General features: G+C 43.5%; 2 protein-coding genes and 1 long non-coding RNA gene across 3 annotated transcripts in view; 1 reads left to right on the top strand and 2 right to left on the bottom strand.

Moving 5' to 3' along the window:
* rexo2 (RNA exonuclease 2) overlaps positions 1–914 on the bottom strand; it is an 8,371-nt gene extending 7,457 nt beyond the window's left edge. Inside the window, exons 1-3 of the mRNA XM_085469366.1 lie at positions 613–914; positions 247–330; positions 91–168 (exon numbers count right to left, since the gene is read on the bottom strand). Coding sequence (XP_085325492.1) covers positions 91–168; positions 247–330; positions 613–837 — 387 coding nt within the window. The 5' untranslated portion in view covers positions 838–914. The remainder of the gene's footprint in view (positions 1–90; positions 169–246; positions 331–612) is intronic.
* Positions 915–10,213: 9,299 nt separating this feature from the next.
* Positions 10,214–60,459, top strand: hlcs (holocarboxylase synthetase (biotin-(proprionyl-CoA-carboxylase (ATP-hydrolysing)) ligase)). Its single transcript, XM_085469344.1, has 11 exons — positions 10,214–10,427; positions 13,323–13,463; positions 16,160–16,322; positions 17,848–18,827; positions 19,702–19,881; positions 27,798–28,078; positions 50,347–50,414; positions 51,532–51,692; positions 54,217–54,331; positions 58,707–58,920; positions 59,893–60,459. Exons 1-11 carry the CDS (start codon positions 10,221–10,223, stop codon positions 60,062–60,064), a joined length of 2,682 nt encoding a protein of 893 aa, XP_085325470.1. The 5' UTR covers positions 10,214–10,220; the 3' UTR covers positions 60,065–60,459.
* On the bottom strand, positions 46,164–46,599 carry LOC146699592 (uncharacterized). Its single transcript, XR_014922430.1, has 2 exons — positions 46,378–46,599; positions 46,164–46,298 (listed from the first exon to the last, which is right to left on the bottom strand). It is a non-coding gene; the product is annotated as an uncharacterized LOC146699592 (long non-coding RNA).
* Positions 60,460–60,948: the final 489 nt, after the last annotated feature.

The following is a 60,948-nucleotide window of genomic DNA, read 5'->3' on the forward strand; positions in this document are numbered from 1 at the left end:
CTTTCCAGCACAGACTTTTGACAGACGTGTAGAAAAACAATCTGTATTTCTGCTTTACTGGTACGAGCCCCTGAACAAACGCCGGCTTACCTTTCCGTGATGCTCTTTACACCACTCTGACATCCCTTCCAGTAGCTCGTCGGGCTGCTTAATGATCACGTTTGGCCCCTGGAGAAAAACAACAGCTGCCTTGAACTTGTATGACAGAGAGACGAGCAGAGGCTCCAGTGTTCACGTTCACATTACCTCGGCCAGGATGTTCAGGTTAGAGTCTGTAATAAGGCAGGCCATTTCAATGATTTGGTCCTTTTCAACGTCCAGCCCTGTCATCTACACACACACACACACACACACACACACACACACACACACACACACGTAGTCGTCATTATAAACAGCACAGACAGATTGAGAACAGCAGCTCAAGTCTGCACACCCGTGTGCCATGTTCCTGCGTGGACTGCCTACAGCTCGTTGGACACTTCACACAACTATTCCAGCATCCAGCGCTATATGCGCCATCTAGTTCCACAGCTTACCGTTACATTCAAAGGCTAAGTAAAGCGTTTAGTGCCTTGTAGCAATAACCACAGTTCCCACGACGTGACTCACCTCCAGGTCCACCCACACCATTCTCTGGGACATGCCCGTGGCTGTCATGCTGCCTCTTGTTGATGCCTGACCTGCGGCTGGTGCTAACAGCGGACTTCCTGGCCGGCTAAGCGCTGCCTTTCCGAGAGACAGCGCGAACAGACTCTTGCTGAATGTAGCGAGCACCCATGCCGAACTGCGCGAGCACACCGGCATGCTGAGCCCATTTCCGGTCTTATTTGCCATAAGAAAACTTTTCAAACACAGACTTCAGCAACGAACTGCTGCATTACTGCCACCTGCTGGTGTGGATGTACGTGTACAGCTATCAAGATCACTACTGAAGTCCAGGTGCTTGGAGTCGTTGGTCTGCCTGCCTGTCAGTTCTTGCACTCTGGCTACGATCAACTGAAATCGTGCCGCAGTCTGTAGCGTGGATGCGGACATTTATTTCATTTTTACTGCACAGAAGTAGTGATGTGACTGTATCGAGGCTTCAACGCTTGTGTCTAGTGATGTGTCGGTCGCGAACGAAATGGCTCTTAGAGCCGACTCTTTGACGTGAACGACGCGAGCCGGCTCCTTATTGGGAGCCATGTTTTTTTTTCTTTCTCTCACCCTCTCTCTCACACACTTTTTTCAGCTTCACTCCACTCGTGAGCCTTGTGCTTTGCGCTGGGAAGAAGGGGGGAGGCGCGGTAGTTACACATGCTAGGTAACTACCAAGGGAGAGACAGAGAAAGAGAGCAGGGACAACAACGTCACATTAGAAAGGTATAGTAATCATCCACAACTATTTTCAGTTGCGGATGATAAAGGATTCAGAAAGTTTATTCATGCAGGCCCATATGACAGAGAATGTGCATCTTCTTTTTGTTTTCATATTTTTAATTTATATTTAATTGTGTTGTGGTTTGCAGTGTTTAATGTTGTTACACTTTAAATATGTTTAAAAGGAAAAAGCTGAAAATTTAAATAGTTAAAAGTTGAACCGTGAATAGTTGGTTTTTGTATTATATGATTTATTTATTACATTTTATGTGGAGTGAATAAATAAAAGTATATTTACGGTGGTCCCTACAGACAAAGCACGTACAAACTCTAAAACACGTAAAAACTCAGAACCACATAAAAACTCAAAACACGTACAAAAGACAACAGAAGTTCTCCAGGATGCTAGGGCGCAGTGTTGAGCTTTGTTACCTCGTGGCTACACAAGCCAGCAAGTACCAACGACCAGATTTGGTGTGTGGTAGTAACAGGTAAATGAACATTTTTTAAATTATTTGAATATATATGAGTGCCTGTGTATAAATACACAAACAATACACACATGCTTTCAATTGTGTCATTTAAGTGATCTAGTAGCTCTGCTTTGGAAGTTCAGTTAATGTTAGAAATGTGTTTTGGAGTTTGTACATGCTTTGTCTCTAGGGGCCACCGCATATATTTATATATAAACATATAAATAAAACAACTTCTTTTTTTTACATTAGTAATTCCTTTTGTGCATAATTTTATATTATTGTTAATAATAAATTAATTGAAGCAACAAAACAACCTGAAGAGCCCGTTGGGAGCCGAAAGAGCAGGCTCTTTTTAGTGAGTCGAGCCGAAAGAGCCGGATCTCTAAAAAGAGCCGGAAATCCCATCACTACTTGTGTCGAGTAGTGAGGAGAGAAGGTTAGGAGAGAATGGAGCCAGCTAAGAAGAGGAGGATGTCCTCCCCTGTGTGGGAACATTGTGATTTTATTACTCCCAACAAGGTATGTAAATTTCTACAGAAGATGTATTTTCATAATACTGATGGTGCAATACAATTTATGTTAAGCAGCTTTACTTTTGTACAAGGTGAAGTGTTTGCTATGTGCCAGGGAGCTGGGATATAACAACAACACCTCATCCATGCTTAGGCACTACAGAGCTTTGCATGAGAAAAGGGGGAACACCGATTATGGAGCAAGACCAGGTGAGCCATCAAATGCCACGATAATATAGCATGCTGTAATGTTACTAAATGATATATCAATATTATACAACTGTAATAAGTTACGTGTGTGATATTTATATTTGTGCTTTGTTTTTGTTGTCTTTCCTCAGGAGAACAATCTCAAATAGATGAAGACCTGGTTAGCATGGTGATTGAGGACTCCCAGCCATTTAGCATTGTGGAGGACAAAGGATTCAAAAGATTTGTTAAATCATTAAATGTTTAAAATGTTATCCCCACTAAAAAGGTCATAAAAGCAGTGAAAATTTAGTTTTTAGAGAATGAAATGTGGGCAGGACTGAGGCTCAAAGCCTCAGTGTGTAGCTGTCCATACCTCAACGTTACAAAAGCACAACCACTGTCCACACCCCAACCACACCTCACCTCACAGGAAATGATCATTTCCATTTTAAGCATTTCCAAATGATCATTTTCCATACTGCCAGTATAAATATACACAGTATGCTGCCATCACTACAATATACATGTTTTACACACTCCTTTTGTTGTTGACATTTACAGGCTGTGTGCAAAAGGCCACACTCTTCAAATTCATGCCAACTAATATTTTTACATCCAGTAGATGTCCTACTAGAGCAAATGAAGCTTCAAGACGCTTTGCACTGGGGTGAACCAATTGGATGAAAAGCTTCAGTGCTTCATGAAGCTTCATCTGCCCATCACTACACAGAAGGATGAGAGCGCGATAGTAAAGTGGAGACTGCTCCACGACAGACACAACTGCATCATACTCGGCAGCATGCTAACGCTAAGCTAGCCAAGAACCCAGAGTGACGTTAAAGCTGACCCCAGACCAGCACCTGAACAGGTAAGTAAGTAAGTCAGTAAAGTTTATTTATTAAGCGCTTTTCATAGACAGGTAGTCACAAAGCGCTGTACACAAAGATTAAAATAAACAGTACGATAAATTGCAAAATGCACAATATACACAATATAAGAGGTTAAATGTAAATTCAAAATGTAAAAAGCGTTGGTCAACCGAAGGCTTGTTTAAACAGTAAAGTTTTTAACTGCTTTTTAAAGGATTCCACAGAGTCAACCAAACGTAGTTGTGGAGGTAGACTGTTCCACAGCCTTGGTGCCACAGACTGAAAGGCTCCGCCCCCTTTCCTCTTCAGTCGTGTTCGGGGAGCAACCAACAAACTCTGTTTCTGAGCAGAGACAACGAGCAGCAGTGTATTTTGTGAGAAGCCTGGATAAATCATCTGGGGCCTGGCCATGTACTGCTCGGTACGTTAAAACAAACATAACAAAGTGATGAGCAGTCAGGCTGCAGCTTTCTGCCTGCTCATGTTTCTACAGTAGAATCGTGTGTGCGGCTATGGCCTCTGGGTTTATTATCAGACAGCAGTGTGTTTCAGATCATTTTACAACATCATAAGAGTAAAACGAAAGTAACGTAACGAGTAACGTAACAAATGTCTTTCTCCTGGGTGTAATTAAGTAAGGTGCGTCATTACTTTTAAGAAAAGTGTTCTATGTGCAATAATTACTTTTTGGAGTAATGATCACAACAAAGAGGGGAAACGCTTCCAGCACCCACAAACATTTGACCGTCCAGGATGTAAAGTCTTTGATGCCTCAGAGATGGTCTCAAAGCGGAGCCAATGAGAATCGATAAGTGATATCAATTATGGAATTTGGAATTTCTAAATTCTTTTCAATTTCCCTCCCAGTGTTGAACACAGCTGCAGATGTTAATGCTGCTGCTTATTCCTGCTGGATTCTGTGCACGTTGCATCCAATGGCGTCTGTCTTCTCGGTCACATCACTTCCTTTATTGCTGACTCTGTTTCCTTTTCCTTTTATTTTTAGAGCACTTTCATAATCACTTTGCAAATGATGGGCTCCCCTCGGCCACCCACGGAGCCATCGCCAGCTCTAAGGCTTGCATCATTCTGTGTCTGCAGCACGCTGCTCTATATGTTCTATCGGTCTGGCGTTGGCATGAGCTCACCACCCTGGAGGAGGTGATCAGTGACTGCTCTTAATCATGGACTCCCACCCCCTCCATTACACCCTGGACAAAAGAGCAGTTTCAGCAACAGGTTCCTTCAGCCTGGCTGTCTGACGTTGTTACAGGAGGTCGTTCCTTCTGCTGCTGTCAGACTCTTTCATTAATCCACTGGGGTCAGATCCACACATGTGGAACAAGATTAATCACACCTCAGTGCACCCTGTCACTTTGTACACCACAACATATATTGGCACTTATACTTGTTCTTTTGTATGTATATTTATAGCTATATCTCTATAAGTATATATCATATCTCTGTTTCTACTCCCATTTTATACAAGTGCTTGATGTTTGTTGTATATTTGCTGCTATGACAGCACTATACTTCTATCTTTGAACAGATACGTAAAAGAAAATGGAAACTGGAAAAACGTCATGACGCATGCTCAATCATCCAGGTAAGTAAATCTCCAAAAGTAGATTCTGTTCATCTGGGCGTAGCGTTTTGTGGGAAAAATGTTTCATCACTCATTCAGGTGACTTCTTCAGTTTCAGCTGACTGCAGGTTTCAATCTTATAAACAGTACATTTGCATAATGACTGAAACCAGCCCACTGAAGGAACAATGGGCTGGGAGGTCAGTTCCTTAATCTTAATTATGCAAATTCTCCATCAGTAATGGGGGACATCTAAAAGCTGATGTGTACCGTAAACCTGACACAGCGGCCAGGGAGGCAGAAGAACATCAAGAAGGCCCTGAGTAAATGTGGTTATCCCAGCTGGACTTTTGTCAAAGCTGGGAAGGCTCCTAAAGAAAGCTCCAGCAGATCCAGGAGAGAAGGACAACCGCTGCCCACCTGTAGTGATCCCGTACGTGTCAGGAGTATCGGAGCAGCTGAGACGCATTTTTTCTAAACACCGGGTCTCTGTGGCTTTTAAACCCCAAAACACGCTGCGCCAAAAACTGGTCCACTCCAAGGATCGGGTCCCCCGACACAAACAGAGTAACATAGTGTACGCTGTTAAGTGCAGGAGGACTGGCAGGATTTATACATCGGGGAAACCAAACAACCTCTGGCTAAGAGGACGCCACAACACAGAAGATATACCTCATCAGGCCAGGACTCTGCAGCCTGTTTACACCTACAGGCCAGTGGACACTGTTTCAATGATGAGGATGTAACATCCTGGACAGGGAGGAACGCTGGTTTGAGGGCGGAGTCAAGAAGGCCATTTACGTGAAAAGGGAAAGACCATCTCTGAATGGAGGAGGGGCCTAAGGGTACATCTGTCACCATCTTACATGCTGTGATTGCAGCCATTCAACTCTCTGTGAATGGGACTCATGGCTATTGATCAGTGGTTGTTGACCATGGTCATGAGACTTTACATATTGATGATTATAAACTGACCTCCCAGCCCATTGTTCCTTCAGTGGGCTGGTTTCAGTCATTATGCAAATGTCCTGTTTATAAGATTGAAACCTGCAGTCAGCTGAGACTGAAGACGTCACCTGATGATGACGAAAAGTTTCTCCCACAAAACGCTACGTCCAGATGAACAGAATCACCTTTTGGAGAAACTGGAAAAAGACACAAAACAGGATAATAAAGGATTTGTGTTTTTTCATTATTCACATGATTTCCTCCAGAAGTATTTATTCACTTTGTTTTAAAAACTCAGTGACAGCAGTCATGCACACAGCATATTTCTTTTACTATGTTTTACTACTTTTGCATCGATATGACACCGATCGTGAGTTTCAGAGTCCCCTTGTAACCATGGTTATTCTGTGATGGGTACATTAGAGAGGAGAGCATCTGTCCTGCAGCCTGATCAGCTAGATCATTTAATGTTTACGTCACAGGTCTGTTTTGTTCCTTATTGTCTGCTACAGTACGATCTCACCTGCGACTCACCTGAGCCTTCTTCGTTTCCTTTTTAGAAACACTTCTTCATGGTTGAACTGTTTTGGCTAACTAATCAATACCACGTTAACTTTGGTCTCCTGGTTGGAAAACAAGCACATCATTTTAGAATGACTAAAGACAATACTCCAATAACTGACTGATTTTAATTGTAGGGATATCTCACTGGAACATGTGTGTATAGTTTGATAATAAATCGGTGCATTGATCATTTATTACTTTGACATCAAGTCATTGTTGGCCTTTTTTCACACTGGTGTGATGAAAAGTAGTTTGAATGTAAACACATCTTAAACATCTGGTTAAAAACACAAACCTACAACCTGCCCTGTGTGAAAACATTACCTGCGGTGTATCACATCTTTAGAAAGCCGAATAGCCACACCCAGGCGTGATTATTACCACACCTGTGCTCAATCAAAAAATCACTTACATAACAGCTGCCTGACAAAGTGCAATAGACCAAAAGATCCTCTGAAGTCAGACTTCCTGCTGTGATCCAAGAAAATTCAGGAACAAATGAGAAACAAAGTACCTGAGCCCTCTCAGTCTAGGAAAGGTTATAAAGCCATTTCTAAAGCTGTGGGACTCCAGCAACCCACAGTGGGAGCCATTATCCAGAAAGGTGGATGAACCAGCAGTGAACCTTTCCAGGAGCTGCCGGCCGACCAAACTTAACCCAAGAGTGCATCCACGAGGTCACAAAAGACCCCAGGACAACATCCAAAGACCTGCAGGCCTCACTTGCTTCCCTTAAGGTCAGTTTTCATGACTCCACCATAAGACAAAAAGAGCCTGGGCAAAAATGGCCAGCATGGCAGAGGTCCAAGATGAACACCAGTGCTGAGGAAAGGAACATAAAGGCTTTCAGTTTTCCTAGAAAACATCTTGATGATCCCCAGGGCGTTTGGGAAAATATTCTGTGGACTGGTCAGACAAAAGGTGAACTTTTTGCAAGGTGTGTGTCCCGTTACATCTGGTTTTCAGGAAAGGAACATCATACCAGCAGGAGAATATGGTGTTGGTAGTGTGACGGTCTGGGGCTGTTCTGCTTTATGTCTGGGCATCTGTTCAAGACCTCACAGTGAAGCGCACTTCTGCAGCAGGACAATGATCCAAAACACACCAGTGAGTCCAACTGTGAGTGGATGAAGGTTTTGGAGTGCCTTAGTTACAGTCCTGACCTGAATCCAATTGAGATGCTGTGGCATGAAAAGACGGTTCTGCTCAAAAATCCTCCAATTCTGCAAAAATGAGACAAAGTTTCTCATCAGCGCTGTCAAAGACTCATTGCCAGTTATCATAAATGCTTGATTGCCGTTGTTGCTGTTGAGGGTGGGCCAACCAGTTATTATGTTTAGGGGGCATCACTTTTTCACAAAGGACCATGTAGGTTTGGATTATTTACCCCTCAAACAAAAACACCTTCATTTAGAAACAGCATTTTGTTTACTTGTGTTGTCTTTGTCTAATATTTACATTTGTTTGATGATCTGAAACACTGAAGTGTGATAAACACACAAAGAATGAGGAAATCAGGAAGGAGGGGCACACTTTCACACCAATGAACTCACAATGTGTAAACAAATAAAGTTAATAACTTTATTTTAATAAATACTATTGTTCATATGTGAATATAAAATCTGTGACACTGTAACCAAAGCATTTTAACATGAACTTGGATTTATGAATGACAAACGGCTTTGATTTGTTGGTTGTTAATGTCTTTCTTCATCAAAGGTTCAATAAATACTTTATATTCTAACTTTCTTCATATAACTACAATCTTTTAACTTCAGCTTCCTTCCTTCTCTCACTCTTCTGTGTAGAGATCACAAGTTTAATTAAGTATTCAGACATCACCAGCTTTTGCAGTGCGAGTGGAAATGGGAGAATCTGACACAGACGAGTTTTATTGGAAACAGCAGGCACAAACTGCTGCTGCACATCACAGCCCTGTGGACAGTCATTCAGCTCCACCGACACAAGTCTGCATCAAAAATGGTGATTGAACCATCATATGTTGTGTTCACCATATTGACGCAGACCGCGCGCACACTGATCATCGGTCGGCTTCATCACGTCCTCCTTGCAGCAGCTGATGGACCACGACAGCTTCAGCAGAGCCGCTGGTAGCTTGTTAGTAGTGATGGGATTTCCGGCTCTTTTTAGAGATCCAGCTCTTTCGGTTCGGCTCACTAAAAAGAGCCGGCTCTTTCGGCTCCGAACCGGCTCTTCAGGTTGTTTTGTTGCTTTAATTAATTTATTATTAACAATAATATAAAATTATGCACAAAAGGAATTACTAACGTAAAAACAAGTGGTTTTATTTATATATGTTTATATATAAATATATGCGGTGGCCCCTAGAGACAAAACACGTACAAACTCCAAAACACATTTCTAGCATGAACTGAACTTCCAAAGCAGAGCTACTAGATCACTTAAATTACACAATTGAAAGCATGTGTGTATTGTTTGTGTATTTATACACAAACACTCATATATATATTCAAATAATTTAAAAAAAAGTTCATTTACCTGTTATTACCACACACCAAATCCGGTCGTTGGTACTTGCTGGCTTGTGTAGCCACAAGATAACAAAGGCTCAACACTGCGCCCAGCATCCTGGAGCACTTCTGTTGTCTTTTGTACGTGTTTTGAGTTTTTATGTGCTTCTGAGTTTTTACGTGCTTCGGAGTTTGTACGTGTTTTGGAGTTTGTATGTGTTTGTACGTGATTTGAAGTTTGTATGTGCTTTGTCTCTAGGGGCCACCGTAAATATACTTTTATTTATTCACTCCACATAAAATGTAATAAATAAATCATATAATACAAAAATCAACTATTCACATTTCAAGTTTTAACTATTTAAATTTTCAGCTTTTTCCTTTCACAAATTTAAAGTGAAAAGAACACAAAACACTGCAAACCACAACACAATTAAATATAAATTATAATATGAAAACTAAAAGAACATGCACATTCTCTGTCATATGGACCTGCATAAATAAACTTTCTGAATCCTTTATCATCTGCAACTGAAAATAGTTGTGGATGATTACTATACCTTTCTAATGTTGTTGTCCCTGCCTCTCTTTCTCTCTCTCTGGCTCTGTTCCTGTGCTACTGAGTGTAACTACCGCCCCTCCCCCCTCTGCCCAGCGTAAAGCACAAGGCTCGCGTGCAGAGTGAAGCGGAAAAAAAGTGCGAGAGAGAGGCTGAGAGAAAGAAAAAAAAAAAAAAAACCCACGTGACGGCTCGCGATAAGGAGTCGGCTCGCGTCGTTCACGTCAAAGAGCCGGCTCTAAGAGCCATTTCGTTCGCGAACGACCCATCACTACTTGTTAGCACGATGAAGCATGACATGGACAGGACAGTCGTTTGCGTAAACGCTGGCAGGAGGGTATGAAGAACATGAACACTCACTGTGAATGACTGACTTTATTAAAGGACTGCAAACAAACGCGACACCGAGACGTTCAAACTGGATGTAAACAATGCTCCATTAGATCACCTGGATTAGGGCAGTCATCCCTCGAAGAAGAAACCGAAATGGTTTTCGCATAGATGGCGGTAATGCGCCCCGCCGCTTGTCGCTACCTACCACTGAAACCAAAGAAGAAGAGCTGTAGCGTCCTCTTGTTAGCGTCTCGGCTGTGGACGCAGTAATGCTTCCGAGTTGGTTTCAGTTGAGGAGCCACCATGGGCGCTCGGTGCGCAGCCTAACATGCTCATAACGCTGTGCTACGTCTACATGTGGGTGCGCTTTCATAGGTGCTACTCTGCGCTGATCCGGAGCGGTCTGAACAGCAGCAGCTTCAGCTTCAGCCTGTGCTCGCGCCGCGCCGCGCGCGCGCGTTCAGGCTCGCTTCAGCTCGAGGACAACGTGTTTCTTCAGCGGGGAGATAAGGCCGTGTATGTAAGCGAGCCTCAGGTTGGTCACCGGACACACGCTTACGTCATACCGTGGAGAGCGAGTACTTCCTGAACGCGTTACAATCTTACTAATCAGTTTGACAGCTGTGTGTGTGCTCGTGTGCGGTGGGCTCACGCGCAGGTCCCCACGGAGCCTGAGCTGAACAGCACGCTGAGCACCTTTCTGAAGCTGTACCGCAGCTAAACGGATGGAAAGCTGCGAGTTAGGCTGGCGTTCACTCGGTGATACAGTGTGTGTGTGTGTGTGTGTGTGTGTGTGTGTGTGTGTGTGTGTGTGTGTGTGTGTGTGTGTGTGCGCGTGCGTGCGTGCGCGCGCGCGCGCAGCAACAACACAAAACTCATTGTGCCACTGTTGTCTCACTGTAGTGTCACTGTAGTTCCATTGTTGTCTCACTAGTGTCTCACTGGTGTCCCACTGTAGTGTCTCACTGTAGTGTCTCACTGGTGTCCCACTGTGGTGTCCCACTGTAGTGTCTCACTGGTGTCCCACTGTAGTGTCACTGTAATTTCAAAGGTGTCTCATTAGTGTCTCACTGTAATGTCACTGTAGTTCCATTGTTGTCTCACTAGTGTCTCACTGGTGTCCCACTGTAGTGTCTCACTGTAGTGTCTCACTGGTGTCCCACTGTAGTGTCTCAGTGGTGTTCCACTGTAGTGTCCCACTGTAGTGTCTCAGTGGTGTTCCACTGTAGTGTCCCACTGTAGTGTCTCACTGGTGTCCCACTGTAGTGTCTCACTGGTGTCTGTGAGCTGTGCTCTATACAATGTGCTTATGCTGCTCGGAGTCTATGGCCAGACCCTGGTGTAGTGCTACATCCTACTTTTTCATTGGCTTGGTTGCTAGGATTTGAACTTCCAGGGTAGTGCCAGAATGACAGACTTTACAGGCAGTTATGCAGCTGTGTGACTGGGTAACAGCAGCATCTGTCAGAATAAAGGCAAACACATTACAGAAAACTACAAACAAGTTCAAGAACACTGAAATCGAGACACATTTTCAAATACATATGGCATACAGTCACAGGCACTTTAATAGGTACAGCTGTTAAAGAGCCTGTGCTCCAGTCACACAAATCTCCAATCCGCCAGTCACATGGCAGCATGCCGATGTGGTGTACCGCTGCCTGAAGTTCAAAGCAATGTTTACTGGGTGCTACCCACAGTCACCTTTCTGTCAGCTCACACTGAGCGTGCAGGGCACTGCTGACTGAGACCAGGTGGCCAGTACATCAGACACACCAGCTGTCAGCTGGAAAAGTGCAGTAAGCGAATCATTCACGGGAGTTGGCTTGGCTATATTCCAGTTTATTCTGACAGCAAGACTGGTTCAGTAGTTTTTTTTGTTTCTGGGCGGTAACATTTGTAGACTGAGACGTAGCTCATTTGGTGTTTGCTGTTTTCCTTAAGCCTGCATGCTGGCTTTAGATAAAAAAGCTAACAATCTAATTATAAATCAGAAACTAATTATTTTGAACACTTGTGTCACTCCGGTCTCAGCTCTTCAAATCATCATGACCTAAAATTTAATGTTAGAAGTGTTCAACATGCATAAACAACATTAAACTAATTCACTCCGTATCATTTGCAGTTTGAATGTTTGTCTTTTTGTGAATGTGTGCTGGAATATGAGACTTTGTAGGAGTGCTGCATTTTTCCTCATATTTAGCCAGTACTCGTATATTTTTTTACATCTGTCTCAAATTACAGGATCTATCTGATGGAGAAATCCCTCATCTTTGGAAAAGAGAGTTTATTACAGAGAAATGGCTCTTTCCAAAATAAAAGCTATACTATACGCTTCTTCTGGGCTATATTCTCAGCAGCATATTAAACATATCAGGTCCCCATAAGGAGAATCCTGTGCTAACGGCTGTCTAAATGACTCGGGTAAAGTGTGTAGCATGCCTGCTTGTTGTTTTTGTCTGCTTCCACTTGTCTTTGCACTAGGATGATGTCGGAGTAAATGTGCAGTCATATTCGTTGTGTTCCCACTAGTGCTGTCAGCGTAAATCTGAAATGACGTTAACGCCATAACGCGGCGAATCTCAGTTAACGAGCTACCGCGGATCGCCCTGTGCGTGGGGCTGGACGGCGCTTTGCAGTTATTTATTTGTAAAAATGTTTGGAATCATGTATGATTTCCGTTCCACTTCTCACGTGTGCACCACTTTGTGTTGGTCTTTCACGTGGAATTCCAATAAAACTGATTCATGTTTGTGGCTGTAATGTGACAAAATGTGGGAAAGTTCAAGGGGGCCGAATACTTTTGTAAGTCACTGTGTATTAGTAAAGGTCAGTCTGCCATGTCAGCTTTGTTGATGAACCCACTAATAGTACCCTCTGGGCCCTTTCATGAGTTCCCACTCTCCAGGCCACTGGTTCCATTATCAGACAGATCCCTGGATCATTAGGTAGGATGTTGCACAGACTTTGCTGCATAGTGCATTGCTGGTGTGATCCACAGTCGAGCACCTCAGGTCTGGCCTGCGAGCCTGAGTAATGTAGCAGAATAAGTAAATGGAGCATGGTGAAATGCTGAGCAGTGTTAGGATCAGAATGCACCCTTGTATGAAAACAGAACGAGGTGATTGTAACTACCACTCGTGTCTTGCACAAGCATGGGAAGAGTGAATACAGAGGATCAGGTCAGCTGTTACAGTATGAGGGACTCGTCTTTGCATCGGAGCTTTAACAGCTGGTCATGCTGAAGCCACTCCCACAACGAAATAACATCTTAGCCCAACACTTTCATATCGGTCACATTGTACACCACGCTGATACCATACTTGATAATGGGACACCGAGAAAACATGCGACTATTGTTACTAACTACTTTATGTGTAACACTTTGTAGTGTTTGAACTTGTCGTCTGTTCTGTCTGTACTTTTCCAGGTATGTGAGGACCTCAGCCAGTGGACTGTTCTCCTGCGGTCCTCTACCGTTTGTGCTCCACGAATAGACAATATTTTTTTCATCATAGAAGCTACAGAACATAAAGTGGGCTCTCCTTCTCATCGGCCGTCTAAAAAGAAAGTAAGCAATGTGCTTTCTTAACTTCTGTTCTCATTATGAAGCAACAAGCTTGCATGTATATAAATATAAATGAAACACTGACTGGGTGACTGGCTCCAGCACAGCTCAGGACAGATGTCTAAGAAGAGCACAGTCCTGGGAACAGCAAAGATACTGCACAGGAACCTCGAGCTCCCAGCCTCTGGTAGAGGACCCGAGCATGAGGGTTAAAGACAAATGTCAAAATTTTAAAATAATGAAATTAATAAAATTTGGATTTTGTTTGGTAAGCTCAGGAAAAAAAGGTGGAGGTATCTGCTCATTTATTCAGTAGTTTCTCTTGATCGCAGCTTTTCTGCAGTGTAAAACAAAACTATTCATCAAAGTAGTCATCCTCTGCCCCTGACTGATTGGACGCTGTAATAATGAAACTAATAACAGGAGAGTTGCTCCAGGAAAAGAAGCCCAATAGTGCCCTCTACTGGAGACGTTCATCAGTTACTACACCTTTTAACTTTTCAATAAAAGTTAAAAGGTCCCATGTCATGCTAATTTACAGGCAAGATTCAAACAACAACAAAAATGCCACATTTCTTTCACAGAAACTCATAATTTAAACGCCATGTTTGTCCTCACCATTGCTCACCAAGAGAGTAACCGTAACAACGTTTAGTGTCCAAATAAATAAACCTACAGTGGGTTGCAAAAGTATTGGGCCCCCTTGAACTTTCCCACATTTTGTCACATTACAGCCACAAACATGAATCAGTTTTATTGGAATTCCACGTGAAAGACCAACACAAAGTGGTGCACACGTGAACAGCGTTTGTGAACAGCAGTTTTCAGATCTTGCCACAGATTCTCGATTGGATTTAGACAAGGCCGTCTACCTAAAGCGTTCAGGATCATAAATGCAGCCAAGAGGCCCATGGTGACTCCGGACGAGCTGCAGAGATCTACAGCTCAGGTGGGGGAATCTGTCCACAGGACAACTATTAGTCGTGCACTGCACAAAGTTGGCCTTTATGGAAGAGTGGCAAGAAGAAAGCCATTGTTAACAGAAAACCAGAAGAAGTCCCGTTTGCAGTTTGCCACAAGCCATGTGGGGGACACAGCAAACATGTGGAGGAAGCTGCTCTGGTCAGATGAGACCAACATGCAAAACGCTATGTGTGGAGGAAAACTAACACTGCACATCACTCTGAACACACCATCCCCACTGTCAGATATGGTGGTGGCAGCATCATGCTCTGGGGGGGCTTCTCTTCAGCAGGGACAGGGAAGCTGGTCAGAGTTGATGGGAAGATGGATGGAGCCAAATACAGGGCAATCTTGGAAAAAAACCTGTTGGAGTCTGCAAAAGACTTGAGACTGGGGCGGAGCTTCACCTTCCAGCAGGACAACGACCCTAAACATAAAGCCAGGGCAACAATGGGATGGTTTAAAACAAAACACATCCATGTGTTAGACTGGCCCAGTCAAAGTCCAGATCTAAATCCAATCCAGAATCTGTGGCAAGATCTGAAAACTGCTGTTCACAAACGCTGCCCATCTAATCTGACTGAGCTGGAGCTGTTTCAAAGAAGAATGGGCAAAGATTTCAGTCTGTAGATGTGCACAGCTGGTAGAGACAGACCCTAAAAGACTGGCAGCTGGAACTGCAGCAAAAGGTGGTTCTACAAAGTATCGACTCAGGGGCTGAATAATTACACACACCCCACTTTGCAGTTATTTATTTGTAAAAATGTTTGGAATCATGTATGATTTTCGTTCCACTTCTCACGTGTGCACCACTTTGTGTTGGTCTTTCACCTGGAATTACAATAACATTGATTCATGTTTGTGGCTGTAATGTGACAAAATGTGGGAAAGTTCAAGGGGCCTTTTGCAACCACTGTACTTCACTTTGTCACATTCAGAAAGTTCCCTTAATCGTAGCTGAGGGCTTAAGCTTATGTGAATGCTGATTTTTGTCAGTGACGTGGTTCTAAAGTGATAATAATTTTCTTTTAAATGGCTTTGGCTGGTTGTCACTTTTGTCCTAATGAGCTGATGCTTGTTCCAACAGAAAGAAAAACGGCTGAATGTACAGTTGGCTGTGCTTTAATACAGAACTATGAAGAGAAGGGAGCATCGGCCATACGTAACGTTAGCCACATTAGCTACCCACCATGCTAATGGGACAATCCCATTGTTGTAATGTTGCCGTCACAAATCAGAGTACTTCACCAGGTCTTTGTACTTAAGTGTGTTTTCTAACACAAGCGTCTGTAGCTAGCATGCAGCTGGCAGGTGCTGACGTGACATCAGTGTAAATGAGGCCGTTGTTTCCTTGTTGGAGCCTTTGTGCCTCTTTAAAACACTACACTGAATGAACCGGCACAAAAGGCAGAATGTGGATAATAATGGTTTTGGTGGTTATGATGGTTTTCATATTTAGTATTTTAGCAATGTTAAATGTAGCACACAGAAAAATATGCATTTAACAAATATGGGATAAGGTACATGTTCTTCTGGTTTGTGCTGATGGAGCCATTGATGCTGTTCGGATGATGCTGTGGTTGTTATTAGGTTAGCTTTTATGAAGTGAGGTGAAAATAGACACGTGACCATCATTACAGGCTTATAGTTTCTGTACTAATCCCTCCTTACACCAGGTGATGATGTAGTAGGCGGGGCATGCTGAACTCTAACACGTGTCACTGTGTGTTGTGCAGGTGCTGAAGTTGTCCGACTGCTGTCTCCCTGTGGCGTGTTGCCCTGGCCAGCCGTTCAGGGCAGTCGCTCGAGCCAGCGTGGAGAGCTACAGCCAGCTCGGGATAGCTTTCATAGAAGATCGCCTCCAGCTGGACAATGGACTTACGCCCTCAAAGATAGTCCGTATGTGGTCTTCAAGTAGATTTTCTACGATGTTTTTGTTACATGGTATCACACCTCACAGTTCCTTACTCATGTCTCGTTTGCATCGAGTATTATGTTGATCAGCGTGATTAATAAAGCCCAAAGAAAACAGCAATTTCCTGTGCCAACACCTTCATCTTGTCACCGTAGAGAAAGCGATGAGGATCGTACTGAAATTCTGTTGGTCGGGTTTTGCTCCACCCCTCTACCAAACGCCCTAATATACTTCCCCGAGGTTGTGTTCATGTAGTACTGCAGTGATGACGTTCAGAAGGAGAATAAACTTTCTTATTGTTAGTTTACGTTTCCAAGATAAAAAGGTAGAAGCGTGTTCTCACCCTGTAGTGTCTGAAGTAGCTCTTTAAACTCAGCCTTGCATCCAGCAGCAGCAGGAAAGTGCTTTCACTCACAAAACCTCATATACAACGTTGAGCTTACAGGTATAGAGCCGCACAGTTTAAACTTAAACTGTCTCATGACCCATTGAAGAGTTACAGACATTTTTTGACTGTTTTCAGGAGCTCAGGTTTAAATAATGTCACAAACATATTTTCTGTCGTCTGTGAGGAAGTTGTGACCTGTACCTGCCCGACATGTGGAACTCTACAGCCACCGAGCTTCTTACCCCATCATGATATGAGCTGTAGCTTCAGAGGTAGAGCAGGTCCTATACTAATTGGAAGGTTGCTGGTTCGATCCCTGGTTGTCAAACATGCCTGCATGCCAAATATCCTTCGGATAGTTGCCAGGTTTGCTCTCTGATGCTTCTATCGAAGAATGAATGTGTGTGATTGTTACATAGAAAGATAAGATAATTCTTTGTCATTGCACAGTCATCCATAGTACGATAGTGAAATGAAATCGGAAAATTGTCCCACGTCGGCACTACGAACAACACAAAACGACACAACACAGAAACTTATGTAATAAAAATAAGAAGAATAAGCGTATGTGTATTGCACATTGTTATTAATGCTTGTGTGTGTGTGTGTGTGTGTGTATTTATTTATTCATTTATTTATTCAGTGCTTCTTTTCCCTGCTGTATTTGTGTATAGGGTTAAGCTTTTATACCAGGGATGTCCAACTGCAGGCCTCGAGGGCCGGTGTCCTGCAGGTTTTAGATCTCACCCTGGGTCATCACACCTGAACCACATGATTAGTTCATTACCAGGCCTCTGGAGAACTTGAAGCCATTTAAATCAGCTGTGTTGGATCAAGGACACATCTAAAACCTGCAGGACACTGGCCCTCGAGGCCTGGACTTCCCCACCCCTGCTTTATACCTCTGTGGTGTAGCACAGCTGAATGAAAGGTTTCAGCGGCTCTGAGCTGTTTGTTCTCCGAAGCTGCTGGATACCAGAACTGTACCAAAGAGCTTACATTGTTACTGTTTTACTGTTCAGTAGTTTAGTGGTTGACAGAAACAGTTGTTTGAAGTTTGAATACAAAGATAGATCAGTAGATGGTTCTGATGTTTTTGTGGTGTGGTTGTATTTCCACAGCTGTCCTCCTGCAAGAATCCACTCTGAGTGCACTGCTGGACCAGCAGTGTCCACAGAGCCCACGGGCACAGTCGTCACTGCTTCCCTGTAGCACTGGAGAGCCCATAGCTCGCCACCATCATCTGCAGTGCCGTAAAGGCAGCTTCCTTCTCATCCCAGAGGTAAAGAGGAGGTTAGAGGACCGGCGAGGGTCAGAGCCACTCCGCAGCTCCCAGGATTTGGAATCTCTCGGTGACTTGGAGGAACACTCCCTGGGGAATCATCACCACATGGAGGGCCACGGACACCACCTGCATCTGTCCAGCTGCCATGAATGTCTGGAACTGGAGAACAGTACTATACTCTCTGTCAAATATGCCTCCGCTGAGAATATTCCAGACCTACCGGATGATAACTCTGTTGGAAACAAGTGTCTCGATGAACTTGAAAATGATTCCCGAGGGTTTTTTGGTCAAAGCGGTGGCAAACTCCCAAATGTTCTCGTCTACACGGGGGGCTGTCAGGAACGTTTTCAGACAGTTCGCCAGCTTTTATCAGAATGTATAAACACGGAAAGTAACATCATCTATCCGCTCCAGCCAGAGCAGGCACTGAATGATCCCTGGCTGGAAAACACAAGACTCCTGGTACTGGCAGAAGAGGAAACCCTAAGTCCCCAGCTTCAGACCCGCTTTCTCACCTACCTGAGCCAGGGGGGCAAAGTCCTCGGGCTAGCCTCTTCTCTGTGCCCTGCAGGACTCTACCTGGAAGTCAGGCAGAGCCAGTGCATGCAGGTCAACAAGCTGAATTTCACCAAGGAAGACAGCACAGAGCTGAATCTGAGTATATTGGCGAGTGGGAAAGTCTACATCAGGGATCCTCGGGGGGGAGGAGAAGTTGAACTGTGGGGGGAGCTGAAAGGGGATGTCCCCCATAAGAAGGATATGGTTATTGTACGACTGACCCACGGAGGGGACAGTGGAGAAGCTGTCCTTTGTCAGGTAAACCCATGTAAAGCATGCTATTCATTGTCCTCGGGGACAATGAATAGCATGCTTTTATTGAGGCCCGCAGTAGTGCTAACACATGTGGGACAGTGAACCTGCATGCTGTTGTATTTCTGTAGTGTCAGATCAAAGCAACAGTTGCCTCACACATAAAGCCCATGTGATGTTAGAGAGAAAAGCCCAACATTCAGGCGATCCCACGTCCAAGGACTTGGCGGCAGTTGGAAAATCTCTTAACGGGAAGAAAGAGGTTCAGATGTGTGAGGTCTCAGTGACTGACATGAGTGTGAGTGGCTCAGTGGGTACTCCCCACCACAGGAGTGCAGCAGCCTGGATTCAACTCTGATGTTTGCTCTTTCTCTTGATTTTCCATCTTCAGTGCTGCACTGTCCAATAGAGGCAAAAATGCCTTCAGGTGAAGGATAATTGCATCATGGGATGTTTCCAGCAGTCTGAGCCTATAGCAGCAGATCTAAGAGAAGATCAGCTGATCTAGCAGTCTCCCTATAGCACACGATTCCTTTATTAATGGTGTAGCTAGCAGTAAATTAACTGCCACAGCAGCCTGAAACTTCTATAATCCAGGAACTGTTCTGTCCTCGTTTTGCAGTCGGGTCTAGAAATATTATCATAATTATTATTATCATTATTTATGCATTCTGAATGAATCCGGGTGCTGACAGTGGGTATGTGGTACTGCTAACTGTTGGGCTAGTAAATGAAGCCCGGTGTCATATGATGTCTAGATTACAAGCAGATTTATTAGGTGCAAATATTTGCAGTATAAAATAAATAATACTCATTTTTGCTGCCACATCAATGTTTCCTGCATCTTCTGATGTTTTTACTTAAACATGTATATCTGCAGGTCCACTTTGAAACTGCTCCCAACTCTCAGAATTTGCCATTGGATGCTTTTGATGAACTGAAGGTCAACAATGCCTCGCGGTATGAAGTCTTGACAGAAATCCTCACCTCTCTAGGCCTCAAATGTGAACCAAGTCAGACTCCAAGTCCAAGTGCGGTACACCTGCTCGCTACCTCTCAGGTAAGATACTCAGCGTTCTTGTGTTCAAGACTAAGAACAGCTTCATGTCCTATTGGCTCATCTCTCCATGTGAAATAGGTTCAGTGAGTGCCTCCCACCTGAAGTACAGTAGCTTTGCTTCATTAAATGTGCTATATTTTAAATATGAAGTACTATAGTTACTGTAAGTTACAGGGTTAGGATAAAGTTACTCTCTTCTTTTTCTGGCATTTTGAGACCTCATAACTTGTTGAGTAAAGGAGCTAGCCCAGATAATTTTGGGGACTGAGCCTTTGTTGAAAACTGCAACAGAATCAAGTTACATCACGTTTTCTATCACTTTGATTAAATTGTATTAATGCTCATTCTAATTAATCATAGTTTTTTAATAACATGGTAAAGGTGTCCTTTGTTACGTCCGTAGCGCAACATAAAGCTCAAACACGGGTGTCCCCGCCCCGGCCCCCAAAGCCACAAACCCAGTAGCCAATTCAAAGTTAAGGTGAGCTTTATTGCTCCACCAGCTTAAACTCCGGGGTGAACCATGGCCAGAATAACCAACAAAACGAGCTGTTCCAAAGAAGTGCTACCTAAACCCTGTGTGAAAACTGAACCAAACCCTAACTCTAAAAGTTAATAAACCAGACACATGCACGTTCAGTATCTGAGGCACCCACGTTGATGTAGTTCCTGCATTATACTAGTGTAGATCCAGGATCAACACTGCAACTGACCTACCACACTGCAAAACTATGACATCATAACAATGTGGGGAAAAAAGGCAAATAAGATGCCTTTGTTTAATCTGAACTCGTGTTAGGGAGCAATAGTAGAAGGTAACTCTTATCTGGTAGACTTCTGTGGAGGGACGGTGCTGCCAGCAGGGCGGGATTGCCAGAACATTTTAAATCTACCAAGATTGTCCATTACATGTTTGACACAGCGTTTATTCCGTTTGGCAATATTACAGCAGCAACAAGCTAACACGGATCAAATATGATCACATTTAGATGTTGAGAATGAAGATACCCATCTAACTTCATGAATAGTTGTTTTCCTGGCCTTGTAGAAGAGGGCTAGGTCACACAATGACACACTGTTCACAACCCAAGGATGGAAACAGAGTTTGAAAGCACCGAAGGCTCCAAACTTGTTTGTGCTGAATAATTAGAAAATGTCTTTGACGCAGAAGGAACCTCGTCTAACAGATGAAGCTGATTGGTGCTGTCGTCTGCTGCAGCTTCTTTCAACCACTCACCATCCAACATGGTGACATGACCTTTGAAAGTTCACCTAAGATGCTCCTTTTAAGGTTTGAATATGGAATTGTGGGCACATGTAGGGTGCACAGCTGAACTCTGCGTCTATTGTTAAGTGCCATCAGGTCCTTAAATGGTGACAGCTGTGTCCACATCCTTGGGATGGTGTTGGATTCCACCTGTGCTTGTCTCTAATTCTAGGCCATACGTGTCAAATTGTTCAGTGCTGCCCAAAGTAAGGAGCTTCAAGTATCCTGTGGTTCTGGAGTCTTCGTAGGAAGATGGAGCGTGCCATGGATTGGTGCAGACTCTGCAGTTATGGCACATTTGCCAGACTGTAAATGGACTGGTTCTTGTATATCACATTTCTACTCTTTATATAGAAATGTGTCTCAGTGTTTAGCCTGTATCCAATGGCTTAATCCCTCAGAGTGCGGGTGAGATGTTGGTAAGTCAGCTGACTGTAACTGAATCATTGACAGCACTGTTACAAGGGTGTAACTTGGTTTACTGCAGTAATCTGAACTGTCCATCAAAGTGACCAATCACATTAGGAGCCTGCTCCCTTTAGGCTCCGCCCTCCAAACTCTCAAAAACCAGTTAGATCCAGTGCAGGATTCAGGTTGGAGAGCGCAGCGTTACCACAGAGTGCTAATCTGCTACAGCCCTGATAAAGCAATCAGTGTTGTGTGAATGATGGCTAACTCACAGCTGCTGAGATATTTACTCAAAAGTAATTTCATTTTTTATATAAATATAATACGTTAGTTCATTTAATTTGATTGGTGTCTTGGCTCATAGTGAGGAGGACACCTTGGCTCCTCATCCAGGCCAAAAAAAAGGTGACACATTTGAATTACAGATCCTCAGTTCACAGTTAACCTGCAGGTTTCCTCTGCTCTTTATTGACTTCGGTGAACTTTCCCATTGTTCTGAGTGCTGTCAGACACTGTCACTGTGTGCTGTACAGACATCCTGGAAAAACTGGAAATATTCATGCTGTGTGTGTGTGTGTGTGTGTGTGTGTGTGTGTGTGTGTGTGTGTGTGTGAGAGAGAACAATTTGGCGCTGGGAGTTTTTATTTATTTTTAACCCCTAGGGGGCGTTGAAGGCCCACATTGCTCAGTAGCAGGAGCCCTTCTTCACAGCAGCTCTATGACTGAGTGTCACATTTTAAAAGAAATTGGCTGTAGCCAATACAGACGCTGCAGGGAGGCAGAGCAGGTCACCTACCGATCGGAAGGTCGGTGGTTCGATCCCTGGCTCCTCCAGTCTACATGTCAAGTATCCTTGGGCAAGATGCTAACCCCGAGTTGCTCTCCTATGCATCGGTCTGTGAATGTGTGTGAGTGTCGTCAGAAAGCACTCGGATTACAGAAAGTGCTTGTGAGAATGGGTGTGATTGGGTGAATGTGGCATGTTGTATAGCTTTGAGAACTCCGGGAGAGTAGAAAAAGTGCTCTATAAGAATCAGTCCATGTATTTGGTGTGCAGTACACCATTCATTTTGTCTTAAATGGGCAAAGTCATCTTCCCTCTCTTACCCATATCTCATACATTATCAACTACTCACATTAAACCACTGGTATGATAAAAATAAAGGTAATTTATTTCATTGTTTCTTTATTTAAAAATGCTGCCAAGCTAACATTCATACTATTGGTTTGCATCACATCGATGCTGTGGTCACTGCAGTAGCACTACCTTTGATTAAAAGCTGCTCCTGCAGCCACTTTGAGCGTGGTGATGAGCTGGGTTTGAACACTCAAGTTTATATATATATATATATATATATATATATATATATATATATCTATCTATCTCAGGGCTCGCAAAATTTCAAAATCCCTGGTAGCCCTTCGGGCAGGGACTCTTCAGTTTACTGCAGACTGAGCAATAATGCATTTCTTGCATTTCTCATGGGTTCTAATGGGGGCCTTTCTTAAAATGACTGGTCCCAGTAACAAAGGCGCTTGTCGACTCAGAAATCGAGGGAAAACCAACAACACACCCGGCAGAACATTATGTTATTTACACGGTTGCACATAAGTGGTCCGCATGTGCGCATTCGCTGTCAAAATAAAAGACGCGCACCAGATAAGAAGTTGCAACGTGCGTTTGCGTCCATATAAAAGGCTGTTTTTGTCCTAGAGTGGGATTTTCACGGCACATTCTGCAGCACATCTGTTCGTTCATCATTTATTTGAAGCCAGCTCACCTCCTGCAACCACTTTTCCGAGAATACGTGCTTCTTTTGTGGTTCGGACTCCTGACATTTCTTTGGAGGTGGAGGAACATCACAGTAATTGCTTAAAGGAGCTTCTTCGACATCTTTAAGAGTTCTAAACAAACGTCTGTCCTCCTCCTGAAAATCTTATGTACGCAAACACGCGTTGCAACTTCATATCTTGTGCGTGTTTTTTATTTTGACAGCGAATGCGCACCTGCGGACCACTTATGTGCAGCCCTGGTTATTTAGCTCGTCATATTGCAGCCACAGAAATTATTTTGTCCATGAAACCATAAAGCTGCACTTTCTTTTAGCCTTATAGTCTGATTTGTCATAACTTCTCCGTTTTGTGGTAAGCTTTTCTTTGGCTGTCACTTCTTCACCCTGACCTGTCTTATTTGGCTCAGCAGAACTAAAATATATATCCTGCTGCTTTTACACGCACTCACATAAGCTCAGCGATTCTCTGCGCGATCAACCTCTCACATGTTTAAGCTGCGGGAGATTTCACTTGTCATGTTTGCATAGTAAGCTAACGATTAATAAGACGATGTCAGAGGAATTGGTGCACAAATTATCATCACTCACAGATCAGTGCTGTCGCTCTCTATACACAGTTCGCGCGATTGCAAAGTGAAAGCAAAAAAACAAGCGCAAATTCAAACGCGATTTCAATATGTCACATATTGACAGTGGCTCACCGATGCCAATGACATAATTACCCAGCTACATTTCTGAAAGAATGCAAAAGCATTGACATATATTTTTCCTTCCTACGATAGGCCGACGGGCAGGGAAGAGATAGATTTTGGTAGCCCGACTGGAAAAATCGCTAGCCCCGGGACGTCGGGCTAGCGATTTTGCGAGCCCTGTATCTGATTGAGGAATCACTCATCTTTGGAAAAGAGAGTTTATTACAGAGAAATGGCTCTTTCCAAAATAAAAGCTATACTATACGCTTCTTCTGGGCTATATTCTCAGCAGCATATTAAACATATCAGGTCCCCATAAGGAGAATCCTGTGCTAACGGCTGTCTAAATGACTCGGGTAAAGTTTGTAGCATGGTGCTGGTTGTTTTTGTCTTTGCACTAGGATGATGTCGGCGTAAATGTGCAGTCATATTCGTTGTGTTCCCACTAGTGCTTTCAGGTTAATCTGAAATGACATTAACGCCACAACACGGCGAATCTCCGTTAACGAGCTACCCCTGATCGCCCCGTGCGTGGGGCTGGACGGCCAACACGTTAACGAGCTAACTGCGCTAACACACTAGTTCCCACCCATGTAATTGAGCATTGCGTGGCACATCCAACATACTCTTTTACCTTAGTCCATGACTAGTCCATGACTTCTCTCAACCACCCAGGTTAGGAGGGAACTGAGGAGGATTAATGGCAAGAAGGCAGCGGGCCCAGATGGCATCAGCTCGAGGGTCGTCAGGTCCTGCGCGGACCAACTGTGTGGGGTGATGGAGCACCTCTTCAACCTGAGCCTGAGGTTGGGAAGAGTCCCACAGCTCTGGAAAACCTCCTGTGTTGTACCAGTGCCAAAGACTTCACGCCCCAAGGACCTCAACAACTACAGGCCGGTGGCTCTGACATCCCACCTGATGAAGACCCTGGAGCGGTTGGTCCTGGCTCAGCTTCGGCGCCTAACAAGCTCATCACTGGACCCACTTCAGTTTGCCTACCAGCCTGGCATTGGAGCGGATGATGCCGTCATTCACCTCCTACATCGTTCCCTCGCTCACCTGGAGACCGCTGGAAGCACTGTGAGAATCATGTTCTTTGATTTCTCCAGTGCCTTCAACACCATTCTTCCCTCGGTTCTAAAGGACAAGCTGGAGAACTCTGGAGTGGACCATCACCTCACTACCTGGATCCTGGACTACCTCACCGACCGACCACAGTATGTGAGGACTCAGGGCTGTGTGTCGGACAGGGTCGTCTGCAGTACGGGGGCCCCACAGGGAACGGTTCTGGCTCCGTTCCTCTTCACCATCTACACTGCAGACTTCTCCCACAATTCCACCCAGTGCTTCCTGCAGAAGTTCTCTGATGACTCTGCAATAGTCGGCCTCATCACTGATGGGGACGACAAGGAGTACAGAGGTCTGACCCAAGACTTTGTGGACTGGTGCCAGCTGAACTACCTCCAGATCAACGCCAGTAAAACCAAGGAGCTGGTGGTAGACTTCCGCAGGCACAAGCGTTCTCCACTGCAACCACTGAACATCCAAGGTATGGACATTGAGGCTGTGGACAGCTACAGGTACCTTGGTGTTCATCTGAACAACAGACTGGACTGGACTCATAACTCAGACGCCCTCTACAGGAAAGGGCAGAGCAGGCTGTACCTGCTGCGGAGACTCAGGTCGTTTGGGGTGGAGGGCCCACTCCTGAAGACCTTCTATGACTCTGTGGTGGCTTCTGCTATCTTTTATGGCGTGGTCTGCTGGGGCGGCAGCATCTCTGCTGGGGACAGGAAGAGACTGAACAGGGTGATCCGAAGGGCCAGCTCTGTTCTAGGATGCCCTCTGGACCCAGTGGAGGTGGTGAGTGACAGGAGAACGGCGGCTAAGCTGTCATCCCTGTTGGACAACATCTCCCACCCCATGCAGCAGACTGTGACAGCACTGAGCAGCTCCTTCAGTGGGAGACTGCGGCACCCACGGTGTGGGACGGAGAGATTTCGCAGGTCTTTCCTCCCCACTGCTGTCAGACTCCACAACAAAGACTTTAACTGAACAAACACACACATCCATACATGTGCAATAATCTTTTCTGGCATCGTTGTATTTTTACTCAGTTGTATATAGCATTCGTATTCTATTTTTATCTTATTGTATATTTTTATTCTATTTTATTCTACTGTATATAGTATTTTATTCTGTACAGCTGTGTACTGTATTTATTCTTATTGTATTCTAATTTTTGCGTCATAACTTTTGCACTGTCCACTTCCTGCTGTGACAAAACAAATTTCCCACGTGTGGGACTAATAAAGGTTATCTTATCTTATGACGCGCTTACCTTCAGGGTCATACGTCACATGAAGACCAAAATAATTCCAAACGCCAGATCTGAATGAGGGTGGGGGAGGTTCAATTTGCCATGTTGCAAGGAGAGCTTAGCTTCTGTCTCGCTAGCTTGCCCTGCGCTCAGTGAATCTGCGTTCGACTACTCTGCCTAGGCTGCACTGTCGAGCGCAGATCCACTGAGCGCTCAACACAGACAGCATCGTCAGAAGGAAAGTTGATAAAATAAATTAAAAATGTTGTATTGTTCGATACATATGCGTACCGAACTAAAAGCACTGTATCGAACGGTTCAATATCGATACGAGTATCGTTGCACCCCTAATAAATTAGGCCAGAGCAAATAAATATCGTCTTAAACTTTAGTTAAATCCAGTTTCTGTATTGGTAACAGAGTCCATTCATCCTTAGTCTTGTATAAAGCTGTTCTGTTCATTTTATTGGTTTTTACCGTTGGTATTAAAATCCTGTAGCCTGTCTGCCAGAATATTCATGTCTGTGTACACTGAAATTTTTATACAAAATAATTAGAATCTTTGTAAAAAAATAATATTTCTGAAAACATCAGTAAAGAATAAATGAATACGTGTTTTATAGCCAACCAGTTAAGACATTTATGCCTTGTTATATTTGTCCTGAAGCATTCATGTGGCTCTGTTCTGTACCATCTGCAGTTTCTGACCTGATCACACTCCTGGATGATATCAAGACGAGATTATATTTATTTATGAAGCACAGCAAATATCACCTCAAGGCACTTTATATTGTAGATTAAAAACCCTGCAGTAATAAAGAGAAAAGCCCAACCATCAGACCGAACCCCTGTGAGCAGGCACTTGGCAACAGTGGGAAGGAAAAACTCCCTTTTAACAGGAAGGAACCTCCAGCAGAACTAGTCTCAGCCATCATTCTCCGGCTCTGCAGGTGGTGGTTGAAGCTTTCCTTGCAGGCAGCGCAGGGGAAGACGACCTTAGTGATAGATGTAGCGATACTGAATGAGTGCAACGTCAGGACGAAGGGAAGAAAAGCGGGCTGAGAGAAGACCTCGAGAAGATGTGGAGGGTGAAGGTAACAGTGGTCCCCGTGGTAACAGTGACTTGAAACTAGGCGAGCGGCGGTGTCTCGTTCACTAGTGGCATATAGCTTGATGTCATCCATGTAGAGGGAGGTGGTTGCTGATCTCACTGAGGGGGTTGGGCCTGCGCAGGACAGCAGTGTGGACAGAGCATCTCCTTAGTAGAGCTGCACTTGATGGTGACTTGTGCCCTTAAACACACTTCTCAACTTAAAACGGACCGGAATTATTAAGATATACCACTGTGGTTGTGCATAAGTCCTAAAGCAATTTAAACTACTGACAGTCTGTAAAATAAAACCAAACTGATGTCCTCTCTTCTGTATTCAACACAGGAGGCCAAGGCCAGATTCCTGAAATGGCTCCAGGCGCATGCAGAACACAACGGTGTCCTTACGTTGTCCAAGGCCTCCCTCGTCATGATGTCTGGTTCAGACCTTCAGGATGCTCTTTTGCTGCCTGAAGGCTCTGTGGCCCTGGTCACTAATTCTGCAGAGTCGCAGAGCTGGGCCCACTTTAGTATGGAGACCTACAGCAAGAACCTGAAGACCAAGCTGCTGGGTCACACTGTGCTGTTTGCCGAAATTGTCACTTCTACCATGGATCTATTAGAGGGGTAACGCGTGTTTCTAAGAATCTGTTTAATGTTTGAAATGTGGACTTGGGCCAGCAGGAGTTTATTCTAACAATGAAATATCCAAGTAGCTCTGAGATGAGACTACGGCAGTATGGGCTGTAGCTTTACAGCCGGGGTGTCGAACTCCAGGCCTCGAGGGCCGGTGTCCTGCAGGTTTTAGATCTCACCCTGGGTCAGCACACTAGAATCAAATTATTAGTTCATTACCAGGCCTCTGGAGAACTTGAGGAGGTCATTTAGGCATTTAAATCAGGTGTGTTGGATCAAGGACACGTCTAAAACCTGCAGGACACCGGCCCTCGAGGCCTGGAGTTCGAGACCCCTGCTTTACACCATATCATTCACTGCATTTGGCTTGAAATGGGCGAAATAACATAATTTTATTTAGAATGCTCGAGACCTAAAAGTACAAACTATGGAGTTGCATTATGTGTAAAGTCTTCTCCGGCACATCCTAGAGATGCCTCTTGATGGAGGTAACGTCCAGCCAGTCCATGTGTTATAATGCGTCATGTTCCCTGACCTGTCCTTTCACAGGATGAGCCTGATATAATATATGCCTACAGTATTTACACGTTGTAGCCCATAACACTGCCATACAGGTCAGCTGTCCAAGATCTTGTTCTTTACCCTGTTATGTCCATCAGTGTGGAACAGGCTAAATCTAGACTCATCACACCACATGAGTTGTTGCCACGGCCCCAGGGTCCAGTCTTTATGCGTCCCAGCAAACTGAAATTTGTTTCCAATAAGTCTTACTGATAGTTTTTGTGCGGCAGTACAACAGTTGGGTGTTTGTCCCTTGAGTTCTCGGCACATAGCTTTGAGTCCTGTGTCCAGGTGTTTCCAGGTATTATTGCATTGGACATTTCTTAACTCGTATTTAGTAGAGTCGGTTTCTTTCTTTGCTTGATGCAGGCCAGTAATTTGACCCATCTGAAACAGCTCGACATTTTTCCACTAACAGGTTTTCCATGAAAACATGTTGGGTTGTTTAAGGAATGAGAAGTTGCTCATTTCCTGATTTTGGATGAATCCAAACAAAACATACTACAATAATTAGTAGTTCTTATTAATTTCCTTGGTCCAGATGGTGACTTGTTTTGGGGCTGGGCAGTGTTGGGCATGATAATGTAAATGAAGTGCTAGTTGGAGCACCTTCATTCATTAAATGTTAATAAATAGGCAAATGAAGCAGAAAAAGATTATCACAGCAGTTGCTGTAAATTCATATACAAGCTCGTATGTGGAAAGTGAGATCAGGTCTTTACATGGAAATTCAAACATGGTTTGAAAATCTTTTCTTGTTACTGAGCCAAACACATCAATCCCAGAGAAATCCATGGTTAGGGTTGTCTTTTTTTGGCTAAATTGGTAAATGGATTTCAGGGTATGTTGATGCACAAATTTGCATATTTAAGAGAGAAAATGGATATTTCTTCCAACCTTGCTTAGAATTCTTGATGGCAAACCCAAATTTTCAGGAGCAAGTAGTCATAGAAAGTACAGAACCTTTAGATTACATTTTAAATCACAAAAATAATGACAATATCTTCTGGTCCCTAGCAGGTCTTGAAATGTATGTCAATATTTATCAGATGAACACCAACACATCACACATGTCATTATTTCTATTCATTGTCTTTTTGTTCATGCTGGGGGCTGTAGTCTGTCCCAGCTGTCAGTGTTTATCTGACACTAATTTTGTCAAAATGTAGAAGCAATGTGTGAAAACCTAATAACGTCCTATTACATGTCCAAGCCTAATAGGCATTAAGAGGGTAAGTAGCAGCCAGAAATCAGATGCGCTAATTGCTAATCAAATGCATTAATTGATCATCATCAGTGTGAGCACTGCTATAAAAGCAGGAGTTTTGGCAGTTTGCTGGTCTCGAGTGAGGTGTGTTAACACAAGGAGGAAAAAGGCCAGCAATGATCTTAAAAAGTAACTCTCTTCTGCGAAGCGATAGAAGGCCATTTGCAAACAATCTGCGGTACAAAACACTATTTACAATTAGAAGACATTCAATACAGCTGCCAGTCTTTAGAGGAGACAACCCGATGTCACCCTAGTCTCAGACCATGAAACACTCAGAGAACATCTCAGACTCTACAGGTATCAGGTAGCATATTAAAGTTTATTATAGTACCATTAGAGAAAGATTTAACAAGTTGGGCTTGTTTGGAAGGGTTGAAATCCTCTTCTCTGTAAAAAGAACCACACCACAGCTTAGGCTCACGAAGTTGCACCTGAACGAACGACCATACTTCTGTACCAGTGTCCTTTGGATGGACGAGACCAAATATGAGATGTTTGAGCGTAATGCACAGTAGCACGTTTGGTGGAAACCAAACAGCGTACCGGCACCAACACCAATGGTGCCAGTGGTAGAGCGATGATGGTTTGACCTTGTTTTGCAGCCAGAGGGCCTGGGCAGTCATGTGAAAGACTGAAGTCGTACAGAAAAGGATTACTTCAAGTTATTTCTGCTTCACGTGGTTCGTGCATGTGTTCTGCATTTGGCTGAACTTTTGTTAAGTCAAAAAGGATTTAAATCTAACGTCAGATGTAAAACACACAGTTTTACATCTGAGGTTAGATTTAAATAATTTAAGCATATGCATGAAAGCTTAGAATTAAGACAGAGTGTACTTCCTTTAAACTCTGACTGCATGTTTTTTCTGTCATGATGGTTTGCACAGAATACACCCATGCAGCTAACATTAAAACCACCAGCTAGTTTTGTGTGTAGCTCAGTTTGGATGTTGCCTGCAGACATGGGCACTGAAGCTTTGCTGGTGTGCTGTGGGGTATGCCAGATTGTGGATCAGATGTACCTGCACATCCTGTGCATGCTCAGTCAAACTGAAGTCTGGGGACTTTGGAGGTCAAGATAACACCTTGGGCTCATTGGTTTCTGCAGCACACATGTGGGGGGGGGTTGACATGGCAATGAGGTGTGTGTTGTTTTTGGACCAAAGATTAGGTGAGTGGTACTATCATAGTAATATCAGCATGATTACCAGGACCCAACATGCTGTTTTTTGGAGTTGCCAGTGCTTCCAGTGTTGTGGCTTATAGTTTAAGTCAAAGCTTTTCACTCGCTCTCTTGTGACCTGACTGAGATTAGGAATCAATCCCTGGCTAACAACACTGCACTAACTGTGCTGACATTTAATATCAGCTGTTAGTTATACACTAAAAATACATCTTACAGTGCAGACACAGCTTTAACAAGGCCCAGACCGCCAACCTTGCACATGCATATATGCATGTCATGCATGCATGCAATACATGTTGAATAAGCAAAGGGATAATGGAGGACAGACCACTGGATGTCAGTCTCTCCATGATGTTCACTCACTAGTTGGTCAAAGTGCCTCTTTATGAACATTTGACAGCAAACAACGGAGAGAGAAAAAAGATAAGACAAAGTTTTCAAATGCATGTAGTGTTTCGTACTGGAACTGGGCTGGAACTAATTTAATGCCCAAGTGACCTCACTGGAGCAAAGGCAAGTTGCACCTAATAGACTTCTTTGTCTGCATCCACACATGTGACTGAAAGTGGCTGTTGAGCGGGTCGATGAGGCAGCAGGTGGGAGCAATTAAAACTGTCATAAAGTTTGAAAAATGGATCGTAGAGCAGCGCTGAGCTGATTGGAACAGACAGTGTTGTCATTAAGCTTATGCAGAAACTAAAGCGGGGTGAATAAGTAGGCCATACAACCCCAAACGTGTTGCTGCAGTTTGATTTCACTGCTAATGTTTGAGTTTCCAGATGTTTCTCTGGAGTGGCCTTGATTAATGTTATTATTAAGGAATGCCTGTTCTATTTCTCCGAGCATTCGTGTTTTTTAAGTAGTCGTGATCCTTATTATTTCAAGAGAAAACCACTTTTTGAGGGGGGAGAACTGACAGTTTTAAACAGTTTTAGAGAAACATGGGTAAACTGGTCTGGAGCCTCCATGGATCAGGCTTTCTCCAGTTCAACACAAACTGGTGGGGACTTTGTTTTCCTCAAGCTCTTCAACTTTCAGTTACTTTAAAGTAGATTTCAATTAGAAAGCAGTCTCTGCTTTTTCAGTGGCACATCAGCCGTTTCATTTTGTCTGTTGCATCTGTTCATCTGGTGATAATTTTGCTTTGCCATCAGATGACGTATCCTTTAACTCCCTTTACTGAACCTTAGAGGTTCAGCATTGTCTTCATCTGTTGGCTCATTGGTCCCAAGGTGCTCTGTGTTCAGTAGTGATGTGCGGATCAATCCTGAAATATCGATTTCTCCGATACCAGTCATTTATGTTCTAGAAACGATTCTCACATTAAAATATCGATATTTTAGTAATTTAGGGTAAATTTGTAGTTTATCATTAACAGGAACACAGTGGAAATAACCTATATCATTCGGATCGTCTACAATTGGAAGGAACTACTTCCTCTTCCGCCTTTCATAGTCATGTGCGAAATATGGCTGTATAAATGTGGCAGCCCCTTGGCGTGCGCACTCACAACAATGGCTGAGCGTAACTGGAGTCATGTGCGGACGTGTTTTACATCCACAAACAGCCGAGACGTGGTTTGCGATACATGTGGCAAGAAAGTGAGGTGCTGTGACAACACCACTGACCTCGTCAAACACCTCAGAGTAAATCGTATCACAGAATATGACGAGGGTAATGTTGAGGCGAACTGAAGAGGAGGAGAAGGACAGGTGCTGCTAGGGGAGACAGACGTCTCTCACGGAGTCCTTTAGTGCTGCAGGCAGGCAACGTGTTCAAATAGCCACAACTTCAGGATTTTTATTTCTATATGATGAACTCTGCATTATTACGTGATAAGAACAAGTAATCTGATGTCCTGTAATCATTATGATGCTATAATTTGAGATACAATAAATAAAATAAGTTTTTGTACAAAGTATCGGATCAGTGTCGTCGATACCACCCTGAATATTACTTGGTATCGGATCGGAAAGGAAATCAGTGGTATCGCACATCACTACTGTTCAGAGCGCTTCTGTGTGCTCAGGTTAAAAAAAAACTACATCAACAGTGGATTTTATATCAAACAACCATGACATGATTGAAGACTTTGAGCTTGAATTTAATAAGAAGATGTTTAGGGATCACAGACATCTTTGAGGGGCTCAGAGGTCACTGGAAGAAGTAACAAATTTAAATGTAAGGATTTGTGTCAATAATTAGATGAATGAAGTGTAGAACCCACAACATCACCAAATACTGCATTTCCTGCCCGGAGATGCTCTGATAGATCTTTATTACAGCACCTTCAGTTGCTCCCCGTTTGTTGTGATCATGTGACTGACTTGGCCACTGGAAAAACACCATTTTTCTTTGAGTAGAGACGTGTTACAAATGTGCATGGATTGATACACAAGCTTAAAGTGACAGTTACTTTTGTGTGTCATTTTTGAGGACTCACAAGAGGCCGTAGCTCAGGTAGAACATCTACTGATCACAGAGCTGCTGGTTTGATCCCTGCCTGCTATAGTTTTATGTTCATGTTAGATAGAAAACACTTCAGTAAGACAAAGCATAGAAAAAACTGCTTGTATGAATGGCTGTGAATGAAGTTGTATATGGTGCTTAGTAGAAAAGCACTGTATAAGAAAAAAGTCCGTGTGCTTCAGTCCATACAAAGCAATCTGACTACAATGAAAACAGCTCTACAAATGCATCCAAACCTGAGTAAAAAGTGATCATTTATACAAGTTCAGCTTCACAAATCTTTCAAAAAGCTTCCTGTGCACACAGATGTGTAAAAATACACATCCCAATCAAAATGGCACATCTGGGCTTCCACTGTGTCACTGCCTTTTTTTCAAATGAAACAGACGTTTTCATCTTATTTGGTTCTTTTCTAAATAAAAGAAAATCTCGTCAACATAGCTTCTCCATAGCTTTTACTTCCCTTCGTTCGGCTAAAACTACAATCGTGGTTTCATCAGTCCAGACTGTCAGAAGCTTTTTTTAGATGGTTTCTGTCCTGAGCACTTCAGTCACGTCTTTATAGTTTGATCTTCATTAACCTGTGAATTTTATTCAGAATGTTTATGCATATTCATATGTTATAATATTGAAAAGGGATTGATACCATAATTCTGAATATATTTAGGTGAAGTGTTAGAGCAGCACACAGTGTGTTTTTTAATTGTTGCATCGATGAACACAGCTGTAGATGTTGTTTTTCACGGTAAGCTACGTTTTGCTCCTGGACGTAGAATAAATGGAGGATAGAAAATGAGCCTGGCATAAAAAAAGTGAGCTTTCATATCCACCATCATTTATGGTGATGTCATACTTGAAAATTTACCTGAAAGTTTTATCAACAAGAAATCACAATTACTGTTTGCTGCCAGCAGAGTGCTTTCCACTCACACTGCACACAGTGTATGCTGTCCACAAAGAACAGTTCATTGATTGACCCCAAATTATCACAAGCGTCTGTAAACCTTTGATCACAACTGTGTGTTTGTGTGATTCTAAACTGCAAAGGAAGTTTATCTTTCAGACCTTAGCTGTTACCAGGTGGGCCGTCAGATGAGTCCTCATCAGGCGAGGGCCACCCTTCCTAGATGCTTCACTTTTTTAATCCAAGGACATCTTTGGGTGGTGCAGCAGCGACAGTTTGATTTATACAGCGCCAAATCACAACAACAGTCTCCTCAGGGCGCTTTATATTGTACGGTAGGCCTACTCTTAAAAAAAACAAAACAAACATATGACCCTATGAGCAAGCACTTTGGTGACAGTGGGAAGGAAAAACTCCCTTTTAACAGGAAGAAACCTCCGGCAGACCCAGGCTCAGGGAGGGGCGGGGCCATCTGCTGCGACCTGCAGCTAGCCTATCTTTAATTCCTGATGGTTTCTTCTAAACAGCAGCCATAACCTCCCGTTCTATGCCCCTTCACCCAAATCCTTTTTTTTTGGCTTGGACCCAGTGACTCAGAGGACCTGTAGCAATGGTTGACGGGATTTCCCAGCATGTATCCAGCATTTACCTTTTTTAGGCCTTTTTCCAGCTTTATTAGATCGGGACAGTGAAGACTGACAGGAAGACATACGACAAAGGGCTGCAAGTCCACCCTCAGCCATACAGCATGTGGTCGCCTGAGCTAAACAGGCGCCCCTGTACTTCAGGTGTAGCTCATTTCTGGGGCTTGGCAAGGTGTTGTGTCTGAACCTCCCCTCAATCTTGCCTTTTTTCAGCCCAAGGTATCAAGTTATGGTTTTGCTTCCCAGTTTATCCATCTTCTTTTCAGCAGCTCTTTTCTCCCGCTGGTTCCTGGTGAACCAGCGGGAGAAAAGAGCTGGTGGTTACTTCTGTAACCACCAGCTCTTCAGCTGTGGAACTTTCAAGATCTAAACCACATGGAAATCTAGCTTCCTGCATTTGTCGGTCTGGTTTTGGTCCCAGGGGAAAAAAATCTGCTCTGTTCTCCTCACACTGGTAAGTCTGTCTCTCAGTTGGGCCTAGAAAGCTTCACGTCGTCCTTATCGCTCTCATGTGCTTACCAGAATACTGTGTTGAGGTGTCATCCGCCTTTTATTTTATCAGCGTGACGTTCCTCAGTCTCTCTTTTGCTTGAGGCTGCTCATCTTCTCGGGCATTTCTCCTCTTCCTTCTGGCTGCTGGCTCATGGTGTATCACTTGTGATTGGACTCGCTCTCGCTTTTTGTGGAGATATGGAGATGTTTAGGAGAGGGAGCGGTGGAATTTTTAACAAAACTGTTGGCAATATGGTGCCAAGAAAGTAACTGAGTACTGCATCAGGAAGTCAGGAGTGGCAGAGAAGTAAGTGAGGGCTGTGGAGAACATGTAGGAGTGACAGGGTGGAGACGAGTGGTCAGAAGGATCGCAGCAAGAGTGAAAGGGAAGGTTTACAAAATGGGAGTGAGATGTGAGGGGTGTATGCTACGAACAAAACTCAGCACATCCGGACTTTCTTCGAATTAGCGAAACCTACGCTGTTTATTTCTGATCATCAGAGCAGTGAAATTGGAACTGGACCCATTGAAACATTAAAGCTTACTGTCCCACAGCCATTCACACACATGTTGTTTGAACATGCTGTGATCCAGGTTTGTTCTTTAACCGTTAATATGAGTTTTTTTGCACTGTTCAGGTCATAATCAAAACATGCTGATCATAAAAAGTAAGAAATACTTGTATGCAGTTCAGACCTGAGTGAATAACAGAGTCGGTGGTTACAGAGGCGAGAACGTGTGTTTAAACTAGAGCTGCAGCTGTAGTCTGCCCGAGCTTCCAGACACTGATTTACTTTGTTTGGCTAGCTGAGTATTTTTGCACAGATATATTGTTGTTCCTGATGTTTTATTGTTCATGATAAGAAACCTCAGCTTTATGGATTAGTGAGGATATTAAGGGACTGGTCTCTCATTTCTCGCAGTTGTGTTTGTTTAACAAAAGTTTGAAGAGACGAATTTCAGATATTAGAGTCCTTTGAAGTGACAATGACCGAGCTTTTCTTCTGTCAGAAGGAGGATTATGCATTGCCACAAATGCTAATAGACACAGACGGTCTGAAAGCAAAGTTCCTGCCGGTCAGCGCTGCCTCAAACTGAATAGCTGATGAAAACGCAGGTTTAGCTGCTTGAATGAAGAGTCTTGAAGCTGAGGCTCAATGGCTGGCAGGCTGTGTGTTTGTTCAGGGTATTAATGCTTTGTCTGGCTGTGAGCAGCTAATTACAGTCAGCACTGAGACACAGGACGGTGTTCTCACAAGCTCACACCACACTGGAATCTCATTGTGTGTCAGTGAGAAGCTTCACACTGCAGTTTCTCTTTTAATTTCACTTTTGAATTTGTTTATAGACTTTTATTAAAGGGAGGGGTTGTACGTGGGAAGATGTGTTCTGTTGGGAAATGACATGAAAGTCTCACTGATATTATGTCACCTTTGTTTCAGTGTGAAAATGTGCTCTTTTATTTACTTGTTCCTCAGCAGTTTGAGTGTTAGTTTGACATTTTTTACATTTTAACAAAAGCTTTAATATTTTTTTTGGGGGGGGGGGGGATAGAGAGAGATCAGTAGGTCGTACGGTTACACTGTAACCTTGGTTCTCTGAATGAGACACTATCTCTCGAGTCCGTTACATCTTCCACATGTATGGGGTATGACCCCCGCTGGGTCATGGTGTGTGGAAACTTCTTTAAGACACTCCAGCTAGCCTGGACACGGCCCACAGCTTACATATAAAACAGCTGCACAGATGTGAAACCGGTGATGGTTTGATCGGCACATGTCTCCGAGTGGCCTGAAGGTGGAGAGTTAGTTTCTCAGTCAGAGAACCAAGGTTACAATGTAACCGTTCTCTATCATATCGAGGCTATCTCTCCAGCCCATTTCATCTTCCACATGTACGGGCTAACTCTGTGAGTCACCCCGCGAGGAGACAGTGCAACCGAACCCAGAGTGAATGTACCAATGAACTATTTAGAAATGTACACATATACCTGCTACCCCGCAGCATCAGGGAGGCTGCTGAGACATTCTCGCAACAGCAGACCCAACCACGACGCACAACACCCTCACACAGGATCTCACACACACACACACACCACTCTCAAGTGTAGATCAAATGACCGGTTTCACATCTGCACAGCTGTTTTACACGTAAGCTGTGGGCCGGGTACTGGCACTGAGCCTGGTTCTGCCGGAGGTTTCTTCCTGTTTAAACTGAGTTTTTCCTTCCTACTTTTGCCAAATGCTTGCTCACAGGGTTTCATCTGATTGTTGGATTTTTCTGTAAATAAGAGGAGTAAAAGTTTAAAGATAAGATAACTCTTTATTGTCATTGCACAGTCATACATAGTACAATAGTACAATGAAACTGAAAAACTATCCCACATCGGCGCTACGTACAACACGACACAGTAACTTAAGTAATAAAAAGAAGAAGAAGTGAACATGAAAACACGAACTGTTTAACCATTGCAAACCTGCATTGTAAGACTGTGACATTGGACTTACTCTAATCAAATCTTCCGCTCGAGTCGTATGCTGTTTCCTGTCATTATTTTCCTCATAGTTGATTTTTAGTGTGAGCGTTGATGGGACTGGTGGGCATATCAGTAAGCAGTTGGTGTTTTGTTAAGGTTTGTTAACGTGCTGAAGTGTTTATTGGTGGAAAACATGAGAGACTACGAGAGGCCACTCAGCTAGCCTGGAGAGCATAATGATTCTTTTCCTGCTGTGCTGAACTTGATCCCTGGGTCTGCAGCAACACTGACTACATGTTCACGTCTTTGTAAGAACTTGGACATGAAAACCCAAGGGTCCACTTTTTGCTCTTGTATTATATTTCCCTTATTTTTCAGTCAAAAACTGACATGCATAAATGAAGAGAAGCAGTAGTGGATTTGCACTTGTGGTCATAAAGAGTCAGTTTTCATTGTTCTGTGAAACGTATTTTTGAATAACCCAGTTTAAAACCATTGGCTTCGTAAAAACTACTGTGAAATTGCAGCCTCCGTAAATAATGTTAGAAAATGGTGTTTTGGTGTAAGAGTCACACAAATAGGAAAATTCTGTGAACAAAAAAAACAACCTTACGAGATTGTTTTTCCAGTTGTCCACTCACCATTTGTTTGGACAAGCAATCGAACTTCCAGGCTAACGGTGTCTGTGTGTGGGATGAGGTCCTGTTTCCTGTGAACAGTACATGCTGCACAACGGCTGTGGTGGAAACAACATGGATTCGTCTTCTGTGGCAACAGGTTAGACCATAAAAATCAAATTGCCCTAGTTGACCTTGCATGCTCCACCTGCAATTATAAAAAATTGGAAGCAGATGCCTAAACGTCCTCCGCGTCGTATTTGGAGAAACATATGGAGGCGTGTTTGACTCAGTCCTGTGCTGCGGAATCCAGTGCAACGCAAGCCATCCTGCAGGAAAGATGGTGGCACCAAGAAGCTCGGTGTTCCTTAAAGAAATACTTATCAGGCTCTCTGTGATGATTCTGAACAAAAACGATGGCTGCACTAGTCAGTGATGACAGAAACAGAAATGAGGAGCCACTGGAGGGTCTTTAAGTTTAAGCAGAGGTCAGCTGCAATTAGCTGTTCCCACACAGCGCCACTTAGGTCACGCTTTACACAGTGATGACGAAGGCATGCAAAAGTGTGTTTCAGTGATGAAGTCAAAACAGCACCAAACCTGCAGAGGAGGTCAGTTGGTGTGTATGTGCTACACTACTGTGTGTGAAGCCCATAGCTGTGCATGGAGCAAATCGCCTTCTTTGGTTCTTGATTGCAAACCCGTGTCTGTTGTATCCATTTAAAGCATGCAGCAGACACGAGTTTGCAGTGTGTGAGTGCAAAGGAAGATAAACTCCAGACTCTGAAATCAAGCTGAAGGTAAAAGCTAGCTACAGGTAGAGTCGCGTAGTCCAACGTGCTCTTTATGTACCAGAAACACGCTCCATTGTGACATGCTGTGTACAGACTGATTTGCATCCCATTCATTTTAAGGCGCTGACTCTAATGGATTGTTGAGCATTGCTGGCCTTTCCACACCAGGCAGTCAGCAAGGCAAGGTCGTTGGTGCCTCAGCTGGCCGCTAGTAATGGAGCAGCCCTCTCTCATTGATCACTTCCAATAATGCTATTTGGAAATGATAATTTCTGCTGCTCCAGAGTATACAGGATTAGCTCAATTAATCACATTTACAGATTAGTTTGTCCTCCCTTATTGATCATCCCTTTGTTGCTGCACCAGCATCAATGCAAACACGTTTATCTACTGCAAATCCTTTTTTTAAAATGAGCATTGATGGCAGGAATAATCTTTTCATCTGGGATGCTTTAATCTGGGAAGTAAGTGGTGAGTGATGTGGACCTGGGCGGCTGGTGGCAACGTTGGAGGATGCAATAATCTGTGTTTGGAAAGGCTTCATCGTGTGTGTTTTAGGACACAGCCGTGGTTTGGATGGACGTGAAAGCTGTTCAGTAAAAACCAGACTCCACTCTTCTCTTTGTTTGCTGCCTCATAGCTGTGTGTGAAAGATGGCATGTAGCTCCTCATCACAGGATGACTCGGGTGGCGGCCGTTTATCCTCCTGACCTACCTACGGGGTCTGAGGGTGACCCCCTCGGCTCGGCTGCCGCCCAAACAGAGTTCAGAGCGTGCTCCTCCTCTCTCTGTGTGTCAAATGTGCTGCTTTATAGAGCAGGGCGATATGGCCAAAAATATTTATCACGATATATATTTGAAAATTTGTGATAACGATATAAGTGACAATATAATTGATGCGAGATAAAATACAACTCCACAACTTTACTAGCGCAAAAAACCCATCCATTTATTTTCATTTAAACAAGCAGCTGTTTTATGTGCATTAAAGCTATATAAAAATGTAACAGTGCAAATGCAAATTCCTTGCTGAAAGCTTAACCAAAAGGCATTTCCAGTAGAAATGGGCCGACATATCCTGAGCATAACCATGTATAATATCCACTGAAGTTAAAAAGAGGTGCTTTGCAACATTAAACTGCAGTGTGCCAAATAAAAAGGTCAAATACGTATTTTTCGGACCATAAGGTGCACGGGATTATAAGGCATATTAAGCGAAACAAAGCAGTCAGATAAATCAAACTTTATTCAACTCATTCTTCTTGCTTCCTCCACTTCTGTACCATTGATTCATTAATGCTGTATTCTATCACAGCTGCTCTATTCCCATGTTGTTGCAGTATATTAATGACTAACCTCGTATTGTGGATGGATTATCTCAGTTGTTCTCCTGACTGAAGTTTGGTCCGTTTACAGCATCCTGCCATGAGATTGCATTTGTCTCTAACCATCGGGAACCTTCACGTTAACTTTTATCGAGTGGAATAAAGTTAGCATTCATCCTCCAGCTTCACTGTGTTTATGCTATGCTAACATAGGTGTGTCGCTAGCGATCACGTAGCAGATCATTATATACCAGCTAGCCCAACTTCAGTAACCCTACAAACGTCACTGCTGTTTAGTTTTCTGTTTTCATTTATGTTGGAAGTGATAGCAGAGCTGTACGTTTGAATTGTTTCAGAAATCTCTCAGTCAGAACATGCTATATCATGCTTAGGTGGAAGCTAGCGAGCTAACTTCCGCTAACTTCCTGCTAACGTCTAACACCGTTAAATGTAATAAATTCGGTTTTCATGGATGCCTGGATGTTAAACTTCATTGTTACACCTGGTAAAGCAGCAATGCTGATCGTTTTATTAAAGATGAAAGAATTTAGACAGTTTTTAACTCTCAGTGATGCTGCAGTGTTCGTTTGACTTTGGGACCAGAATGGGACGGCGTTTAGGACCCAGATTACTCCCAGATTTACAAGCCCCTTAGTCCGACAAATACGGCAATAACGACGGCCCACTTGCATGTTCTACGAAACAAATGTGCTTTGGTGGGTATCTGACGGACAAACACCAAACCAGTTCCACATCACTGAAGTTGCACCATTTTTACAAACTAATTCTGGTTCAGCCACTTCCAGCCCTCCCCACTCTGAATTACTGAATTATTTGGTGTCGTGGTTTAACCATTCGACTGCAACTTCATTTAAATACAAATATATTATATTAGTCTGTGATGATGTCACAGACTAATATCAGTTTTCAAGACCTTTTAGAAGTGAGCACATGGTGCCAGTTATTGGGCACCAGAAACATTATTAAAATGTGTGCTGTCACCTGTTTTTACCCCTCAGCCTTAAGAGGCTGTTTGGCTGTATTCATCACCCAACGGGCAGGTGGGCAGGCAGCATGGACACCCACCTGTTGTGAAGGCAACAACTCAAGAATGAGGCAACGTAGCATTTTGAAACTGACACCAGAGGTGTATCTACTAAAAATGTGAATTTCAGTAACCTCCAGCTCAAGGTCAAAGTCACAGTTTTCTGAAAATCTTGTGAATGCATTAACTCCAGCATGAGGCAACATTTTTCAAATCACCACTGCAGCGATGACAAAGGGTTTGAAAACCCCTGTGATCCGAAACAAACGTGTCTTTAAAACAGGGAAAAAGATTCGGCTACATTCCTCCTCTTTACTGTCAGCTCATCATATCCAAAAGATATCCTTTCAAGACTGACGTAAATTTTGCTTGGGGGTTCATACGAGGCCCTGTCACTATTATGTCTGTCCTACAACATATATCATAATCACCTGTACCAATGACCTTGGCTATGAGCCTAAAGGCCTATGAATTCATTGCTAATATAGGTTACAGTGGAGGTTACACAGCCTGTCCTCTCACACGTCCCTGAGCTGGAAACACTTCTTACAGGCAGCATGCTACAAAGCTCTAAGCACAGCTGGGAAACCCTCTCACTGGGACTGAGCTTAAGCTTGATTGACCTCACACCAACTTTGCATTACAACAGCAGAAAGAGTGTGCTGCTTCAGTCTGTATTCACTGACCAACAGTTGCCTTGAGTCAGTGACTGAGCTTTAATTGCATTTGGAGCTGAATGTAAACACAGTGCTTGGATCAGTGATTAGAACCTTGCAGAGTAAATGTTCAGCTTCATTGTACCAATGACCTGCTGCCTGGCTGTGGTTGGGATGTCAGCGGAGCTCCTGAAAACGATTCTGCTGCTGCGTAAAGGTCAATGCTTTTCCCTGGGTATGCAGTCCATATAAATTCATCTTCTTAAATTTTTGTGGGTGGCTGTAGCTCAGGTGGGAAAGCAGGTCACCTGCTAATCGGAAGGTTGGTGTGGTCGAGCCCCGCTTGCTCCAGTTTACATACCAAATGTAATGGCAGTATACTAACCCAAAGTATTGAAATGATACAAACATACGAAGAGCATAGAAAAAAGTGCTCGGGTCAGTGAAACAACAGTGAAACTCAGAGAAGAAAAGTGTTCTTTTTATTTGTCCCCAGGCCAAATTACAAGACTTCTGGGCAGCATGGTGGTGCAGTGGTGAGCAGTAGCACCTCCCAGCAGGAAGGCTGCTGGCTAGCCTGCTGTCCTGGTGTGTTTGAGTCTCCTCTCTGGTTGCTCTGGCTTCCTCCCACAGTCCAAGCACATGCTTGTGCATTTAACTGAGGATTGATGAGAGCTAGATAAAGGCCATAAATGTGTCATAGATTAAGTTTTTTATGGATGTGTTGTTCAATGTGACTTATAGTCTAAAAGCATTATGTCATTCATACATACAGTTGTGGTCAAAAGTTTACATACTTGTAAGAATATAATATAATGGCTCTACCGAGTGTCCCGTTATTTATAAAACTGATTTTTCTCTGATAGAGTGATTGGAACAGATACTTCTTTGTCACAAAAAACATTCACAAAGTTTGGTTCTTTAATGACTTTATTATGGGTTAATGGAAAAAAGTGATCACATCTGCTGGGTCAAAAATATACATACAGCAGTGCTAATATTTGGTTACATGTCCCTTAGCCATTTTCACATCAATTAGGCACTTTTGGTAGCCATCCACAAGCTTCTGGTTGAATCTTTGACCACTCCTCTTGACAGAATTGGTGCAGTTCAGTTACATTTGATGGCTTTCTGACATGGACTTGTTTCTTCAGCATTGTCCACGTTTTCAATGGGGTTTAAGTCAGGACTTTGGGAAGGCCATTCTAAAACACTTATTCTAGCCTGACTTGCCATTCCTTTACCACTTTTGATGTGTGTTTGGGGTCATTGTCCTCTTGGGACACCCAACTGTGCCCAAGACCCAACCTTCGTGCTGATGATTTTAGGTTATGTTGAAGAATGTGAAGGTAATCCTCCTTCTTCATTATCCCGTTGACTCTCTGTAAATCACCAGTTCCATTGGCAGCAAAACAGCCCCACAGCATAATATTCCCACCACCATGCTTGATTGTAGGCATGGTGTTGTTGGGGTTAAAGGCCTCACCTTTTCTCCTCCAAACATATTGCTGGACATTGTGGCCAAAAAGCTCGATTTTTGTTTCGTCTGACCACAGAACTTTCCTCCAGAAGGTCTTATCTTTGTCCACGTGATCAGCAGCAAACTTCAGTCGAGCCTTAAGGTGCCACTTTTGTAGCGAGGGCTTCCTTCTTGCACGGCAGCCTCTCAGTCCATGGAGATGCAAAACACGTTTGACTGTGGACAATGACACCTGTGTTCCAGCAGCTTCTAATTCTTAGCAGATCTGCTTTTTGGTGATTCTTGGTTGGCTCTTCACCCTCCTGACCAATTTTCTCTCAGCAGCAGGTGATAGCTTGCGTTTTCTTCCTGATCTTGGCAGTGACGAAACAGTGCCATGCACTTTATACTTACAAACAGTTGTTTGCACTGTTGCTCTTGGGACATGCAGCTGCTTTGAAATGGCCCCAAGTGACTTTCCCGACTTGTTCAAGTCAATAATTTACTTTTTCAGATCCATGCTGAGCTCCTTTGACTTTCCCATTGTTGCGTTTGTGGGTGTTTGTATCCAATGAGCCCTATTTAACTGGCCTAAGAGAAGTCACCAGCTGTAGTCACTCATAATCACTCACAAGAAGTTAAGAGGCCATGCTATGAAGCTCAGTTCACTGACAACTTTCTAAGTCACCAAAATTGCTAATTCATGTTGCTGTATGTATATTTTTGACCCAGCAGATGTGATCACTTTTTTCTGTTAACCCATAATAAAGTCATTTAAGAACCAAACTTCATGAATGTTTTTTGTGACAAAGAAGTATCTGTTCCAATCACTCTATCAGAGAAAAATCAGAGTTTTAGAAATAACGGGACACTCAGGAGAGCCATTATATTCTTTACAAGTGTATGTAAACTTTTGACCACAACTATACATGCATTCCATGTACTAATTGCTACTCTTGGTAGCCGGGGATCGGTCTGCCAAGGCCTCGCTCCGGGCCGTCCTCCAACCAGGGGCGGAGCGTGGGGGTGGCTTACTGGGCTTAAGCCCGGGTTGTTTTGTCAGAGGCCCGGGGTCTTTTGGAGTGTAATTTTTTCATAGTTAGATGCCTGGCTGACAACTGTATAAAACAAAAAGTACACACAATATTCGAAGCACATAGTGCACACTGTGGGAATTTACGACTGTGCGTGAATCCCCCTGATATTGGTATGATCCGAGCTCAGGCACTAAGCGAGAGGGCGGGGCCGCTGCTGCCTGTGAGTGCGCTGTTGGAGAAACGCAGCCAGCCATACTAAGGAGAGCTTAAGTTTGACCAGGTACCAAAGCAAATCATTCGTACCGTGTAAATATGACGGTGAATCACGAAAGATTGATATCAAACTGATCACTTGACCAATATTACGTTACTTGCTCTTCAAGTGAATCAACAAATGGCGAAATGAAAAGCCGAACAAATGCTATTTTTTTAGAGAGTCTTAGCTTACGCGTGTTTATTTCATATTTTCAGTTCTTACCCTCCCCGACTAAATCGGTTTCAGTTATGTACTGAAATATAAGAATGGACATTAGAGGCTTCTTTCAAAGAAAAACTCAGGTAAATGTTATTTTATATATTATGCTTTGTAAGTTGTTCAGTATATTTCTATGCAAAACAAGAGGGATTTCAGTACACAGCAGGATATTCACATTTATAACCAGATATTTACACTTTAGGGAGAAAACAAAACATTTTTACTGTACAACATCAATTTAGAGTAAACTTGTTTTGCATAAATAAATATTGAAATATCTTTTGAATTAGTTAAATGTCAGAATAAAGAGAGACAGAGCTGTCTATTTTTTATCACTTTCATCAAATTTAGGAGTACATATACACTAAGTTTATTGTTAATTAATAAGAAAACTCCAGACGATTCCATTCTGAGCTGAAGAAGCTTCTGATTGGTTCGTAGAGTCCATGTGAGTAAATTGGTGGCACAGCTGTGGATGCATATAAGGCAAAAACACAGAGCCTGTTTCTGTGACATGGGAAAATCAAGACATGTCAACCAAAACACCAGGAAAAGAACTGTGGAGCTCCATAAGTGTGGCTCAATTTTGAATACAATTTGGTGCCATTTGCAATTAAGAAATACAGATAGTGTCACGGAGGAGCAGGGAGGACTCGGCACAGACTGAAGTCTCAGAAAAACAGGTTTATTTACACACTCCAGGTGCACTATATACAGGTGAGGGAGAAGGGGGCCAGGGTTCCCAGGGGTGCAGAGCGGGGTCGGGAAAAGCGTCCAGAGTCTCCAAACCAAAACACGAGAAATCTGCATACAGAGAACAAGGGTTAGCACGGAACTTTTACGGACAGAGCTCAAAACTGGCTGAGGCTAAAGTAGCACTGACGAGCGTTATTCAATAGTCCAGCGGCGAGGTGCTCTCAGTCACTGCCTTAAGTAGCGGGAGCAAACAGGGTGAGGAGCCACAGGTGATTGCCTACAGGTGGTGGAGGCCGGGAGCTCACAATGAGCTCCGTCCAGGCAGCGAGCAGAGAGAGAGGAGAGAGAGAAAAGACAAAACATAACATGTAGCCACACAGGGCCAGCCGAGCAGGCACGGGGACCGTGACAGATAGTTTCTCTCTTTACTCTTAAAGTTAACAAATATGTTTTTTATATTTATCTAAAAAATAAACATTTAGTCTGATTTGACGTTACAATTAAAAAAGTGTTTTTATCTGAAGAGTAAATATCTGGTTTCAGCTGTATATTTGATGATTGTCAGCACAGAGAGGGAGAGAGAGAATGAGGACAGAACAGAGATGAACAAGAGCAGGTGAGACACACATGTTAGTCAAATGGTCGTTTACCAAAAGTATCACCGTATCATAGGTCCTCATGTATCTCGTACCTAGTGTTTCTTTTTAGGTTTGCTATTTTTCAAATTCTATATTTATTAAGTTATGCAGCTTGTTTACACAACAAGGCTAAATAATTATATAAACTTTTCTCAATCTAAATAGTGGACTTTGGTAGAATTAAAAAATAAGTGTAGTGAAGGTCTATGATGATTTTTAGTGCTACTATCATCTAGTTCTGATTCTGGTTCTGTCTTGGTTAAGTCCTCAGTAGTCCTGATTTAATTCCGGATCAGTTCTGGCTCTGGTTGAATTGGGGTTTAGTCCTCGTGTCTTGATACAGCCCTGATTTTGTTCCGCCTTGCTGCTTAATTAAAAAACTAGTTTAAGGTGTCCTGCATATGTGATATATATTTTTCCCTATATGAAGTCATTCTTTTTTTGAACAAAACTCAAAACAGAGCCAATTAATCATTCAGTCATTTCTACCCCCCCCCCCCCCCCCAAAAAAAAAAAAAAAAAATCCCACATGCATACTACCCTTTTGGGCTAAGCCCTGGGTGTTGCAAATGTCTGGCTCCGCCTCTGCCTCCAACACACATTGCCCCTGACCCCCATGGTGCCTCCTGCGAGTGGTGGGCCTACAGGAGGATGGGCCCATCTCCCTTTTATGGGCTGTGCCCGGCCGGGCCCCATGGACTAAGGCCCAGCCACCAGACACATAAGTGTTTGGTGTGAACTGTAGCCAACAGTAATGGACACATGGTTAAGGAGAGCTGTTTAAAACAAATCCCTGACTAGGCATACTGACACTCTGAGGAAGGCTGTGCTTTTCAAATTTGAAATTCTGACTTTCATTTGAACGGTGAAGGGAAGCACGAGTGTAGAGCATAGATAGGACTGGAAATTTAGGCTTCAGTTCAAGATTTATTGACCATGTCCACTCCCCTTCATGGTCACATGGTCTGTTTTTCTCCTACTGGACCTAAAAACTGAACCTACCTGTGCAAACTTGCTTTTATTTAGTTCTGTCTGTTAAAACTGTTTTAACTGTATCCTTTTGTATTGACGTGGTTCTCCTGCAGCACATTTCTGCTAAATTGAGTCCAAGTCTCATTCTCCTATTCACACACACATTCATATAGTGCTCTTATCTATATCTAATCAGACTTATCTAAAGTACACATGCACAAAGTATTTTAGAATAGAATAGAATAGCCTTTATTGTCATTGAACAGAGTACAGCGAAATTGGAGTGCCACTCCCTTGGTGCAAGATTCAATAATAAATATAAATGTAAAATATAAAAAGTACAATAAAACAATCGCAAGTACTCAAACAATAGTAAGTACGATATATACAGGATAGCAGCATAATATAATGACAGTATGAATAGCAGCATAATATAATGGCAGTGACGGTATGGTGCTTATTTACTACGGTGATAGCTCTGGGAAAGAAGCTATCCCTGAATCTGTTTGTCCTGGTTTTATGTGACCTGTACCGTCGGCCTGACGGTAATAGTTCAAACAGTTGGTTGCTGGGGTGAGAGTGGTCCTTGATGATATTGCCAGCTCTGCTGAGGTACCGAGAGTTTGCAGTGACCTCCAGGCTGGGCAGAGAGCAGCCAGTGATCTTCTGGGCTGTGTTGATGACCCTCTGCAGTACTTTCCTGTCTGCAGCTGAGCACCCTGCATACCATGTTCTTATGCCGTACGTTAGGATGCTCTCTATGGTGGCTCTGTAAAATGTCACCAGCAGCCTCTCCTCCAGGTTGTTCCTCCTGAGCACTCTCAGAAAGTGGAGACGCTGCTCGGCCTTTTTTACCACCGCCGTGGTATTTGCAGTCCAGGAGAGGTCATCAGAGATCTGCACGCCCAGAAACCTCATGGAGTGTACCCTCTCCACACAGTTCCCGTGAATATAAAGTGGGGCCGGGTCTGCTCTGCCCTTCCTGAAGTCCAAGATAAGTTCTTTAGTTTTCGTGGTGTTCAGTTGGAGGTTGTTAACTGAACACCACTCAGTCAGTCTCAGTCAGTCTGTTGACCTCATCTCTGTAGTCCGACTCATCCCATTTTGCATCATTCCTTCATCATATAAATCAGCGGTCCCCAACCCCCGGGCTACGGACCGTTCCGTGAGTCATTTGGTACCGGGCTGCGAGAGTTGACACTCGGGTGTGAAATTTATGGTTTTCAGGGATTTTATTGGTTTTTATCGTTATTTTTTATCATTTTTATCGTTAACTTGGTTTCTTTGGGTCCTTTCCTATGTGTTATGAATAAATCTTCTTTGTTTTTGGTACCGGTGCTGGTTTTTTTTTTTCCTTGTATGTATCCGCGAAACCTTAAAGACCAGTCCATGAAAATATTGTCAGACATAAACCGGTCTGTGGCACAAAAAAGGTTGGGGACCGCTGATATAAATGATTAGTTAACTTACGTTATTGGATTCTTCTTGGTCACTGTCCTGGATCTCAGTTTGGAGTGGCCAGGTTGGGAAAAATAAACACACATTTAGTGAGATTGTTGGATTTAGTAGAGAGACTGAATTAAGAGAATTCATCATTAGTGTGACACAGAATATCACTTTCACCGATGGTCTTATAGAAAATGATTACAGCTATACAACACTCTTTACAGTAAGCTGAAGAAACGTGTCTCTGTGCACGGGCCTGCTGTGGCTCCTCTGCTGTGTTTTATCCAAAGCAGTTGGAATCAGTACAAACACACCAAGTTTCTCTGTAAGAGCGTCACACACATCTGTTCCCAGGATAACACTGGAAGTGTCATGGTTTGCTTGAGGACTCACACGCAGGACTCAGAGGCACAGTTGGTATTTATTACTGTTCCACCAGGTGTATATACAAATAGTACAGGGGTAGTGCTATATACAAAGCGGTGACAGGGAAAAGGCTCCGGGGAAATCCAGGTAGGGAAAAGACACTTGCTCCTCTTCTGACTCTCTCCTATCGTGACCAGTCTCTCTCCAAACACTCACAAAAAACAGGAATCCACTCGGGGAATGCAGGGTCGGGTCCAGGGGATCTATGTACAGAAGGAAACACACGTTAGAGGTTTTGCGCAGGGAAACGAAAGAGAACTTGCTCAGAGCCGGGCTGCACTGACGCGAGTCACACACAACGATCCAGCGATGAGTAGAAGCCACTCCCTGGCTTAAATGCTGGCTGCACTGATGAGGCCCAGGTGTTTCCTCTTCAGAGGGGCGTGGGCCGAGGGCGTGAACCCGCCATGAGTTCCGCCCTGGCGAGAGAGAGAAAGAGACCGCTACTAGTCAGCGGCCTGCTGATCCCCTGGCCGTGACAGAAGTGTATAGATGAAACACCAGGTTTGCCCCGGTGAGCAGTTGCATTCGTTAGACGTTCACTGTGTTACTTTTGCTTCCTTGCGAGTAAAATAAACACGTTGGAACTCGCTGCTCTGTGTGTCTCACTTCATAAGAGAATTTTTGAAACATGTCCCACAGAGACACTTTGACACATTTCTGTCTCTCCTCAGGCTGACTGTACACTTACCAAGAGACATGGGTTTACTAGTAGTAGCTACTCAACAAAGCCAGGGAAGAGGTCAGTGCATTCATTTTTTATTTTCATTTTGTACGTAGACTACTAGTCCAACATTTGGACACACCCTCTTATTTAATGGTTTTTCTTTATTTTTACTGCTTCCACATTGTAGATACAAACTGAAGACATCAAATACATGAAGCTAGATATATAGAATAATGCAGCAAAGAGAAAATGTATAAATAACTCTGAGGAATCTAAAATATAAGACATTTAAAGTAACCCTTTGCTTTGTTCTTAATGACGTTGGGACCATCTGTTGTGTTGTGCAGCAGTCAGGTTGGTGCACAGCTGACAGGCCTATTTGACAACTGCTAGAATTCATATTATGGCAAGAACCAATCAGCTAAGTAAAGAGAAACAACAGTCCATCATTACTTTAAGAGCTGAAGGTCAGTCAGTCGGAAAACTGCTAAAACTTTGAATGTGTCCCCAAGTGGAGTCGCAAAACCATCAAGACTACGATGAAACTGTCTCACATGAGGATCGGCCCAGGAAAGGAAGACCAAGAGTCTCCTCTGCTGCTGAGGATACATTCACCCGAGTCACCAGCCTCAGGAATCACAATCACAAGCAGCAGCTCAGATCAGAGCTCAGATAGATGCCACACAGAGCAGCAGCAGACACATCTCTACATGTTCAGTGGAGACTGTGTGAATCAGGCCTTTATGGTCAAACAGCTGCTGAGAAACCACGACTAAGGAAAAGCATCATTGAAGGCAAACTGAACCAGCATGGCTACCACAGCATCATGGTTTGGGATGAGATGGAGCGCAGAGTGAAGGCAAAAAGGCCAACAGGTGCTCAGCATCTCTGGGAACTCCAAGACCGTTGGAAACCATTTCAGGCGACGACCTCATGGAGAGAACGCCAAGAGTGAGCAAAGCAGTAATCAAAGCAAAGGCTGGCTTTGAGAGTTATTTCACACTTGTTCATTACTGCATAATTACATATGTGTTCATTCATGATGCCTTCAGTGAGAATCTACGATGTAAACAGTGTGAAACTAAAGAAAAACATTAAATGAGAAGGTGTGTCCAAACTTCTGACTGGTAGTCTATTTCACAGTATGCTTTAGGTGTTTGGTAAAACTTGCTGCTTGTGTTTTGTGCTGTAGGTCGGGGAAGGAATGCCTGGCTCAGCCCTCTGGGTTGTGCCATGTTCACTCTGAATGTCCAGATTGAGCTGAACTCCAAGCTCGGACAGAGGATTCCCTTCCTGCAGCACCTGGTTGCTCTTGCTGTAGTGGAGGCTGTTTGCTCACTTCCTGGATATCAGGTATCCCAATATCTCCATAATAACATTAAGACATCCAACTGTTTAGCAGTCCATGTTCTTATTACAGCATTACTACCAGTTAATGTCACTGTATTAAAAGCATTTTATTCGAAGCACTGCAGCGTTACGGCCTTTTTCCTGCTTAGATGTTCTTCTATTGTTCTAAAAGATGATTGTGCCCTTACTGTAAGTTTTATTTTATTCATTCTTTTAGGTTTTTCCTCATATGCCCTGTGTTTGTTCCCCCATCATTAGCCTAGTATTTACCCAAAAGTTGATTCTGTTCATCTGGACGTTTTCAGTGGGAGAAACATTTCATCATCATCCAGGTGACGTCTTCAGTCTCAGCTGACTGCAGGTTTCCAATCTTATAAACAGGACATTTGCATAATGACTGAAACCAGCACCACTGAATGAACTGTGATTGATCATTAATATGCAAATTATCATGGACATTGATCAACAACCACTGATCAAAGCCCATGAGTCCCATTCACAGAGAGTTGGGCAATGACTGCAATCACAGCATGTAAGATGGTGACAGATGTACCCTTAGGTAGGGCTGCTCAATTAATCGAATTTTAATCACGATTACGATCTGGGCTTTCAACGATCATTAAAAATGACTGAGCCGATTATTAGCCCCTCCCTCATTTATCCGCGACACCTTAAAGGCCGGTCCGTCAAAATATTGTCGGGCATAAACCGGTCCGTGGCGCAAAAAAGGTTGGAGACCGCTGATTAAGAGGACCCGAGGGAAGCTCGGAAAGCTAAGCAGAAGTTATTTGGAGAGTGACTGCTGTTGGTTGAAAAGAGAGTTTAAAAAAAAAAAAACTTCAGTGGTGTTGCACACTATTTTATATTATTTTTTTAAAGTCATTGTTAACCCTTTAAAGCCGGTCAGAGCAGCACGCTCCGTTTTGCGTAACTATTTTTAAATCCCTGTAGAACCTGAACCGTGTAAGCTAGCGCAATAATTTGTTTTGCATATGAAACCGGAGGAGTTGTACTTACATCTGATGCCATCAGCTTGTCCTAGGTCACGGTTTCCTTCCACATAAAGCTTTGCAAAAATTGCATAAAAAGCGCTTGCAGGAACAAAAACATAATATTCCAGAAACACGCTTTGCCGTTCCTATCAGCTGTTCGTAACACTTCCCACAGTGAAATGATGCACCTGCTGTTTTCTTTGCAAATTTGCATCATAGGATTGTTTTTTGTTTTTCCTGCAGTATATAAAAATTGCTGTATCTCCAAAATAAAACTATGAAGACACTCAAAATAAATTTCCTGTTGTTGTAAACTATTTTTTGCAACTTTATTGTATTTAAAGTTTTGAGGGATAAACCTCTTAAATTTCTCCAAGTAGAAATATATGTAAACAAAACAAAAGCGATTTTCAATTTTTTTTGTAGTTTATTGCACTTTTTTGCAATTTATGTAATTACTATGGACTTAATGCATACATATTATTAAAATATGGGCTATAACAGTTGTATTGATGTATAGCAACTTGAAATGCTCCCACAAATGGCACTACAGCATGTAAAAAAATAATATAAGCTCTGGTGGACTTGGTTCTATAGTAGGTCTTAAAGGGTTAAATAAATATCGTCAAATAATCGTGATCTCAATTTCAGTGAAAATAATCGTGATTATCATTTTTGCCATAATCGAGCAGCCCTACCCTTAGGCCCCCTCTTCCATTCAGAGATGGTCTTTCCCTTTTCTCATAAATGGCCTCCTTGACTCCGCCCTCAAACCAGCGTTCCTCCCTGTCCAGGATGTTACATCCTCATCACTGAAAGAGTGTCCACTGGCCTGTAGCTGTAAACAGACTGCAGAGTCCTGATGAGGTGGCTCTTCTGTGTTGTGGCGTCCTCTTAGCCAGAGGTTGTTTGGTTTCCCCGATGTATAAATCCTGGCAATCCTCCTGCACTTAACAGCGTACACTATGTTACTCTGTTTGTGTCGGTGTTTGGAAGAAATGCGTCTCAGCTGTTCCGATACTCCTGACATGTACGGGATCACTACGGGTTTTCACTTACGCAGCAGTTGTAGCGTCCTGATGACACCCAGTTTGTGCTCCAGTGGATGTGGAGTCAAACCTTAAATACTGATCCGTATGCGTAGGTTGATCAAGGAACTGACCTCCCAGCCCATCGTTCCTTCAGTGGTGCTAGTTTCAGTCCTTGTGCAAATGTCCTGTTTATAAGGTTGGAAACCTGCAGTCAGCTGAGACTGAAGACGTCACCTGATGATGAAACATTTCTCCCACTGAAAACATCCAGATGGACAGAATCAACCTTTTGGGAGAGCATGCATGAAGACAGCCTAGTATTTACCTCATAATGGAAATTAACATATCCAAGCATGGTCATTAACATGCAATTACTTGGTACCATAACCTTGTTAATCACATGGAAATGTTATTAGACTATTTTCACACATTTTGAAGTATAATAAAGATCATTGTGTTGGTATTAAAGTACATGTAAGATAGATGACGTTTAACCTCCTGTAGGACATAGATCTGAGGGTGAAGTGGCCCAATGACATCTACTACGGTAACCTGATGAAGCTCGGAGGAGTGCTGGTGACTTCCACAGTACTGGGATCAACTTTTCATCTGCTCATAGGTGACAATCTGCACAGTTCAACGGACACATTTCACTCATATCAACATGAAGCCGTTCCTCACATGGCTAAACTAACATGCTCATTTTAAACTTGTTAACATAAGAGAGTACCTTAATGTAGCAGTATACAAAGTTTTATATGAGAATGGGCGTCTGATTGGTTAAAACCGATGAGGAGAAATCCTAGTGTACATTTATTCTGCCTTCGTTGGCGCCCCGAGGTGGTCCCAGCCTCTCAGCAATCCTGAAGAGCAGCACCTACACGGGTATTAGATGTTTTTCCCTGTTCTCTCACCTTTCACCTAATCACTTCTCACATCTTAGTTAGCATGAAGGCCACCCTGGCTGAGATACTGGATATTGTTTTTGTCTCACGCCGTCCCGATGACCCACCTTATCATAGGACTTTGTGTCCCTTCACCTTGAAGCTTCTTCACTGTCGCCATTTCTAACTAAACACTGTCTAGACATCTAAATTCTTAAGCTGTTCACTATAACACTAAATAGTCCCTCCTCTTACACCTGTTAAGGTGTAAACCTTTATCTCACACATTGTCTTCCCCTTTCCATTTTACAGGGCATCTGTGGTGCCCTGGAGCTTCAAACCTTCAACACTACACTTGCTTTTGCCCTCAGAGGCCTTTACTCCCTCCTGTTACACCTACTCTTCCTCGTCACCCTCTGACTCCTCCTCCACTCGGAACAATGGCAACTGTTATGATGTAGAGTTCTTCTCCTTAGACAAAACAGCTACGATCAACCTATCCGATAGCCGTCTAGCACATGGAATACAACAACAATCACAGGAAAGTGGAATAGCTAGAAAGCACGCTATTTATACTAACAAGGACATGCAGGGGTTTACGCGTTTCTGTCGGCTGTCTGTCGCCGGTTTCTGCCAGATTAGTCCTCACCTCGCCCAAAGTTCGCTAGGGTGGTTGTGCAGGTACACAGTGTGTCAGGTGGTACCAATTAGCTCCAGCTTTACCTGGACTGCATGGGTTATACATTGAATCACCTCATAGGGTCCAGTCCTGGGTTCAAGCCACTTTCTCTTGTGAACTTTCACCCATGCCCACTCACCAACCTTTACTGCTCATTTGGAGTTGCCTCGGGCTCAGCCAGCTGCACCTGCTTAGACAAAACTCTGGTCAGTTTAGTCAACGCTGTCGTATGTTCATCACGACTCACCTGCCAGACATCCAGAGAGGGCATATGACTCATGGTGGGCCAGGGCAGGGAGGTTCTCATTGACATGAGAGCAATGGGGAGAGAGTCCACCCACATCAGTCTAGTTCCATAAGAGAAATCAAGAATCTTTCTCTTCAGAGTCTTATTTGCCCTTTCCACCAGCCTTTGTGAGGCAGGATAGCAAACGGCCCTGAAACTGTGTTATACCTCGAGCCTTTTCTACCCCTGCCAGTTCTTTATTTGAGAAATACGAGGCATCATCGGAGCATATGCTCCTCGGGACCCCAGACCAGGGTATTAACTTGTTTTTCAGCCACTTCACTACAGTCTGCGCTGATTCATTTTTGCATGATACTGCTTCCACCCAGCTTGTGAACTTTTCCACCATCACCAGAAAGTACCTGACCCACTCCCACATCAGTGAAGTCAATTGTGATATCTTGAAGTGGAGCCTCTGAGACTGGAAACCTTACCACTGGGCATTTGTAGGGCGCCCTTGGGTTGTGCTCATTGCATGTGTGACAGCCCGTGACCTAGTTCATCGGTCCCCAACCTTTTTTGCGCCACGGACCGGTTTATGCCCGACAATATTTTCACAGACCGGCCTTTAAGGTGTCGCGGATAAATACAACAAAATAAAACTAGTACCGGTACCAAAAAAAAGAAGATTTATTCATAGATCTAGAATGGCATCTGATTGGGGAACCTTGGCCTTGGCGCTCCTTCATACTGTCTCTGGTTGGACACTCCTGCTCCTCTGCCTGTGAATGGGTTTGGAAAAGAGGGATAAGGCTCCTGAGGCCCTGTTGTGCCTGATTTGGCATTAGAGAGGACCTTCACACACTACAGACTGCCTGGATTGCATTATTGGAGTTATGTTGTGCACCTGCATGCCTTTCCTACAGGGTGGCAGCCCATTTTAAGCACTCCAGCATCTCTTTGTGTTATTTCCTTTTTTATGTCTCCGATAGTCTGTCAGTTGGGCATTCCTTCCTTAGAACTCCCACAGGTGATCCCATTACAGGTTGAATAGTATAGCGTATCCTTCTCATGACCCGATGCTGGCTTCCTTTAGTAGTTAATGTGTGGTGTCTCTCCCCTCCAACTTACTCAGCAGGGCCCTCGGGTCTCCACCTCCGTAGGTGTCTCCCATCGTCTCTCCCTCTAGGGTGGTCTGAGGCTCCTCCTCCCACTGGGGGAAATTTGGAAGGTAGGCCTCAATGTCTCTTTGGGGAACATACAGCAGGCCTCTTCCATCTACTACTCGTAGTGGCAGTTGGGTTATTGGTATTGATTCCCCGCCTTGACCTCTCGGTCACATCCTACGAGTCTGGGGTGGAGATCTCTCAAATGTGAGCTGGGACCCCTCTGCACCACTCATTGGTGGAGGAGTGAATACCCCTGTGAAGTCTCCCACTAGTGTACCCTGAATCTGGGTTGTTGGTTGTTTCCTTCAAGTCGTGTGGATCCTCCTCCAATTTTCCACTTGTCTTGGATCTCGTCCTCCAATCTGAGTCCTCCTGTAGGGCTGACCCTTAATATGCAGCCTGTCGATGGCATGGAGGGCGTGCTGGCACTGGTTTGTGCTTCGTGGATAATCTTTTTGGTGTGCAGTCCGAGGGGGCTTGTGAACTCCCAGTGCTAAGTGATCCTTCTTGTTTCAAGGTGAGCTCAGCAATGGCCTGCTTCAGTTCATTCACCTGCCAAGTGGATTGAATTACCACCTTTACCCCTGTGTCTGCCATTTCTGTCACTTCCCTGTGAAGTGTAGCATTTGCCTTCTGATCCGAAGCCTCATCTAGATCCAGGACGCCAGTCTTTACTTGGAACAGTGGGGGTACTGCCCCCAGCATCAGCACAAGGGGGCGGCGTTGTGAGCAAAGCAGGTAGAGTCTGGCCGCGCTCCTTTTTCTTCAGAGTTCCCTTCTCCACCTTTCTGTTGCTTTTTCTTTCATTTCTTCGCTTACTTCCCTGCTGTGTGTGTGTGTGTGTCTCTTATGGTCTTTGCCGATCATTTTCAAACTGGTTTGGCTGGAAATAACCATTCCTGTTTATGTGGTTTCTTTGGTCCTCACAGCTTGGTTGATTTATTTGTTCGACACTGCAAGGAGTTTACACTAGCTACCCAGTACACACTGTGCACATCCTTGTTTTGTTTTTTTGCAGAGGATGGGGCATCCCCGGTTGTCACAGCTGACACAATGCAAAGTCAGTTAAAGAATAAAATGTTACAATCCTAGCAGAACGGACAGTAAGGTTTTATCAGGGAAAACATTGGTATGCTGGCCCTTTGCTACTATTGTACCAAAACACCACTATTCTAGCTTCTTGGAGTTCATCTTTTATAAACAATGCCTGAATGACCCCCTCATTTCTGCACCAAAGTCACTGCAGATCAGTGGTGTTCGATACAGCTCTGTTGTATTCTCATCTCTGCTTTAAGGAATTTGTTTTTGCAAAGAAATTATAATCTGTTGAATAAAACGGCATGAAAATAACGTACACATTGGTGACCATAGAAAACAAGCAGCAGAATTTATACCTACATTTCTGCTGTATATTCACATATCACACATTCTATCCAGTTAAACATTTTTGCGTCCTCACCTTGGGCCTGAAATTGCTTACAGTGTGTTCACTCATTGGTGCATGTTAAATGTTAAAGTTCACGATGGTGCGATTGGACTGAAATTGTTTGGCTTGTTTGGAGGAAAGCCTCTTTTCTCAAAAATGAACTTGGTAGCATGGCTTGGGTTTGCATCTGAATAAACCAGAAGATTTCTGGAACAATGTCCTTTTATAGTAACACGAATTCTGTTAGCACAGCGTGGGGAGGTGATGGTTTGGGCTTTTGCTGCAGTCCACCATGAGATATCATATTTAACTGTAAAACAGCAAAGTATTCTGCAGTCAGATGTGAGGCCATCTGTCTGACAGCTAAAGTTTGCCAAAATCGGATTGTCTAGCATAACAACGATCCCTCAAGTACAGCAGCAACTCTATAACATAGTGGCTAAAGAGGAAAAAAATCAAGGTGCAATAATGACTCAGAGTAAAAGTCAAAATCACGATCCTGATCAAAACACTGTGGAGGAACCTCGAGAGCTGTGCATGGATGAATGTGCACAAACCCAGGTTATCTCAGAATATTGTAATTATCTCTTAAACGTGTTCTTCCCTACAGGCTGTGGGGTTAATGTGACAAACAGCAACCCAACAGTGTGCATCAATGACCTGATCCAGTCGTACAACTTACAGCACAACTGCAGCCTGCAGCCGCTCAGCTGTGCCCAGCTCATCGCGAGAACTGTCAACTGCCTGGAGGCCCTTATTGACAACTTCCAGCAAGGAGGCCCAGAGTCTGTCCTGCCCACGTACTACAAGAGATGGCTCCACAGGTGTGTAACGTAGACAACTCTTGATGCTTTGAACTAAGATTTCACTTTTACTTAGAATCACACACTTTCTTTTAGCAACATGGGAACAAGGATTTAATGGGCGATTTTCAGTGTAGAGATGCACTGACCGGATTCAAATCAAGTATCCTTATGATACCACTTCCTATTTTTGCTTTTACTGACCCAGTCTCTAATACAGGGAAACTGTAATGTCATATATCTCTCTAATTACAAATTACATAATATTTAACAATCTCTTGTGTGGATACAAATTGAGGTAATTAAATGTGTTCTCTTTATCTTGTGATTAAATCTCATTCAGTCATATTTAACTTTCTTTTTCTGATTCGCCTGTTAATAGACTTTTAATCTTTTATGTACATATCCTCAAACGCTACTAAAATGCAGTCAAATCTAATTTATATTCCATTGTGCATTCAGAAGTACATAAATGGTAAATGGCCTGTATTTATATAGCGCTTTACTAGTCCCTAAGGACCCCAAAGCGCTTCACATATCCAGTCATCCACACATTCACGCACACATTCACACACTGGTGATGGCAGCTACATTGTAGCCACAGCCACCCTGGGGCGCACTGACAGAGGCGAGGCTGCCGGACACTGGCGCCACCGGGCCCTCTGACCACCACCAGTAGGCAACGGGTGAAGTGTCTTGCCCAAGGACACAACGACCGAGACTGTCCAAGCCGGGGCTCGAACTGGCAACCTTCCGATTACAAGGCGAACTCCCAACTCTTGAGCCACGATTGCCCCACGAAGCATAACATGAACAAAACTGTGTAAAAGAAAAATGGCACATAAAATCCTGAAACAGATGATGTTTTGTTTTTCATGTAAGAGTAAAGTGGCTCTGGAGTTGGGTTTTAACCACTGTTCAACTTAATTAAGTTTACTAGACCCCACATTCACATTTAAACTGTAAAAACTGCTCTCTTTGTTCTGACCTCAGTGGAACCTGGGTGCGTCTCTGGAGTGAGGACGGCCCAGAGGTTCAGGTGATGGGTCTGGACCACAACGGTTTCCTCCAGGTGCACAGCAAGGAGCAGGGTGTGGTCTCAGTGGAGCCGGATGGAAACTCGTTTGATATGCTGAAGAATCTGGTGGTCATCAAAACACATTAGGACCAAATTCATAAAGCACAGACTCATTGTGTGTGTGTGTGTGTGTGTGTGTGTGTGTGTGTGTGTGTGTGTGTGTGTGTGTGTGTGTGTGTGTGTGTGTGTGTGTGTGTGTGTGTACTGGACCATGTTAACCAGATGTTTTTATGTTGGTCAGGTTACTTGTTCAGAAACATACAATAGTGACAAAGACAGAAAAAACATGCAGAGATCTCTGCATTGGTAATGACTGGTGTGCTGGTCTGGGACTACTAAATGATGTTAATGTCTTACAATGTATATTCATTTTGTCTTTCAAAATAAATCTTGTACCCGTCACTAGAATGATTCCATGAAAACAGTGAACAGTGCGATTTGGACTGTTGCTATTTTCAGCAAAATAAAGATTTCCACACACGTTTTTTTTGTCATTTCCCTGGTTAGACCCTTTTTTCTGTAATCATGATTTTCAGGGGAAGCTTCAAATGTTCCGACATATGGAGGACCCTGGAGTGTCCTGAAAGGCCTGAGGATAAAGATGTGTTGAAAAGTCTAGCAAGTCACTGACAAAGCTTTTCTTTGGATGTTAGCTGCTTTTTGTTCATTTTTTTTGATCCCCCACTGCTTCAGTAACTGCTTCAGGATCTGGGAAGGCCATTCCAGGACTGTCAGTGTTCCATTGTATGTTTTTCCAGGTATGCTTTAACTGCACTGTTTAGGATCATTGTCCTCTTGACAATCTCTCACACTCACTGCACCACTCTCCTGACGTCCTGCATTCATGAAAATGACTATTTGAATACAAATTGTCAAACAAACATTCGATTTGACTCAGATAACGGTCTTCTGAACTGCTTTTTCCTCCACCACGTTAAAGTTGTGATTCACGGAGGGGAATCTCAATTCTG

This window comes from Copadichromis virginalis, linkage group LG10 (genome assembly GCF_057382275.1).
Source record: "Copadichromis virginalis isolate Kocher_CV1m ecotype Utaka linkage group LG10, C_Virginalis_male_GT1.1, whole genome shotgun sequence".
Lineage (NCBI taxonomy): Eukaryota > Metazoa > Chordata > Actinopteri > Cichliformes > Cichlidae > Copadichromis > Copadichromis virginalis.

Bases quoted from the DNA above. Each gene is read 5' to 3' on its own strand.
- hlcs (XM_085469344.1), top strand. From the start codon at position 10,221: ATGCTCATAACGCTGTGCTACGTCTACATGTGGGTGCGCTTTCATAGG. The intron at 28,079-50,346 runs GTAACGCGTGTT...GTCTCTCCTCAG, and splicing joins ACCATGGATCTATTAGAGGG to GCTGACTGTACACTTACCAA. The intron at 54,332-58,706 runs GTGACAATCTGC...TCTTCCCTACAG, and splicing joins AACTTTTCATCTGCTCATAG to GCTGTGGGGTTAATGTGACA.